This window comes from Stegodyphus dumicola, chromosome 3 (genome assembly GCF_044657685.1).
Source record: "Stegodyphus dumicola isolate Sdum_Otavi_A_Nest chromosome 3, ASM4465768v1".
NCBI lineage: Eukaryota > Metazoa > Arthropoda > Arachnida > Araneae > Eresidae > Stegodyphus > Stegodyphus dumicola.
Genome location: NC_140770.1, coordinates 191,901,893 through 191,973,981, shown reverse-complemented (window position 1 = coordinate 191,973,981; position 72,089 = coordinate 191,901,893).

Below are 72,089 nucleotides of genomic sequence, written 5' to 3'. Positions count from 1 at the left end.
GAATTATCAAGTTGTGCTAAGCAATATGCAATACACCAAGAAGGCGGGATAAATACTGTATATACTCCCCCTTTAAAATGGCGACTGGGGTTTTTAGGGGACCCAATCGCCAAATACTGGATGTGAAGAGTCATCATCCACCGCCCTTTTAGTTCCAGAAACCTAAGCTACTACTTTATTTTTAGTTATGCACAAATGCAAAAATTTCGTTCTTCAGTTTATGTATGGCCTCTGAATATGATATCTAACTTTAAATTAAATATGATACTCAATATTTCTAGTAAGGGAATCACATTTTTATATTTTGCTCTTTATCATGAGTACAAAATTTTCCAAAGTATAAGCATAAGCACTGGGAGACTATATGAAAAGTTAGGTTTCATGATTTTTAAAAACTGATTCTTTTATGTAATGAACTTTTATTCAATGTTTGTCAAAATATAAATATTTACTTAATTTTAAACATTTTAAACAGGCTTCCTTCCTAAAATATAATCATAACTGGAAATAATAAATTGGATAAATGAAACAATGGAAGGAGACAATTTTCTCTTGCTGCACTACAATGAGCCTTCTCACACAGCCGGAGTAGTTTCTAGCGTAAAAACATGTGTCCGTTTTTAACTGCCCTCCATATTCGCCTGATTAGACGCCAAATGAATTTTTTTATTCCCGAAAAACAAATTTCACATAAAGGGTTAAGAATATGACTACGTAACCGACACTCAAGCCAAAGTGACACGCAAGTTGAATAACATTACCAAACAAGGATTTTTCTCGAAATTTCATATGGTTGTATGAACGTTCTGTGCGCTGTGGTCAAGTGTTATGTTATGAAGAAGTGAGGGGGCCACTTAATATTTACCCTAAGTAAGCAGGTATTAGCCCCACACACTAACTAGAAAACTAACAACATTCTGGCATCATTTCCTCGAGCTGTGGTCAAGTGATAGAACACTCGCCTAAAGTATTAAAGCCTTCATCTTAGGTTTTCTGCAGTTTTCATCAATCCATTCTCGGAACTGTATGGACAGGCGGTGTATAATATCTGTACCAACAACAAGATCGAGATTGGCTTTATTACTTTCTTAAGTAACTCATGAAGAGTTTGGTATTAACATTATTAACATTATAATGCTCAAACATGTATGAACACTATTAAACTGTCATGCATTATTAGTGTAGATTAACGTAACTTTCAGAAAAGTATAAAACATTATTTGCTATATTAATTATGTTTCCTTAAAATCTGAAGCTTGAATCCATGTATTAGAGTAAAGTGATTTAAAATTTAAATTTTTGTTTCCTTAGTTTCGAAATTTCGAAAAACTTTTGAGCTTTACAATATATTAGATCACTTTATAATATGCTACAAAAATATGCACACATTCCTTTACATTCTTAAGTCCCAAAACATTTCTACAAATGCCTTTACATTCTTAAGTCCCACAAAACTTTTAAACAAGCACTTACGCCTTTTGTTGTTCTGATTGTGAGATTTTAATAGGTTTTATCATGTTTTACTAAAAGTAATAACTAAAACTTTCGTATAAATTATGTGAGCAATAGTAAAAGATGAATTGCAAAGCACCAGTCACTTGAAACCTCTTCAAAGAAACTGGCTTTGGTGACTTAGAACTGCCAAGTATTTTAAATTCTTCTGTGACTACTTTAAAGTCTGGATCTGTGAAAGTATTTCGGGAAATGTCTTACCAAGTTAAGAATTCGGAAATGGAATGAAAATAAAAGTCGCCTAGATCCCAGTCATATAAACTGCAAGCAAAGTCCCCTTATTATTAAAATAATAAGATTTTGTTTTCTTTTAACTTCTTCTTACTCTTATGTTTCACAAAATATTATTCACTTGAATAAAAGATTTCCTTTAATTTGTTAAACTATTTGAAAACATAAAAATAAATTTGGGGAACACAAAAACAGGAATTTGCCTTTTAGTCTGAAATTATTAATTTAGAAATATCGGTTTATATTTTTTATCAAGTTTCACCGCAAATTTATAGCATAACATTACAGATTCTGAAACAACTCCAGTTAATTAGAAAGTCTTCTTCAAGCTAGAGGCATATTTACAATAATTCAAGTCAAATGAAATATTACTTTTTTGTTTATTGTATTTTATTTGTTTCTTAATTCAAAATAAAACAAAAGGTATTGAATGTTTTTAATCAGATAAATCATGAATTTAATGTATTTTTGTTTAAATCAATCCGATTAAAAGATAATTAAAAAAATCTAAAAGAGTTCAGATTTTAACGATCATCCAAAAAGATTTGTTAAGGGTGTTTACGCTGTCGTTAAGCTAGCAGGCTACAATCTGCTGCAGCACTCACGCCTGCTAGCCTTATTACTAAGCACCATTTTTTCGCATTTACGTGGTATAGATTCAAGAGCAAAATTACAAAAATTTTAAAAGCAGCATATGTTTAAAATTCTCGATGAAGAGTTAAGTGTTGGCATACACGTTTTTTTTTTTTTTTTTTTTTTTCTTTCTTTTTTCTGTTTTTTAGTCTTTTTTAAGTTCATCATATCAATGTTCCGTTTTTTTAGTAAGATGGCTTACAAAACCTTTTTCTGCGCGTCTTTTTAATATTAACGTTTTGTGTGTTGACTTTATTTACTAGATATCACGTTCTTTGCACTTATGTAACATTGTTACATCGCTGGTTTTGACTATATCATTCAAATAGATAAAAAGAATTTTTTGTGAAAAGGTTTTAAAACTATACCAATAGCTCTCTGAAAGGTAGTGGGTTCTGTTTTTACACAGATTTGAAAATATCCTAAAGGAATCCTGAATATCTAACGTTCTTTTATATTTCGTTCATTTAATTTTTCTAATTATTTCTTATGTTATCGGCAGTGGATACACAAGATATTTAGGATACTATTTGTTTTTCTATAATAAACTGCGAATCGGCACGTTTTATGGTCCGTAGGTGGGAGATTCTTCTTCTTTTGGCAAAGTACTACTAAGAGCTACATATGTGAATTATTACTTTATTCTTTATCATTTCTTGTATGCATTGTTCGAAAATTTGTTCTTTAACTTTGCCATAATGATAAGGCTTTGCTCTTAATGGGAAATCATTTTCGGTGTCGATATTGTGGCTCACAATTTGAATGTGGCCTGTCTTTTTATCAAATAATTAAGAAAAATAACTTAGCCAAGTGTTCCAACTTGCTTTCGTCTTCAGCTGGTAAGTGATTTAACTTTGTGTCTGGAAGATGAACTTCTTTTTCCTCTCCTTCCTTTATCTCCAGCTACAGCGTGGCCTCCTTAGAATTTATTTGGTCCCCCGCCATCTTTAAATAATCTAAATAAATTGCTAAAGTTATAGGTGCTTGAAGAATTTGCACAACAAAAAGCACTAAGTTTTGTTACTCATTCTTTATTTGCAAGTGTTGTATGCCTTGGACCACAATAACTTTTGTTCTCGCAACCCGAAACATTCGATATCTAACAAAATATTTTTTAAATAACTTCTCCGATATGAAACTGCATTGAACTCCACTTTGTAATAGTGCATTCCCTGAAACACTGTTTTACAAAATTTGTATCACAGGCAGAGTCTATCTTTTGATTACTACTGTATTTAGCTGAATCCTAGAGGAATTTTCTTACCACGGAGAAACTGTACTCTCTTATCTTCAGTACCCCTGATTAGTTTAAATTTCATTTTCTTCCTTCCTCCTGAATCCTCTTTTGCTCTTTCTCTTAGCGAACGCCAATCTCGATTGAAAATTTTATTTAGTTTCAAACCATTTATTTCTATCAAATATGGCCTGTCTTTTGGTTTAAGTCTACAAAACTGTCCATTTGACCTCTCGCCATATCCTGCTGTAAGCGACCTTTCAGCAATCTTCCTGCTTTTCAAACTTTACCGGGATTTCAAACAAATTTTTGAGCTTGCTCGGATTCCTTAACTCAAAGAAATCTTGGATTTGAGAAAGCAGCTTAGGCAAAATAACTCGACTTACGTCTGCATCCAGCATTTTCCCATGTAATAAATTTAAAATTTGAAATTCTCCTTGATATGAACTCGGTCATTTCTTCGACCTTCAACTGATATTTATTTAAAAGTTCGGCTTCTAACTTGACCCTATCTCTTATTACGGGGGATGCTTTTATGAGGACATTTTTAATGTTTCGAAGTTGTAGGTGTAACTTTCTGGCTCTCCCAACCAAAATTTGCCGATGCATTTGTACCATTTCAGTGCCCGGCCTCTTAATTCGTCGGTTGCTATCTCGACTTTTTGAATTTCCGATACTGGATAAAATAGAAAATGTACTGTAAATGTTCAAGAAAAGTAATTACTGAACTCCTTTCATCAAATTCACTGCAGGTTTCATCAATGCTTGCATGATGTCCATGACGAAGTCAAAACCCTCCATGGACTAATTGGTGCCGCTAGGATTTGTAATCTTGGCGGCGGAGCAGAGTAAATTTTGAACTTCGTTGCAAACATGATCAGCAATTTGCTTGAGCACCACTGTAAGGTTTAATGTCTTCCACTGCTCTAAACTATAATCCAACCATTTGATAGACGTAAAGAGAGCTATCGCTAAGTCTAAATTTAAGCACAGAAGCTTGAGAAGAGTATAAGAGACCCTTTCATTTCAAATTCAAGTAGGTGATCAAAAAGCACAGCTGGTGTTTATAAATAGACCAGCATTTATGGTGGGAACTCACGGTAGAAATTCAAAATGTAAAGCTAAATTTAAATATGTAACAGCCAAATTCTACACAGAGTAATGTATCGCGAAGTTGGCTCGTAATTCACTGACGTCAATTTAACTATCGGCAAGTAGTACTACAACACAGAAGACAAGAAGTCCTATATAGAAAATCAAAACTAGTAACGCGGCCTTCAAGAGGCAGAATACGCTCTGTCTTAACAGTCTCAAACCCTCAATAAATACACGCGAACTAATTTGTAGTTCTGTCGAGTAAACTGAAAGAGAGGTAACAAAATTTCAAGAAATAAATCACTTGGTTATGTAAATTAAATAATCCTCACAATCTTTTGGTTTTAAAGCTTCTGGCCAACAACAAGTTATTAATAATAATAATAGTTATGCTGGGAATTAGCAACTTCACCATATACTAGTAAAAGCCTCGCATACTTCAAGAATCAACTGTAATTGGAAGTTCACATCTATAATTAGCAATTAAGGAAATTAAATTCTCAAAATGCCGTTTAGAAATAACTACCTGTTCATCATATTTTTTTCATTCTAAAGCTTCCTTTAGTTATCTCAGATTATTTTAAGTATGTCAGAGCTACCTAGTTTTCCAGCTTGTACACATCAGTCACTTATGGATCATTAACTGCTTAGCGGTTTACAGGAATTTTCATTTCTAGGAAATTCTTTATCAAATAGGTAAATAGAAAGCGGGAAAAATCCCATTTAAATCGTCAACGAATGACCTCTTTTCTCCACCCTCCCGCTTTTCACCCTCTCTCTCTTTGTCTGTAATCCAATCAAAAATTGCCCAAAACTAGATTACTTTATGGGACAATAAACTATGCAGAATTAAACTATGCAATAAACTATGCTTGAACTTTAACCTGAAAGGAAATGCTGTAAACATCCGTTTAAAGATATTTACTTCGTAAACGGATTATCTTTTATCACAATTGTTCAGTGAATATTTTCTTCAGTGTTATATGGCGTATTATGAGCTATATGGCAAAAAGAAGAAAATATTTTAAATTTATCACAGCTCATTAACATCCATTAAGATCATATTTTTTCAAGAAAATGGTAACAGATTTCACTAAATACAAAAACAAATGTAGAAACTAGTTCATGAATATTATTAATTTTTATAATGCATTAAGATTTTTTATTTATAATGCATTAAGATTTTTAAACTCGAGTTTTCACTCACAAAAATAAAACCTTCAATGAAACAGCAACGTGTTTTCAGCTGAATCAATTCTCAAATTTGTCGGTTTCGAAAAAGTGGTAAGATGTGCTATTTTTACCATAGATTGCAAAATAATTAGCTTTTCAAGACAGTAGCTGTTTCTTGTCTATGATTACCTTTATTTATGTTGGGACTCAGTCTTTTCTAAAATCTCATTAATTGCAAGAACGTAAATCTACTTCTAAATTCCAAAAGTCCAACAATCCTGTTGAAAGAAATGACTGAGCTATTTTTTAATCCTGCCTTTTTTATTTTTGCTCTTGCTAATAAAATTCTGTTTCATCAAAAGATCTTTTTTTACTTCGTTTCAGTCTTTTTACTGTTTTCTGAAATACCCGGAAAAATAGCTTTTGTTTTAGTGAGTGGATATTACATCCTGAGTGTTCCGGTGCACCGGAACAGAGCAACTCAACCTGACTCTTTCGCTTCTGGAACTATGCCAAAGAACATTTAATTCAGTTGAACAGTCAGACTCAGACAAACGCATTCGCAAGGCAGCTGGGATGCTGTCTATTTTCACTATTTTTGTTGTGTTCTCGTGTTTATACGTTTTATATGTGATTTTCTTGTTTATACTTGTATTGTTCAATCATTTAATATAAGTTTGTGTTTAAAACGAGGACGTGTATCAAGTTAATTCACATTACATTGCAACATAATATTTTGGAGGCACCGGCGAGATTAAAGGACTTTTCATTTCGGTTTCGTCAGCACTGCAACGCTGCATTCGATACAGTAATGGATACTACTGGATACTTTTAGCATCGAACGTCATTTAAAGACCAAGCAAGATAAAGTATTTTTTTTTATTTTTTTACAAGTTTGACTTTGGTTTTCCTCATTGCACCATTACGTCGTAATAGAAGACAAGGTTAAGATTACAATAAATAGTAGAGGTAGAGCGAAAGCTACTCTTACCAGAATTTCAAATTTCATTAATGACGATAAGCAATTATTCGAAAAATACGATTTAATGAATAAACTTCAAAAAATTGAAAGCGTTTATTCTGATTTTGACAAGGCAGACGCAGAACTTCCGCCGAAAAGTTCTGAAATGGAAGAATTTAAGAAAAAATATTATGAAACCAAAGCCAAACTACAACAATAACTTGAGAAATTAAATGTTACTGTTAATATGCAAGTTACTAATGTTAATGAACGTCAAATGCCAGGTTATAGTACTACAAATACTGCTAATAATTTTAAATTACCGAGAATAAATATGCAGTCTTTTAACGGTAATTACAGAAACTGGATGTCTTTCAAGGACTTATATGTATCATTAGTGCATAACAATGAAAATTTAAGCAACATTCAAAAATTTCAATATCTAAAGGGTTTATTAACCGATGAACCGGCTTCTATTATTAAACATATTCCCATTTCAGAAAATAGTTATATGGAAGCCTGGGGAAAATTATTATCTAGATATGATAAGAAAAAACAAATTGTCACATCACTAATAAAAACTTTCATGGAACAATCTTGTGTAATTAATGCAAACTCAATTAATTTGCAAAAAATTGCCGATATTTCTGATGAGATTATCAGAGGTTTAAAATCTATTGATCCAAAAGCTAGTGAAAGGGATGTTTGGCTAATTTATATTTTATTACAGAAGGTTGATAACGAAACATGTAAACAATGGTCCGAGTTTTCAGCAAAAGTGGAATTTCCTACTTTTTAAATGTTTATTCAATTTATAAATGATAGATGTTCCTCTTTAGAAATTTTCCACGAAAAAGATTATTCACGAAATAGTGAATAATCTAGTGCAAAAAAACTGTTTCTCATACTTTATTACACGATGTATACATGGATGATTTGCTATCGGGTTCAAGAACCGATAGTGATGCAATATCACTTTGTAAGGAAATTACCAATATTTTACAAACACACGGTTTCCACCTACGAAAGTGGAATTCTAATTCAAATGCATTTCTTGCAGAATTTCAAGAACATTATTCAACGGACACTAATTTATAAATAATTCCTAATGATAAGGAAAGAACGAAAGTCTTAGGATTATTTTGGAACTCTTCAACAGACACATTCATTTTCAAAACCGCACTTGCACTCACCTCAACGCTGACAAAAAGACACATTTTGTCCCAATCGGCACGCATTTTCAATCCATTGGAATTAATTTCACCATGTACTGTTGTATTGAAAAATTTTTATTAAAAGCTCTGGCTTACAAAAGGGGACTGGGATTCTCCTATTCCACAAATTCTTGCTGAAGATTTGTTTAAATTTCAGAAATCTTTCAATGCAGTTGAACATTTTATCTTTTCTAGAGGTGTCACGCTTATTTCCTCTGACACATTTGAATTGCACGGCTTTTGCGACGCTTCAACACTTGCTTACGCTGCTGCAATATATTGCAAACAAATACACGGAAATTAAATAAAGGTTTGTCTCTTAGTTTCTAAAACGAAAGTCGCACCTATCAAACAAGTATCTGTTCCTAAATTGGAATTATGGAGTGCTCATTTGCTTTCAAAGTTATATCGTGCAGTCATGAACGCTCTCAAAACATATAAGTTTGATGTTTACGCTTGGACTGACTCCAAAGTCGTACTTTCCTGGCTTTCGGCACATCCCCGTAAATGGAAGACTTTTGTTGCAAACCGGACGTCTCAAATAATCGAAGTACTTCCAACAAAATACTGGAGGCATGTCCCTTCCAAAGAGAACCCAGCAGATATCGCTTCGCGTGGTATTGATCCAAAATGTCTTCTTCATTGCAACTTGTGGTGGAATGGCCCAAGTTAGCTTTTTTTTTTTTTTGGATTCGTCTCACTGGCCGAAAGAGGAATCCGCTTCCAAAGAAATTAAGGATCTAATTAAAGCTGAACAACGATCTGATCCTATATTTTTATTTCATAGTGCTATGTCAAGTGAATTATATAGTGATTTATTTGAAAAATATTCATCATTTTCTAAGATTATACGCATTTTAGCATATTGTTTAAGATTCATCAATAAGTGCAAAACCAATAACAAATGTCAAACACTTATAACTGATTCCTTTTCTCCACTCACTTACACGGAAACTAAAAATGCAGAAATAATCATAATTCGATGGGTTCAGAAAGATTATTTTATTGAAGACCTAAAATGCATTAAAAATCAAAGATCGTTGCCTAAGAAAAGTCAGCTACACTCCCTCCATCCGTTTATAGATGAAAACAGTCTTTTACGGGTGGGAGGGCGTTTACAAAATTCAGAATTGTCTTTTAATCAAAAGCACCCAGTGATTCTACCTGCTAAACACAAGATAAGTGAGCTCATCGTAAAAGAAAAGCATGTGACTTATTTACATGCTGGTACTTCATTACTGTCCCACATTATCAAACAATCATATTGGATAATAGGTGGAAAAAAGCTCATTAATAAATGTGTTCACAAATGCATCAAATGCTTCAAATTTAAAGCATCCACCGCATCTCAGATTATGGGTAATCTACCTAAGCATCGTGTAACACTCGAGAGGCCTTTCTTCAACTGCGGAGTGGACTATGCCGGGCCCTATTTCAATCAAATTCAACAAGGGTCGTGGAGCAAAATCAACCAAGGGTTACATTGCTCTATTTATTTGTCTCGCTACTAAGGCACTACACATCGAGGCAGTGAGCGATTTAACCGCTGATGCATTTTTAGCTGCTTTGCGTCGCTTCAGTGCTAGACGAGGAGCTCCAAGTCACATTTACAACGACAATGCAACAAACTTCGTTGGGGCTAATCGAAAGCTCAGCGAAATACAACGATTGTGGGCTTCACTTCCTAAGAACGAAGCTGTTGCTCATCATTTAACTCAAGCATCAATAGAATGGCAATTTATACCTACAGCATCTCTTCATTTCGGAGGAATTTAGGAGGCCGCAATTAAATCAACCAAATATCACTGTAAAAGAGTAATAGGTGAAACGCTACTTACTTTCGAAGAATTGACAACTCTATTGGCTCAGATAGAAGCCATTTTAAATTCTCGTCCGTTATGTAGTGTAAACAATACTGACATTGATTGCATTAATATTCTCACTCCTTCACATTTTCTTACAGGAGACGTGATCTTATCCCCTCCTGAACTACCTCTTACTAGTCCAGCCAATATATGGAATAGGTGGGATCTCCTTCAAAAGATGCGCAAGGACTTCTGTAAATCATGGACCAAAGCATATCTATCTTCTCTTCAAACCAGAAAGAAATGGAAGGACACTCAGCCGAATATGAAAATTGGAGACATCGTCCTGTTACTAGATGATGATCATCTTCCAGGTTCTTGGCCACTAGGACAAATGGTCGAACTTCATCATGGTGTTGACGGACTGATTCGTGTGGCCACGGTTAAAACTAAAAGCTCTATTTTTAAAAGAAACATTCATAAATTAGCACCTTTGCCCATATATCAGGACTAATGCCTGATAGGGTAAGAGTATGTTCCGGTGCACCGGAACAGAACAACTCAACCTGACTCTTTCGCTTCTGGAACTATGCCAAAGAACATTTAATTCAGTTGAACAGTCAGACTCAGACGAACGCATTCGCAAGGCAGCTGGGATGCTGTCTATTTTTCACTATTTTTGTTGTTTTCTCGTGTTTATACGTTTTATATGTGTATTTCTTGTTTATACTTGTATTGTTCAATTATTTAATATAAGTTTGTGTTTAAAACGAGGACGTGTATTAAGTTAATTCACATTACATTGCAACACTGAGGAAATAAAATTATTGCCGCTTGAAAGAAATATTTGGGGCACGTTTCATGAGCAAGCAATTCAGGGAATTAATATATAGCTATATTTTCAATAAATAAGTTTCTCTTTATTAAATAGGGCATACCACTCCTTACGGCATTAATTTTCAATGAAAATAATGCTGTGTCATTGGGTTTGCCATTTGGTTTTGCCATTGTGGGGCAGCTCTCCCTAGTATATGACTTTGTTTTCGATATGTGTATATTCATTATATGTATGTATGTATGTATGTATGTAATATGTATGTATATAATTTTGTTTTCGATACCCTTAACGTTTGGATGACTAATTCTTAATCTAGAAGGCCTATCGTAACTGCTTCCCTTAACAAATTAACCCTTATTTTGGGTGTTACATTTAAATCTGTATTCCATATCCAGACAGCAAGTTCTTTTCAATCTTATCATTTTTTAATACTTTTCTAATACTTTTTTAATATATTTTTTAATTTTTTTGAAATTTCAAACTTGAGGTGTTAGACTGAAGTCTTAAATTTCATACTGAAGTTTTCGTTAATTTTTAATAACTCAAACCGTAAGAATTTCATTTTGTACAGGATCATCTTTACTTAACCCTCTTACAGTTAAGGCCATATATATACGCCCAGAATATGTTTTGTGATATCTCTAAAAACGCATATATACGTGCATGTTAAAATTGTAAGGATCTTAAGTTTTACTAACGTTTATTTTTATTTTGAATCTTTACTATCACTTCTTATTTTCTACTTCCGGCCAGAATTACAAGCGTTAAGGTTTTTATGCAAAGTTGTCTAGCGAACGCCAAGTATTTAAGTTGTGGCTTTTTGCCAAGCGAGAGAGAGGAAGCAGTTGAGTCAAAGCAGGCCGCTTACCTTAGAAGTTACGCAGTTGCTGTTTGCCTTCCAGGCCAGAGGTTTTAATCCTCTTGATAAATTTAAACGTATTGTAGTGTTCACAGTCTCTGTACTACATACGCTTCCTGTTAATATAAGGCCAATCTTCCACGTTTATTAGTTTAAAGTTAAATTAGAGTTTAGTTTTATTTTTATACTTTTACGTTAGACCCCAAGTGGCGAGTCAGTGTATTCCGAAGTACGGAAGTTATTGTATATAGAGAAAAATAAAGGGTTTTGTATACCCTTCATGTGTATCCTGTCTACTTCCCACAGTTTGAACATAGCTTTAGTAAGCTCTCTGTTCCGAGTCAGGTCCTTGTATGTTCCCGAAGAAGGTAAGAAGGAACATTGACCCTGATAGTGGCGCCCAACGAAGAAGAATAACCATGGCCGAGTTTCAAGAAGAACCTGTGCTGCCTGCAGAAACGGCTCAGAATCCAGAAATGCCAGCTGCCGCCCTGGAAGGATTTGGTTACCTCGTCCAGACCATGCGCGCTTCGATGAAACCAGAAGCAACATTTAAGGGAAACTCACCGGTAACCAGTTTTTTGGAAAAATTGGATGACCACTTCATGCTCTACCCCGTGCACGAGTTTCTAAAAGTTACCTTAGCTACCAGCGCTTTGAGGGGCCAAGCGCTTAACTGGTTCAAATGTATAGGCAGAAGTCTCTTGGGTCAAGCAGGAAGTCCCACCTATACTTACGAAAATTTCAAGACACCCCTACTAAAAGCCTTCCCTGTTGTAAGGGATCGTGCGAAATTAGAAACGGAACATTTCAGCATATATCAACAAAGAATTGAAAACCTCTCGAGCTTTATTTTAAGAAAAATTCACGTTTTCAAACTCTTGTATGGAAACCGTCCGGATCCTGAAATAATTCAAGTGATTTTGCCGAGGTTACTACCCCAAGTGCAAGACTTTATTGAATTAAGAAATCCGACTACACTGGAAAAGTTATTTGAGCTAGCAATCCAGTTTGAAAGTAGAAGAACCGCGGACGTCGAAAGAAGACACCAGTATCAACAGCGAAACCAATTTGGTACGCCAAGACTACAGCAAACTCAAGCACATGGCTACGGAGAAAAAGCGAATCAGTGGGCAAGGAAACCCGAGCATTCAAAAACAGCCGGCGAACGTCGACAGTTCAATAGCAACCCAGGAGAAAAGTCTCAAGGCCAGTGGAAAAAGAAGGAAAGCACGGAAAGGAAAAATAATTTAAACTAAAACGGATTTCTGCTGACGAGAGGGTGCGGAAATCCGAAGGCCACGAAAACCCCTCTTCCTACAAGTTAAATACAGTAATGGTGAAAAATTTGACTCTTCCGAAGATTGAAGTCTTGGTGAATAACATCCCACCCACCGCACTCCTGGATACCGGCGCGCAGTGTTCCTGTGTGGCAGAAGAGTTTTTTAGGAAGTATTTTCGCAAATACCGCATATATAATGCGGATAATACGACAGTGTTAGCGGCGCAAGGAGAAAAATGTAAGTGCGTAGGTAAAGTACCTTTGTATATCCGTATCAAGGACGAGCAAGTAAAGGTGATGTTTTTTATAGGAAAGAATCTGCAAGCACATTTAATTTTAGGAATAGATTTTCTTTCAGAAGCACAAGCTACGCTGGATTTTAATGAAGCGTCCCTTAAGGTGACAATGAAACCAGTTCGTACAGAAAACGCTGAACCGCCGATGTTAAAACTTGACCACCTCCCTAATTACGAGCAAGGAAGAATCCGACAAGTGGTAAGTGAATTTGCTTCGTTATTTAGTGATATTCCAGGATTTACTCAGGTTACTAACCATAGTATTGACACCGGAGATGCAATGCCAGTTCGTCAAAAACCATACCGGTATGATAAGAATAAGGAAAAAATTATAGAATGGCATATTACCGATATGCTACGTAAAACGATCATAACGCCCATCTCAAGTAGTTATGCTAGCCCGGTGGTTTTATGTAAGAAAAATAATGACTATCATTTGACGCATCCAAAAAGATGGAGATTCGCTATTGATTACCGTAAATTAAACTCCATAACTAAATATCCGGTATATTCGTTACCGATTATAGAAGAAATTCTAAGGAACATAAAATCAACCAAATTTATGACGACTTTAGACTTAACGACTGGTTATTTTCAAATAGGGGTGAGGCCTGAGGACGTGCCTAAGACTGCTTTTATAACCAAGTCTGGCACTTATGCATTTTTGCGTGTGCCGTTTGGCCTTTCAGGGGCCCCGGCAACATTTCAGCGATGCATGGACATTGTGTTAAGACCTGTTCTTGGAAAGTCCACATTTATCTATTTAGACGATATCATTATTACTAGTGATAATCTCGACCAACATGTACAGGATTTAAGACAGGTGTTTTCATTATTAAATGAGGCCGGTCTAAAAGTTAATGTCGAAAAGTGCAAATTTGCAGCCCCTGAATTAAAATATTTAGGTTACAAAATATCTCAAAAAGGGATCGAGACAGATGAATCAAAAATAATCGCTGTACAAAAGTATCCGACTCCAAACACGGCAAAGAAGCTCTCTTCTTTCCTAGGACTTTGTTCATATTATAGGTCCTTTATAGAAAATTTTGCAGCTATTGCTGAGCCATTGTTAAAATTAAAAAGGAAAAAGGCAAGATTCTCGTGGACGGCCGAAGCCAATAGTGCTTCTGAAAAATTAAAACAAGCATTAACGCAAGCCCCTGTGTTGAAATTTCCTGAAAAGGATGAGAATTTAGAAATTTCAGCGGATGCTTCGGATTATGCGGTAGGAGCGGTACTTTCGCAAAATCAGCAGCCCGTGGCATTTTTTAGCCGAACTTTAAATCAAACACAAAGAAACTATTCCGCGACCGAGAGAGAGGCACTTGCAGTTCTGTTAGTAGTGCAAAAGTTCTGAGTCTATTTTGGAAAGGCGCCGATAACAGTGTACGCTGATCATGCGGCGGTAACTAGATTGTACTCAGGGAAAAATTTATCCCCCAGGTTAATAAGATGGGCACTCAAGCTGCAAGAATATAATCTGGTAATTAAGCATACCCCTGGAAAGGAAAATAACGTAGCAGATGCCCTATCAAGAATTAAAATAGACGAACAAGGAAATACCGTAAAGGTGGCAATGCTTACAGCATGTACAATAAATTCCCGAGAAACTGTAATAACCGAACTGGGTAAGGATCCTGAGTTTGGAAGCATTTATGAGTATTTGAAGGATCCTGAAAATTTTAGCCACCAAGATATTGTGGCGATAAGAAATAGGGCGGCCCATTATGAACTAATAGATGGTCTATTATTTTATACAAAAACTACAAATTCCAACAACGAATTTCGACCAGTTATCCCAGCTAGTCTTAGATTAAATATCCTGCAGGAGTTACATGACAGCCCTTTAGCTTCTCATGCTGGTATTCGAAAAACTATCCAACGCGTACGCGAGGCAGTCTATTTTCCTGAACTGCAAAAGTTAACAAGGGCGTATGTCCACTCCTGCCCAACATATCAAGCAGTTAATTATATTAATTTCCGCCCGGCCGGGTTTCTAAATAGTATTAAATCCGAATTTCCAAATGAAATAATTGGCATCGATTTATTGGGCCCTTTCCAAAAAGTCAGTTAAATAAAATTTGCCATCTCCTTGCTATGGTTGATCATTTTAGTAAGTGGACCGAAATTGTTTCCTTAAAATAAACTTTCCTTAAAATAAATTTCCCTTAAAATAAAGTTTTCATAAAAGCTGGGATAACTATGTCAATGAATTTGCTTTCGCCCTTAGGACCGCAAAACATGATGCAAGGGGCAAAACTCCTGCTGAGTTATTTCTAGGCAGAAAGATTAAACACCGTTAGATAAATTATTTTATGTGCAACAAAGAGCCCCAGAATTTAAAATGGGTGATATAGGAAAACTAATAAAAGAAGCAAAAAAGAATACGGAAGTAGCACAAAGAAAACAGAAGCTCTATTATGATTTGAAACGACGGGGAGTAACTTATAAAGTAGGGGATGAAGTTTTAAAAATTAAGCATTCACTTTCTTCAGCACCAGAAGATAAAACTGCCAAATTTTTTCCACGATTTGAAGGACCATATGTTATAGAAAAAATAACTCACGCTGTAGTAGTGTTAAAAGCCAGAAATGGTGAAACCTGTTTCGCAAACATTGATCAAATCAAGCCCTACTTCGATCGTTATAAAATGAAAATATTTTCAGATCTTTTGCAGGATCCGGCACGGCAGACACCGCAGGCACAAGCTCCAGAGGTGGAAAAACGACAAGTACAAGGGCAAGCCAATAAGAGGCAGGAGCAAGGGAAAAGAAAATTGCCCCGCGGAAAAATTGAAGGTAGCAAGAAAAAGAAGCCGTTCCACCGTCCAGAAAAGAGAGTTCACGAACACCCCCAGAATGAAGAAGGGAGAAGGACGACGTATGTGAAGAGAACCAGGAGAAATGACGGCAACTATAACCCGGCTCTAAAACGGAAGATCGACTCATCCGACAGGACTCTCCGCAGTAAATGTAGCCGAACTGCGGAAGGGCCATCAGCGGCGGAGGAAAAGTTACAAGGAAAATTTGAACGGCCAACAACGAGGTCCAAGCAGGAACACGTGAGAAGTTTCCCGGTTCCGCCAACACCAGCTGCCATCAAACGGCCCAGACCACAAGCAGAGGAGAAAAAGAAGGTATTCAAGGGTGACCGAACTGGTGAAAAAAGGAAGCTTCCAGAGGAAAGCACTGAAGGGCGAGCCCGTACAAGAAGGAGGATAAATCACACTACTATCTGCAATACCTTTAAAGACTGGGCCCAGAAAAGGATGTCCGAATATCACAAAGATAAGTAAAATTTTATGTTACTTTGCAAACTTAAGTTAATCTTTCATTCTTACTGCAAGTGGCAGATTTCAAGAAGTTTTACCTCATGCGAGGTCTACCTTTATGGCCAAAAGGGCGAGAAATGAGTTGTTACCGATTTTCGTATTATGTTTTTAAATTACTCGCGCGTAAAACTAAAGTTGATGTATAATAGCGTTGTGTAAAGACTTAAATATTGAAAAAAAAGTTATTGTATAAATTTTATTTAAAACATTCTAGCAAGAGAGAAGTTTTAGTCTGAAAGACTTTTTGAAATGTATTATTTCAATGTAGAAAGAATTGGCACTTGCTTTGAAAAGAATAGAAGTTAACAATGTACTACTAATGTATGTTTTCAAATGTGTAAAATTAACGGCATGTTGATATGTTCTTATATACAATGTGAACTGTTATTTTAAATGTTAAGAAATACCGTGATATGGTAAAAGTGAATGTTAAAATTTTTTTTTATTCGTGTGACTGTAAAAAGACTAAAGCATGGGGAATATGTGTTAAAGGTTGAATGATGTAGTTAGGCACTCTGACGCTACACTGAGTTAGACACTTTCAGAATAGTACCTCAGGGTTTAGAGTTGAAATTAGGGTGTGTTAAGACGTCTGGTTATGTTGAATTTTAACACGTTAGTGTTTTGATTGTAGGAGGAAGTGTGGAACACGTAGACAGAAACACATTCGTGTTGTGTGTTCTTTTACAACACATGTCAGAGAGCACGGGGAGAGATAATTAAAATAGTCATGAATGAAATAAGAATGTTAAGAGAAGTATAATTGTATATGTTACTTGCCATTTCATTGTGTAACATTTCATTAAACTAGTTTTCCATCCAGATCTCTGGAAGGAACCAGAATTGAATAAAAGCTCTTGCTTAGATGCAGTACAGATGAAAAAAAAATTGTTGTATATCCTGGGAGCTGCTATTGTTACAAATTTCTTTCTTTTAAATTTCTAGTTTCTAGCGGAGTATGTTTGTAAAAGATTGGCCTCGCGTTAGATTCTAGAGCTAAAAGTTTTCAACAAGGTCGTTTTAGACCTCAGTTTCAAACTAATTAACTCTGGCGGGAAGTATGTAAGGATCTTAAGTTTTACTAACGTTTATTTTATTTTAAATCTTTACTATCACTTCTTATTTTCTACTTCCGGCCAGAATTATAAGCGTTAAGGTTTTTATGCAGAGTTGTCTGGCGAACGCCAAGTATTTAAGTTGTGGCTTTTTGCCAAGCGAGAGAGAGGAAGCAGTTGAGTCAAAGCAGGCCGCTTACCTTAGAAGTTACGCAGTTGCTGTTTGCCTTCCAGGCCAGAGGTTTTAATCCTCTTGATAAATTTAAACGTATTGTAGTGTTCACAGTCTCTGTACTACATACGCTTCCTGTTAATATAAGGCCAATCTTCCACGTTTATTCGTTTAAAGTTAAATTAGAGTTTAGTTTTATTTTTATACTTTTACGTTTGACCCCAAGTGGCGGGTCAGTGTATTCCGAAGTACGGAAGTTATTGTATATAGAGAAAAATAAAGGGTTTTGTATACCCTTCATGTGTATCCTGTCTACTTACCACAATTAGTGAACATAGCTTTAGTAAGCTCTCTGTTCCGAGTCAGGTCCTTGTATGTTCCCGAAGAAGGTAAGAAAGAACATTGACCCTGATAAAATATGTAAAAGAAACTAAGGCAATATGTTAAAAATACACAAATCCAGATATAAAATACCAGAAGAATTTTTGCATTAAAATCAAGAAAGCAATTTTTTCTCATAGTTTATCGTAATTTTATCGTAGCGAAACACCTGGCGTGATTCTAAGATCTTGAAAGATCTCATTAATTGTAAAGTAATATTTCTGCTTTTTAAATACCAAAATTATAAACCGAGTGAATAAAATTTCTTATTACTAGTAGCTCTATGTTTCGGATCTTGGTGAATGGGCTGGCTGCATGGGTATTTTCATAGTTTTCTCCACGTAACAAGAGACTGAGCCAGTTTTACTTAGAAAATCCATCATGGAGACATTTCTACCCCCCCCCACAATTCGAAATCAGAAAAGTAGAAATCCTCTACGTAGAAATATTACAGAATTTTATAATTTTTTTTAACCTGCGAAGAGAGGGATGCGGATTGCAGGCATCTTTTTACTTTTGCATTTGTTAAAACATTTAATTGAATTTACATTTTATTTTGTTTCAGTTGTTTTAGTTAGCTTACTTATTTTAATTTTTTAAAACTACGGCAAAAATAAATTTCATTTTAAAAAGAAGAAAAACGAAATTTTTTTTTACATATGGGTATATTTTGCGTGTAAGGTGTCGACACATTACAGATGCGCTTATTCCGTTTGATTTAGGTCGTGATTTTAAATAATGTATTTAGAAAAGAAACATTTTTAGCATTCTGAATAATTTCATTCTGTTTTAGAACATCATTTCCAGGTATTTTCTACTTTTCTACTTTAATAAAATCATGAAATAAGTACAGAATAAGCCCGAAATCAGGCGAGATTTCAAAAGTGTTACTTGAATAAATTGATAAATGTAATATTCCCCGCTGACTAAAAGTTTTTCTTCTTTTCTTTTCTTTTGCGAATCACCGATACCAAAATACCAATCATAATCTTTTCAGATATCCCCCAGAGCCATTCTTAGGATCCTTCAACTCTTGCCAGATCTCTAAGTGAGATATAGTTGCAGAACTGGAAAGAGCTAATTGTTAATGTCTGGAAGTCAGTTAAACATTATCCGAGTATCCATGTACTATGCATAATTTTCTCCACTACTAAAGAGCAGTACTATTCAAATCAGCGTTTAGCCACAGCAATGAAGTTAATAAGTGTAATAATTTGTAAAAACATGAAGTGCTTTTTTAAAGTGCAGCATTCGTTCAAACGAAACTTTAACTTTGATCCGCCTTTATAAAAATCAAGTTTGAAGTGCCATAAAACATTTAGTGAGACAGGTTGCATCTGTGATCCAACATAAGGGCGTTGTGACTGGCCTTCCTTCGCACAGGATTCTGCGAAGCAAATTGAATAGAATTACTTGACAATTTGTGACATTTACCTAGGGGAGTTTAATGAAGAATCAAAAATATGTATGCAATATCTCCATCCATTTATACTACTGAATGATCTTCATGAAAGCGTCAGCTCTGCTCTCAGCTCCATTACACCTAATAGGCTCCATTGTGTGCATCGATTTTTCTTGAGTAAAGGGTTGCCTGCTTATGATTCAAATCGATACCTCAAAAATTTTATGATATTGTTCAACTGAGGATTTAACGGATGATTAGGAACTGAAGCCCTACTTACTATATCCTCAGGACCTTTCAGAATATCTCACTAATCTCCTAAACGCATCCTCCTGAGTGCTAAATGTAACATCTCAGTATATTCTCAGGATATCTTACTAGGTCCCCTCAGCAGCAGCATCCGGGATTTTATCAGGATTGGACATACTTGTTACTATATCCACAGGACATCCCGGAATATACCTCTGTCCTTCTAAACACATCCCAATATATCCTCAGGACCTCTTATCTAGGTCCCATCGACAATGTACGGAACGTAATTCAGTTGCTACATCCTCAGGATATACCGGAATATCCCTCTTACCTCTTAAACACATCCTCCCGAGTGCTTAACGTCACATCCCAGTATATCATCAGGGATCTTTCTTAAATTCCATTCTAAATGTGTAGGGATCTTGTGATGACCTAAGACCTACAAATCTTCCACGGATACCCTCAGATCCTCCTCCTAGAACGGATATGGGATATAAAGAAAAGAACTACGAAAATTTTATTTTTTAATTTAAATTCCAACTTATTTAATAACTGAAAGTAGTTTCAAAATTGAGCAACAAACTTAAAATGAATCTTCAGTATAAAATATTGTAAAATAAAATTTGGCTTTCATTTTTAAAGTACTTAAAAGTTTTTATTACTTCTAAACATAAAGTAGCCCAAATTTAAATTCTTCAATATATTCAGAATTAAATTATCATAAAAATTTCAGTTTTGAATTTCAGTCAATTTTTGATACAAAGCAGAAAATTTTTAACGAATCAGTACATCAAGAATAAATATAATTACTTTAAGTATGAATATTTTTAAGTAAAGTTTTTCAATCAGCTACGACTAATTTTTCGTTAGAGGTAGAAATTTTCATTTCTCCCGTTCGCGATTGCGCTGAATAGAAAGCGCTGAAAAGACGAACTATATAATTCTGCGGATGGTTTCTGCCCAGGAGGAGACGAGGAGAGACGAATAGAGAAAGGGTAGTCTGTCTTCTCGATTCTGAGGGTCCTAATGTCTGACCTCCCTGCTGCGCCTGTATCATGATGTTTGCCTACGTGGCCAGCCGCTGTGATTCTCTTAAGGTATCCGACCTCGTACAAAAGACGATTTTCGGTCAAAATTTCGATTTTTACTTTATTACATTATCTTAAAGAATACATCTTTAGCTATCGAATACAAATTTTTGCTTGTTGATAGGTTACTTAGAACTGAAGTTATAAACATTTTTCTGTAACGGAATAAACCGGAAGTTCCAATATTCTGGGCCGGAAGTGAGCGTTTCAATAGATATACCTATTTAGAAACTTTATTTATCAACAAGATTTTGTAAATTATATATCTGCGTACTAAGTTTAGATATTTTGTAATACATTTTAAGAATCCGGTGTTAGTTTTTCCCCTTAATTTCGTATTTAGTTTGGCGCAGAGGCTATTCGACGTTATATGGATGTGTTGCTACTTTGCCAATTAGCGTTGACAAAGTGCTTGATTTGAAAGCTATGTCACATTTTTGCATCATTTGCAACAAAATAAACAGAATGGCATGCAATCTTATGCACAACATACGTAAAGCGTAACATAATTGTTCTGCAAATTATAAAGAAGCAGCTTCGGATACGGAAGCAGTTGGTCCTTATCCGCTGTTTGAATGATCTATTACATCACGAAAGCTGAAGTACAGGGAGAATTACGATGATGCGGATTCTAAGGGGCTTTTAATTGTGAAAGGTATACACTGACTACCAATAAGTATTTGGCCACCTGTGATAGAAAAGAAAAACTAACTTTATTCAAAATCAATAGTTGGTAGAGCCTCTACGAGAGGCAATTACAGCGTGGACCCTCCGGGGCATACTTTCCACAAGTCTTAGTATGACAGCTAGTGGTATTTTCTTCCCCTCGTCTTGGAGAAGACACAGAAGTCCCTTCACTGATTTTGCACGGGTAGTGCACCCCTGAATTCGGCGATGCAACTCGTCCCAAAGGTTCTCGATATTGTTCAGGTCTGGACTCTGGGCAGGCCAGTCCATTTGATGAACTCCATTGGCACCATAGCAAGCCTTGGTTAACGTCGAAACATGACAGCTGGCATTGTCGTCCTGAAAGTAATAGGGGTCTAACCCGTAAAACTGCCACAACGTAGGAAGCCCATTGGCCATCCAAAATAGTGCAGAAGGCATCGTAGTTGAGCTTACCATGAATGGGGACCAAGGGTCCCAGCCCATACCAGGAGAAACACCCCCAGACCATAATTCCACCTCCGCCGAACTTGACTGTTGGCACAATGCATTCTGGCAGAGACGTTCTCCAGGTAGATGCCAGACCCAGACCTTGCCATCCGAACCGTAAAGGGTGAATCTTGATTCGTCACTCCAAAGAACCCGTTTCCACTGATCTACGGTCCAATTTAGATGTGCTTTGCACCACATTAACCGAGCAGCGCGGTTGGACTTTGTGATCAAAGGCTTATGGGCAGCAGCACGACCATGAACACCAAGCAGATGTGCTTCCTTACGGATGGTATTCATTGAAACAATACTCCCGGATGCCTGTTGAAACTCCTCGTGGATGAGGGCCATCGGTTGGGTGCGGTTCTTCCGAATTTCTCTGAACAGCACTCGTTGGTCTCTATCTCCCAGTTTCGTTGGTCTGCCGACTCAGGGCACATTCTGACAATTACCGCTCACCTTCCACTTCTTAATCACATAGGCCACTATCGATTTTGGTTACTTCAGATCGCTAGATATGTCCCTTAAGAATCGGCCATATTTGTGATACCCGATAATTATACCTTTCTCGAAATCAGAGAGATCCGAACTGCGAGGCATCTTGCATGCGACTAAACCCGATGCTGTTTCCTACACGATAGAGGAGTCCGTGACGTACCTTAGGACCGCAGATATCGTCATTTGCATAGGTTTCCAAATACTTATTGGTAGTCAGTGTATATGGTAAAGATTCGGCCAAGCATTGGAATGCATTGGACATGTACAGAAAAGGGTTGGTAGTAGACTACGAAAAGTAAAAAACTCCGCTACTGAATAGAAAGGAAAAGGTAAACTGACTGATTCTTTTATTGATAAACTGCAGAATTAAGGATTGCAATTAGAAGTCATGTTGGAAACTTAATTGAGACGCAGTAGGTTGTACTAGCTGCTTGTTCCATTGTAGCTCTTCTTCGAAGCCAGTGCCCTCCTCAATCAATGAGTTAGTGCAACTATAAATGTGCGATTGCAGAAATTAGGGAAAACAAATCAGGAAAAAAAACCTCTGTTATATCAACATATATTTTGAATTTAATTAAACCTATATATATGGAGTTGACTACATAAACAAAAGTTATTAACAAAGTGCATACATGGCAAAACTCAAAGTATTAAGGAACGTTTTAATGGCATTTTATTGCACATTGTTCCAAAAGAAACATTCATAAACTTGCGAACATTAATCTTTGGAGCAAATGCAAGTGTTGTGTTATTTAATGATGGATTTATAGGTTTTCTTCAAGCATTTTTTTTCAAGGTTATGTATGTGTCCTGAATTTTACACTGAGCAGGGAATAACTTGATAAAGTGCAAAATCATGACTCTTGGCGACATTCCACAAGTTTTACAACACACAAAGAAAAAATTACGATTTCTCGAAAGAAAAAGGGCAAAGTGTGTGAAGAAAAAACAAGGTGTCAGTTACAAAGCAGGGGAATTTTAATTATCAGGGATGCTTCTTTCACTAAGAAATTGTTTTATTAAAACTTTAAACTTGTTTTCTGAAAAATGTTTTTTCTGTAAATATTGCCAATGGTAACAGCCATAACTCAAAATTTTATGGATAAAATTAAATGATATTTTCTATACATGTTTCAATATAATCTGATGCATGCTCTGAAGCGGAAGATTTTAGAAATATGAATTAAGTTGAATTGTTACTTTTTATTTTTAGTTTTGGATGAAATAATAGAAAAATATACAGTAAATACTATACATTTTGACATATCTCAAGAATATATGAATATTTCTTAATTATTTTGCTTCATTGCATACAAAACAAGTGTAAACATAATTACAAATTTAAAAAACTGCATATTTATATATACATTGTTCACTGTGATTGTTTAAGCAATTGTTTAAGCAGTGTGATTGGCAAAATTTAAGCAAAAATTATCCTTTTTTTTTTTTTTCATTATTTTTCAAAATTAAAATTACTTAGCATTACGTTTTAAATCACTCATTAATATGCTTATCTTCAAATTAATATGTTTATAGTTAAAATAAAAACCATTTTTAAAAAAATGGTACCCGAACAAGGTCGGATACCTTAAGCGTGGTGCAGAAACATGATGCAAGGAGCCCTAATAAGGAACAGTTCAGTGGAAACAAGAATCTACTCAAGCATTCTGGATTATCTATCTACATCGCCAAATACCTGCCTATGTAAAAAGGACTGTTAAGCAGGATCAATTCATAGTGTACCAGTCTAGTAAGTTATCCATTGTAAAAGTTCATTAATGTGTCAAAGTCTGACACGTACGTTCATCTATGTTGTTAAATCTTCAGGATAGAAAACACTGATTAAATTTTATGTTTAATTTTTCAAATTGGTGCATTTTATACTTCTGGCAGAGAACCTTGGTTTCTACACCCACCACTACGCGCAACTCTCAATATTCTTCAAAGAACACCAAATCTTCAAATGTAATATTTTTAACTGTAAATAGGTCGAAGTAAAAAATTTCAAGGAATATAAATCTTTTCAATTTATCAGCTATTAAATCCTTTGTAAAAGTATTTCAGTGAAATATATGATCTTCTACGAATACGCAGAAATGTCTGGAGTACGAAAAGGTAAATATCGTGTTCTAAACCGTGTTGCCGAAACTTGGTTATTATTCAAGAATCCGTTAGAATGCATTTTTAATTCGAAATCTACTTCTATTAATTTCTAATGGAATAAAATAATTAATAATTACTATTGTTTTTAATAATTTGCTATTGGCGTTTTAATAACTGCTAATGAAATTTTAAAAAAAAATTTTTAAATAATTCTTAGCTGAAACTCGAAAAAATATCTATTGTAATAATCCCTAACAAAATTCGGAGAACCTAATGGAATGATTCCTTTGTCTTTCTAGATTTCTGTCGATAGTTCAGGTTTTGTTGAAATTTCCGTAGTGTAAACAACCCATTTACTCTCTAAAGGAAAAAAAAATGATATCAGCTTTCTGCGCAGTAGAGAAAAGTGTTCGTACGCTATGGAAACGATTTTGATAGTTAAATTTTAATCATAAAAGGCATATTTCAAGCAACGATTTTCTTCTATCGAATAACCTTGATTCTTGGCTATAAAGCTAAATTTTCCATAACAGTAAACTTTTCTTCATGTCAATTTTATACCGCTCTTCTTGGGTCGTTTTTCGATGTCTATTCAATGGTCTTGGATGTAATTTTCCTAAGCCTGGTTTTAACAAACCAAAAGAGCAAAGCTCCATAACAAAAGCTTTAGGTGACTTTACAGGTATTTCTTTAAATGGGATACATTACATTCCTATTTCTGATTCTTTTTTTTTTTTTTTTTTTTTTTTTTTTTTTTTTTTTTTTTTTTTTGTTGTTGTTGTTGTTGTTGTTGTTGTTAAATAAACGGCTGTAGACTTAAACGTGTGGCCTGAGGCTTTGCCCATTGGAGCTCAAATTTAGTAATGTCTTCTCGGTGTAAGTCTGAAATTTCGTTTTAGAAAATTGGTTCTAAAATATTCTGATACTGGTACAATTATACTAAATTAATTATTACCATTATTCTAGCAATTATTACAATTAATTCTAGTAATTATGACGATTGTTCTATTAATTATTACAATTATTTCTACTAATTATTGCAATTATTCATGTAATTATTACAATTATTCTAAAATATTCTGATGATGGTTCAATTTAATTTGTGAATTTCAAATTGCATTGAAGCTATGTTATAATCTCTTTATGCCCTAAATCATTATTTTCAATAAATACTGGATTGGGGCATACGATGGGATTGCACGATGTACCATAATAGGTAAACTCTAAGATTCTTTGGAAAGCGTTATTTGCTCATATCCTCAACCTTTCTTTGTAAATTTTTATAAAAGCTTTCATTTTTTTCTCCCTTTTTTCTTTCTTTCTTCTTTCTCCTTTCCCTCCCCCCTCTCTTTTTTTTCTTTTTTTTTAAAGAGTTAGTATGGGAAGGCATTACCAATTGACTCATGGTACATCGCTGGTGTTCCCTATACTTTTACCTGTATATTTACGAGGCTATTTATACAATTTTCTACACTTTCTTTCTCCCACAGTATTCTTTAGCAAAAGCTGATGAGATTTAGCCTTAAATATATTTTTAACTTTAAGTCTTTATGAATAATTTACAGTGCCAAATGACATTCCTACTTCCGGTGCAATGTATCTTAGAGACGATGGATTTACTTTCAGGGTCAAAGGCTTTGTTGATGTTTACTCACGTTCGAACAGCCTTAGGGTGCGGTTTTGCAGCCATTTTATTTTTTCATTTTTACTTTCAGTTAGATGACTTTTCGCTTTCAAATTTAATACATTAAAACATCTTTCTTTTGAATGTAATAACCTCGATTTTTACCCAGCTTTAAATTGTGTGGATTGCATTAAATTGCGCTTCGAGCCATCTGTCAATTTTAGGAGTCAGTTCCAAAATAAATCTCTTATTTTTCATTCCAATCAAGACAAAATATACGATTATATTGAATATGTTAAATCTGTATCTCAAAATGCTAACGAGAAAAATCTAAATTAAAAATTGTTTCCAAAAAGCGCGAATGACCTTCCATATACATCGTTAATATAATTTTATATTCCAGAAAAGATAGAAAACATGTGCAATAAAGATAAAACTCATTGATATTATTAAAATATATACACTAATATAATATTCCTAATATTATTAGAGACCTTTTCTTCGTGACATTTTACTAATGATTGATTAAAATCTAATTCACAAAATTTTAATTCATTAGCATCTAAAACACATATTTTTAGACTAAAATCATAAATGAGTACTTTCTTTGAGGGGTGAGGCAGGAACAGTTTTTGAGAGGAAATGCTGTTCTTTGCCTATTTCCAGCCTGTGTCACTGCCGTAATATGTAAAATGATGATTTCTGTAATATTAAGTGCTCCAGTTAATTTAATACTCACATCAAGAAATACCTAAGCATTAATTTGCTGGATGCAGAGAACATTAATCTTACTTACGTTAAATTACCCTAGCTTAAAGACAGCCCACGTTAATCCTTCAAGAATATTAAGCAATATTATGAAGTTAGGCATTAAATCTCTAACTACTTAACTAACTTGCCATCAGCTTTTATCGGAAGATATATCGTTTTCACATTACTTAATTTGAATCACATTACTAAATGAACACACAAAACAAGTTTCAGAAACTAAAAATATTTTAAAATTCCAAATTTTAAAACTTGTAATTTATTCTTATATGTGGATTAATAGTTATGTGGATTATTACTTTAAAAATTAATCCTCCAAAAATTAAAGGAGTAGACCTACGGGTCGCCGAGTGAACTGTTTTATCATTTCAAGTGACCAACGGGAATTCCGAAAATAAAGTATGATATATGCAAATCAATTATAAAAATTTAAAATGAAACGAACACTTGAAGAATCTACAAAATTAAATTGAAAATGAATAATAACAACGACAGTTTTGTTTGGTTACAAAGCTACAGTAATGAATATGCATTTTTATTTTAAAAGATAAAAGCTTATAACGTAATTTCAAGGAGAAACACATAGGATTGGCAACTTCGATCTGTAATATCATAATTCCAAAAAATTGGTATCGCCATTTTGTCCGCATTCGGTTCAACATATAACTGAGAACAACTGTTTACACATAAGGAATTTATTTTAAGTGAAAACAAAAGTAGCTTAAATAGGAAAATTCAGATGTCTGTATTCATCTTAAGACGACGAACTATAAGCCAAAAGTGACTAAAATGACGCCACAAGTTCAGCAGAGGATCCACTGATATCGAGGGCCAAAAACGTTCATTCAGTTACAATTGCGTGTATAATAATTATAATTACAATTTTATGTTTAACATTTAAAGCACGTTGTAATTGGTTTCTCAGAAAAATTAATTTTATTATTACACAAAAGGACTTTTTTAAAATACCACTGAAAGTACCACTGATCCGAAACATCTTCTTAATATATACATTTTGTTTGATTTTGATCCGCAGCCGAAAAATGTGCTGACGTATAGTTATAGAACGTAAAATCTTATATTTAAAATGGTCAAGCCAAATCGTAATAAAAAAATTCTTCTTCAATGCTATTTTCATTAAATTAATGTCTCGTGGAGACTTGTGCATTTATTTAATGAAGGAAATAATTATTCAAGACGCAATGTGCATTTATTTCCCTCAACTACTTGCTCATGAGGCTTGCAACAGATATTTCCCTCAAGTGGCAATCACTTAATTTTCCAAGATACGAAATCAACTACTGGCTTATGTTTTCTGATTGCGATCTAGCGAGCTACAAGGAAGCTTCAGAAATGGTCAGTCTTGAAAACTACTCACACGAGTGAGTAAAACTTTCAATAGAAAAGGTGGTTACTGTAAGTAACCACCGCCCTTCAAAGAGTTAAATTCAAAACTTTTGCTGCTATTACGTTTAATCTTAAACACTGGTGGCTACTTGTTTCAACAGGATTTTATTTCATTAATTATTGCAATGAGTTGAAAGGAAGGAATGGATTGTTAGTAGACTTTCCGAGGAAACCTTATCAGGACTTGTGTTCCTCTTTACTTGCTTTGGAAACATGAACTGTCCTGACTCGGAACAAGGAGCTTACTCAAGCTATGTTCAATAAATTGTGAAGTAGACAATACACACAGGAAGGGTATACGAAACCCTTTATTTTTCTATCTTTACAGAGATTTCCGGACTTCGGAATACAGAGACCAACCACTTGTAGTCTGAACGTAAGAATATAAAAATATTAAATAAAACTCTAACTAAAGTAACTTTGCATTAATATACAAGTGCCTACTTTACGATTGGCCGTTATTTAACAAAAAATCCGTATGTAGTACAGAGAGCTGCTAAAACTACGATACGTTTGAATTTATCACGAGGGTTAAACCTCTGGTCTTGAAGGCAACCAGCAACCGAGTAAAACTACTATGGCAAGCGGCCTGCTTCTAATAACTCCTTCCTATCTCTTGCTTGGCAAAAAGCCACAACTTAAGTACTTGGCGTTAGCAAGACAAATTTGCATAAATAAGTTAAAGCTTTTAATTCTGGCCGGAAGTAGAAAATAAGAAGTGATAGTAAAGATTTAAAATAAAATAAACGTTAGTAAAACTTAGGATCCTTACATACTTCCCGCCAGAGTTAATTAGTTTGAAACTGAGGTCTAAAACGACCTTGTTGAAAACTTTTAGCTCTAGAATCTAACGCGAGGCCAATCTTTTACAAACATTTCTCATTAGAAACTAGAAATTTAAAAAAAAAAGTCGTTTTTACATTATCAACTCCATGGGCAAGATTTTTCATCTGTACTGCATCTATAAACAGGAGTTTCTTAGTTGAAATCTGATTCCTTCCAGAGATCTGGAAGGAAAACTAGTTTAATGAAATGTTACACAATCAAATGGCAAGTAACATGAATATTTATAATTCTCTTTTAAAATTCTTATTTCATTCATGCCGTTATTTAATTATCTCCCCGTGCTCTCTGACATGTGTTGTAAAGAAAAACACCAAACACGAGCGTGTCTATGTACAAGTGTTCAACACTACTGCCTGCAATCAACACACTAACGTGTTAAAATTCAACATAACAAGACCTCAGAACACATCTTATATTCATCTTTAAACCCTGAGGTACTATTCTGAAAAGTGGCTAACTCTGAAGTGTAGCGTCAGAGAGCCTAACTACATTCATTCAACCTTTAACACATATTCACAATAATTTGCTCTTTCTACAGTCAGACGAATAAGTTAAAAATTTTTGGCATTACTTTCACTTTTAACATATCACAGTATTTCTTAACTATTAAGATAACAGTTCACATTGTATATAAGGACATATTAACATGCCGTTAATTTTACGCATTTTAAAACATACATTAGTAGTACATTGTTAACTTCTATTCTTTTCCAAGCAAGTGCCAATTCTTCTACATTGAAATACTACATTTCAAAAGTCTTTCAGACTAAAACTTCTTTCTTGCCAGAATCTTTTAAATAAAATTTTATACAATAATTTTTACAATTTTCTTGAGGTACCTTTCTCAAAGATTATCAATGCTTTTACAATATTCAAGCATTTACACATTCCTATTATATTTTAGTTTTACTTGCGAGTAATTGAAAAACATAATACCAAAATAGGTAACAACTCATTTCTCGCTTTTTGGCGATAAAGGTAGGCCTCACATGAGGTAAAACTTCTGCCACTTGCAGTAAGAATGAAAAATTAACTTAAGGTTTCAAAGTAACATAAAGTTTTACTTATCTTTGTGATATTCAGACATCCTTTTTTCTGCCCAGTCCTGGAAAGTAGTGAAGACTACAGTCTGGTTGATCTTCCGGGACATCTCTCTCTCGTTCCTGCTTGGATCTCGTTCCTGGCTGTTTAAATTTTTCTTGCTTCTTTGCATCTGCAGCTGGTCTTCCTTCATCAATTCGTAGACATTTGCTGCGTAGACTCCTATCCGATGGGTAGATCTTCCGTTTTGGGGCCGGGATATAGTTGCTGTCATTTCTCCTGGCTCTCTTTGCATTAGGCGTACTTCTCCCTTCTTCATTCTGGGGGTGGTCGTGCCCTCTCTTTTCTGGTCGGTGGAACGGCTTTTTTTTCTTGTTACCTTCAGTTTTCCAACGGGGGAACTTTTCAATTGCTCCTGTCTACTCATGGCTTGGACTTTTGATTGTCGTTGTTCCACCAATGGAGTTCGTGCCTGCCGTGCCGGATCCTGCAAAAGATCTTGAAATATTGGCATTTTAATACAATTATAAAATGGTTTTATCTGGTCAATGTTTGCGGTGCAGGTTTCACCATTCCTAGCTTTTAACACCACTACAGCCTGAGTTATTTTTTCTATGACATATGGTCCTTCAAATCGTGGATAAAATTTGGCAGTTTTATCTTCTGGTGCTGAAGAAAGTGAATGCTTAATTTTTAACACTTCATCCCCTAATTTATAAGTTACTCCCCGTCGTTTCATATCATAATAAAGCTTCTGTTTTCTCTGTGCTACTTCAGTGTTCTTTTTTGCTTATTTAATTAATTTTTCTATATCGCCCATTTTAAATTCTGGGGATCTTTGTTGAACATAAAATAATTTATCTAACGGCGTTATAATCTTTCTGCCTAAAAATAACTAAGCAGGAGTTTTGCCCGTCGTATTATGTTTTGCGGTCCTAAGGGCGAAAGCTAATTCATTGACATAGTTATCCCAGCTTTTATGAAAATTTTTAACATAACTACGGATAATTTTCACTGCATTTCTATTGACCCGTTCCGCTATATTTGATTGCGGCCGATACGGGACCATTTTTAAATGACGTATGCCCAGTTTTTTGCACATGTTTTCAAATATATTACTTACAAATTGAGGACCATTATCCGATATAACTTTTAGGGAAAGGGCCCAATAAATCGATGCTAATTATTTCATTTGGAAATTCGGATTTAATGCTATTTAGAAACCCGGCCGGGCGGAAATTAATATAATTAACTGCTTGACATTTTGGGCAGGACTGGACATACTCCCTTTTTAAATTTTGCAGCTCAGGAAAATAAACTGCTTCGTGTACGCGTTGGATGGTTTTTCGAATACCAGCATGAGAAGCTAAAGGGGAGTCGTGTAACTCTAGCAGTATATTTAATCTAAGACTAGCTGGGATAACAGGTCGAAATTCGTTGTTGGAATTCGTAGTTTTTCTATAAAATAATGGACCATCTATTAGTTCGTAATGGGCCGCCCTATTTCTTATCACCACAATATCTTGGTGGCTAAAATTTTCAGGATCCTTTAAATAATCATAAATATTTTTAAATTGAGGATCCTTAGCCAGTTCGGTTATTACAGTTTCTCGGGAATGTATCGTACATGCTGTGAGCATTGCCACCTTTACAGTATTACCTTCTTCATCTATTTTTATTCTGGATAGGGCATCTGCTACGATATTTTCCTTTCCGGGGGTGTGCTTAATTACCAGATTATACTCTTGTAACTTGAGTGCTCATCTTATTAACCTGGGGGATAAGTTTTTCCCTGAGTACAATCTAGTTACCGCCGCATGATCAGAATACACTGTTATTGGCTCTCTTACAAAATAGACTCGGAACTTTTGCACTGCTAACAGAACTGCAAGTGCCTCTCTCTCAGTCGCGGAATAATTTCTTTGTGTTTGATTTAAAGTTCTACTAAAAAATGCCACGGGCTGCTGATTTTGCGATAGTACCGCTCCTACCGCATAATCCGAAGCATCCGCTGAAATTTCTAAATTCTCATCGTTTTCAGGAAATTTCAAAACAGGAGCTTGCGTTAATGCTTGCTTTAATTTTTCGAAAGCACTATTCGCTTCGGCCGTCCACGAGAATCTTGCCTTTTTCCTTTTTAATTTTAACAATGGTTCAGCAATAGCTGCAAAATCTTTTATGAAGGACCTATAATATGAAAGTCCTAGAAAAGAAGAGAGCTTCTTCGCCGTATTTGGCGGCGGATACTTTTGCACAGAGATTATTTTTGATTCATCCGTCTCGATTCCTTTCTGAGATATTTTGTAACCTAAGTATTTTAATTCAGGGGCTGCAAATTTGCACTTTTCGACATTAACTTTTAGACCGGCCTCATTTAATAATGAAAACACCTGTCTTAGATCCTGTACATGTTGGTCCAGATTATCACTAGTAATAATGATATCGTCTAAATAGATAAATGTGGTCTTTCCAAGAACAGGCCTTAGCACAATGTCAATACATCGCTGAAATTTTGCCGGTGCCCACCTTTTCGGATGTGTTACCGGATAGTCATTATTTTTCTTACATAACACAACCGGCCTAGCATAACTACTTGAGATGGGCGTTATGATCTTTTTACGTAACATATCTCGAATGTGCCACTCTGTAATTTTTTCTTTATTCTTATCATACCGATATGGTTTGTGGCGAACTGGCAGTGAATCTCCGGTGTCGATACTATGGTTAGTAACTTGAGTAAATCCCGGAATATCACTAAATAACGAAGCAAATTCACTTACCACTTGGCGAATTTTTTGTTGCTCTCCCGTAGGCAGGTGGTTGAGATTTAACGTCGGTGGTTCTCTTTTTTCTTCTCGAACTGGTTTCATCATCAGCTTAAGGAACGCTTCGTTAAAATCCAGCGTTGCTTCTGCCTCTGAAAGAAAATCTATCCTAATAAACTTTTATTTACAACTCATTGCAATAATTAATGAAATAAAAGAGGAAAGTAATTTATCATTAATTTCATGTTAAATTACTTTCCTTTATTTCATTAATAATCTTCTTTTATTTCATTAACAAAAGATTAAATACACAATTCATCACTTTACAAACTTCACCTGCAATTTTACATAGCAAATGCCTCAGGTCAGTGGTATCTTACGGGATCGAAATTGCATCCCTGAAGGTAGATGTGATTTTAAAGATGGGCCATGTTGATCAAGAGATCCACTGAGGGTCGATAGCTGACTATGCATTGTTAAGTGATCAATATAATTAATGTCCCATTAATTCAAAATATATAAGGAAAGAAATCATACAAATGAAATTTAAGGGAATCAAATCATTAAACTTTTTTAATGCTGTAGAGATATTAGATTATTTCGAAGCAGGAAAGATGAAAAATGAGCAACCGCCTTCGACGGGACTCGAGCCTCGGACCTCTCGAATACATGCCGAGCGTGCTGACCATTGCACCTAGAAGGCATACTAAGAAAGCGGGAGAAATACCTTACTTACTCCCCCTTTTAAAGTGCGACTGGAGATTAGGGGACCCAATCGCCAAATTCTGGTGGTAAAGAATCATCATCCACCACCTTTTTATGATTCGGGAGCCACTGTAGAAACATTAGGTTATTTCGAAGAAGGAGACATGAAAAATGAGCAATGCCCTCGCTGGGACTCGAACCTCGGACATCTCGAAGAAGCGACTAGTGTGCTGACCATTACACCACGAACGCATGCTAATAAGGCGGCAGAAATACTCTATAATACAACTTTTAATCAATAATCTTTCTACAAAATATAAATTTTTATGCAATAAGTACAATATTTAAAAGTAAAACAAGAGAACACTAAAAACACAATAGAAAAATAAGAAGAAAATGAAACTCGTATGGAAAACCAGAAACAAGTGGGGTATTTTTAAATGAGGAGTTTTAAAAATTAAATTAAGTAATTTTATATCTTATATTAGAAAAATTATATCAATACACCAAGCGTAGCCACACATTAACTAAAATCGAGCTTTTGTGCAATAAGGATGTGTGATTTTGCTTCGGAAAACTTGTTTACGTTTGCAAAATTAAAAATAATGATAATGCAAAAGTATTAAACATAAATCTAATAAACCCTTTTTTTAAACTTTTCTTCATGTACTTAATGTGGTTATTATATTTTTTTTAATTCTTTATGTCTAATATGTGTATTATAATTATGCAGTACACTGAAACATTATACAGAAATATCTAAAGGGTCGATGAAGTAAACAATTCTTCTAAAAGGGGTAGATGCAAAATAAGAAAGGTTCTTAATTCCTGTATTAGATGAAGAGTTTAAAATTTTAAAGCAATAAACGTCAAATAGTCGAAAAAGTTTGCGCAGTTTTGTAAAATTCGCCAAAAAATGACATATAAATTTCACTTAAAAGTTTGTTTTTTTTTCCTCTGTCTGATGATTCCTTATAATTGTTAATTTGATATGGCATTTTGCTTGTTAAATCGTTCTCCCAGTCGCATCTTAAATCACATTCTAAGATATTAAATTCTAAGATATTTAGTCTTTTTGTTAATCAACGATATCTGGATAAAATCCTTTTACCATAAGTTTAAATAATCGAAATTTCAAAACTCACTTCATTACACTGTATTACCATCGAAATTTCAAAACTCACTTCACTACACTGTATTACTATCCACGAAGCATGTAAAATTTGGGTTCAGTAGTTTATCAAAAAGTAGCTTAAAAAAACGAGGATAAACGTTTGACCACGACGATAAACATCACGAGCAAGCTAAGCAAAACCTTATATTAAATAAAGTTTTCGAACAAATTGGATCTTATGTTTAAAACAGCAAAGCTTCTTTTCCAGTTGTTGGATTTTATGCATTCATAATTACGGCTTTTCTCACCTTAGGTTATCTCTTTAGAAGTAATGAAAGTACTTCAGTCTCTAAATTTTGTAACCTGTAAACTGGCTGATGCGAGAAACCATTGATTATCCGTTCCTGTTACTATGACTTTTTGTGAAAGCAAATCTTCTATTTGCGCTGTTGATTAATGCAGCAAACATTTCGCATTTTCGAAGAAAAGGAGATGTTATTCACTTGATGAGGAACTATAATTCTTTTGGCATTTTGTAACGTAATTAATTGGTTTAATTTCTTGGTTTCTTTTAGCAGTTTTATCAAAAGTTCAGATTGGATTTTACGCTCATTAGTATCCTAGCAAGAGTCTCAACCAATTGCTTTAATCTCTTTCGAATTCTTTAGGCTCAGGTAAAATAAAAATCAAGAAATTCTTGCATTAAAACGTCATAGTATAAAAAATAGGATAATCAGACTTAAGGAATAACTATTTAGCCATGAAACTGAAGCAACCTTAATTTAAAAATAAAATCTAAGCGGGTAAAATGATCTAATCTAATGTTTCTTAGAATTTTTCACTTTTGATTATTAACAAGCACCTTATCCTTTCTGGAAATGTATTTGGTAACATATATCTTTCTAAAAAGAAGTAAAATTTGACCATTTTATGTATATGATATTTGCGTATGAGCCTATAAAATACTGTAGAATGTTAAGAATAATTTATTACTATGACAGTGCAATATATAACCGTAATTCAACCAAAACGAAATAAGGATAAAAGTCTCCCAGAAGAATACCCAAGCACCTCTTGAAGTATTAACCATCTATTTTCTATGCAGTTTACAGAGCAATTCATTTATTCATTTGATAAGTCTATTGGCTAAGGTATTTTGCTTGTTAAATCGTTCTCCCAGTCGCATCTTAAATCACACTGCTAAGACGCAGCTATTAAATTTTGACTCCGAATATTCAGCAATTAATTTTGTACCAGCAATTAATTTTGTGTCTTAGGAAATATTAAACTTTATTTACCGTTACACTTCGTGAAATATATAATAAATTAATATATAATTTGATATATATAAATAAATAATATGTTATTTTATAATATATAATATATTGTGAAATATATCATATATAATTTAATATTTTCCTCTTTCAAGGAAAATGCAGTTTTCGAAAAATAATGTCACATTAAAGCACCCATTATCTAAATACTGCTTTTGGTATCATTTGAAACAAAAACGGTAAATAAAAAATTTGTTACAAGTTCCAGTAACTAATAGTATTATTTAATAAGATAACTTATGAAAGATAATTAGCATGAAAAATTTTTAATGATATATTTTTGGAAGCGAAAACAGTGTTAGTTCGGTAAGCTTTACATTATTTCCTATACATTAATTTCCATTATTTATTATTCATTGTGCTTTTGAAATTTTTTGAGAGACAGATATAACATGTGTAAGGTATTTTCTCCCTCCTTTCTGCATGCCTCCGTGGTGTAACGGTAGCCCACTCAGCGCTACCGTTAGAGGTCCAGGTTCCAGAGATTCCAGAGGTCCCGGTTCAAATCTCGGATAGGGCGTTGCTCATTTTCCCGCCTTCAACTTCAAAATAACCCAATGACTCTACAGTGGCGCCAGGATTAAAAAGGTGGATGATAATTCTTCACCACGAGGATTTTGTGATTGGGTCCTTTAATCCCCAACTGCCCTTTGAAAGCTTAAAAGGGAGAGTATATAAGGTATTTTCTCCCTGCTTTCTGCATGCCTTCGTGGTGCAACGGTAGCACAATCGGCGCGTATTCGAGAGGTCCAGGTTCGAGTCCCGGCGAGGGCATTGCTCATTTATCACGTCTTCAACCTCAAAATAACTTAATGACTTTGCACATGCATTACTTGAAGACATTATGTGTTAATACTTTTCTCGGAAGGTCAATGTACATTCCTACTATCATCTGTTATTTCCTTGTCAACCGTACAAAAGCTGCATCAAATGAGGGAACAATATTAGATATCCCACGTAGAACCTCGTAAATGTAAAAAAGATAAGTAAATTGACTGTCTAGAATTGTGTTTTCAGATTGTCCTATTGTTAGACTACAGCTGGATTGGATATTAACTTCGGACATTCTATATACAAAAATGTCTTCGAAGATTGTAGCGGAATAATGTTAGATATTCAAAATGTATTAAGCAGAGTCATTTTTTAAATGAAAAGACTTTGATAACTATCATTTTCAAATCTAACTAAAGGCAAGTTTCCCACTAAAAGTAATATCAGATAATGGAAAACAATTTGTTAGCATTATATTTAAAAATTTGTGCACAGGACTTGGCATATGCCATCTAAAATGATACCATATACACCGCAATCGAATATTGTGGAATGCGTAAATAAGAATATTTTTTAAATTATTAAGGGATACATTAAGAATTACCATGAACGCTGAGACAGCTGTGTCAATGAGTTTTGCCTTGAGAACAGCAAAGCACGATACTGCATAAAAGACCCCATCCGCGGAGTTATTTCTAGGAAGAAAAATTCTAACGCCTTTAGACAAGCTGTTCTTTGTATAGCAAAGTCAAGAAGAATTAAAGTTAAAAGACATACAGGGAATTAATCTATGAAGCAATTAAAACTCCGATGTGGCAAGGCAGAAACAGAAGATATATTACGATAGAAATAGAAGGGAAATGGGATATACATTGGGGCAGAAAGTATTAAAAGTAAAACATTCATTATCATCCGCACCTTGGCAAAACTTCGCAAACTTGGCAAAACAGGGTTGCCAAGTTTGAACCCTGGTTTGAAAGGCCGTATATAGTGGAGAGGATAAAAGAAGCTACTTTTTATTGAAAGGCCGAAAAAGGCCAACAAGTCGTTGCAAATATTAATCAAATAAAACCTTACTGCAATCGTAATGATTTTCAAGTTTTACAGGATTTATTACAGGATCCTGGAAGGGAGTAAAGAATTCCGCCAGGTCAGAAGCCAAGCTAAAGATTCTCCAACACCAAAAAGAAAGCAGACGGAGAGACCGGAACAATCACCGGCCAAGCAGATCCAATCAGGAAAAGGTTTAGGCTCAGCGAAACGGAGGAAATAATGGCCTACGGATGAACATGAAAAAACAGAGGATTAAAAAAAAACACCAGTACTGGCGGCGAAGAGGACGAGGCCTGCTCGAAACAATACTTTCAACGACGTACGGAAACAAGAAAACGCAAGCTATATTTTCCAGTGGCAACGACCACTAGGGAGGCCCAAGGAGGTCCAGACTGGAGGAGGACAAGAAGTAAAAGACCAGCCGATACAGCAGTGCCAGACCAACAAGTTAGAAGGTCGAAACGCAAGTGGAAAGACACAGAAGTACGAATGGCCCCGCCAGAGCTCAAGAGGAAACTCTAATTTCAAAACCCGCAGGCGTCCCGTAGAAAGCCGAGGTTCGTCGACAGAAAACAAAAGAGGAAAAGGAATGATGGAAACGACACAGATCAAGTCGGAGAAGAATACTCGAATTACTAAGACATCCGACGTTTGAGCAATTCTGTTTTATCAGAATGGAGGAGTACAGAAAAGAAAAGGTAAGTGAAAAGTTTCTTTGCTTATTTTTCATTGAAAGAAAAAGTTCAATTTATGTCATTTTGTTGTAAGTTGCAAAAGATTTTGAAAGAAGAAAAGTTATTTCGCAAATAGCGAGAACGTAGTTGTAATTAGCTTGTAATCGAAGATTTTTATCTTCGCAATTTGGCGAGAAGCTAGTAGCACATATTTTTGTTAAGAACTCGCAAGTTGCGAGAACTCAATTGTGAATATCTCGTAGTCGGAAAGATTCTTTGAATAGTGAAATCTATTAACTAAGATTTGATTAGAAAATGGTAAATTGTAATTAAGCAACTATGACTTTTGATGTAAAGTGAATTTAAATGTCATGTGTAAATATCTGAAAATTTTTATGTTCAAAGTAGAAAATGTTAAATGTCTGAGTTCGTAAATTTAAACCTGTACAAAAGATAAAGTTTGGGCCAACATACATATGAATTTGTGAAAGAATTGAATGTTTTAGAATATTAGAATATATATGTGTGTCTAATGTTAGGCTCTCCAGCTAACACTTTGAAGTTAAATTTAAGCTCTCTCTTAGTACATTAGGAAAGTGTTTATGTATAGGGAGTCTCTTCAGGTCAGGTATGTGAAATTTAACAATGCTAGACGATGATTAGCGGTATTTTTTGTTCGCGGTAACACATCAAAAGTACCCTAAGTACGTTCAGAACAATTTCTGGAGAGCATTGGGGAAAGAGAAGTTTAAGTATGAATGAAAGTTGTGTGAGGACCAAACAATACAGTAAAAGAATTTTTTTCCTTCCAGATAAATTAGAAGGACCAAGAATAATTAATGCCATTAAACAAAAGAAGAAGCCGATGATTGTTCACTCCAATTGAAAATTTGTGAAATTTTGTCAATTTCTAGTTTTAGTCTAGCTTTAGATTGCTCTAAAATTGGCCCTAAACACAAAAGTTTAAAGTGAAATCTAGTTAATTAAAAGAGTTAGAAGTGTTACATTTAACGTTAGAAAGATATTAGACTTTAAAATCTTAAACAAGGTGATTTATAGACCTTATTTATCGACTATTTAAAGTCTGGTCGGGACCACTGTAAGGATTATGTTAATTTCTTTAACAGTTGAGTTAAAGTTCCTGTCCTGGCTTCCTGAATTTCATCTTACAGCTTCCGGCCACAACGTAGTTTTGGGAACGCGTTTGAATGCAAATTGAGGAGAAGTATTTAACCTCGAAGTTCTACTGTCTTAGAGAGAACCAGTAATTCTGGCTAGCACACGTCCGCATTTTTAGGCTACTCTCTCTTAAGCTCTCGGCCGTACTTTAGGCCCTTGATACCTTCGCCGTTATTCAGCTTTAAGGGCCCAACTCGGTTAGAATCTTGATAGCTTCGGCTATATCTTTTTAGTTAAGATTAGTTAAGTCAATTTCTTAGATTTTTGAGCTCAAGCTCGAGTGGCGGCTTTATTGTAAAACTCCAAGACTGAGTTCTGTTAAACTTTAATTTGGAATAATAAAGGCTCTTTTCAAATCTTATTTACTGTCTCACGAACTCAAGCGATTATTCGCTCTCCAGTTCTTAAGATTCTTCAAATCCAGCTGTAACTGAAAAGTACACAGTACAGAATCTTACACTATTATCATTTTTAAGGGCATTGAAATAATTCAAAACACACAAGGGCTATTGGCCTGAGAATACAGATGCCTTCGTGGAGGAATTTCTGATAGAAATTGGCACGCAATCACCTTACACATGCTGAAAATCACGATATAAGGCATTTTTGCGACCTTCTTGGCGTGCCTTCGTGATGTAGTGGTTCTGCACGCTGTGCCGTTATTCCTGAGATCCGTGGTTCGATTCCCGGACAAGGCGGTTGCTAATTTTTCATCTTGCCTGCTTCCAGAAAAAATCCTAATGTATCTACAGTGGCGCCCGAACTAAAAGGGTGTTGGATGAGGTTTCTAAACACCCAGGATTTGGCGATTGGTTACCCTGAAAATTCAGTCGCTCTTTGAAAAGGGGAGTATATAAGGTATTTCTCCAACCTTCTTGGCGTGCTTTCGCAGTGTAGTGGTTCTGCACGCTGGACTGGTATTCCAGAGGTCCCCGGTTTGATTCCCGGCGAAGGCGGTTGCTCATTTTTCATCTCTCCTGCTTCCAGAATACCTAATATCTCTACAACGAAAACCAACCGTTTGTTCACCTTTCGATATTCAGCGGTCTTAACCAATCGACAACTTGTGGAGCCAATCTTTCCCGAAATGGTTTGTAAAATATGTATTATCTCCAAAGAACTTTTGTCGTTTTGTCTTAAATTCAGATGCAATTGAAAATGTTTATTAATTGCATCATTAATTCTAGCATCATTCTCGATTGCTTATTCTCTCGAAACAATTGATTTAGGCTGCATAGTTTGGAACATAATTTAGAAATACTATTAAATTTTTTTATTGAAGATTTTAGTTATGTTGAAGTTAACTTCATTTCTTTTATACATATGGTGTTGTGTAGATCGCATTATAACCAATTAGCCGTTATGATGTCGTTATTGTCAGCTTATTAAGTAAAGACATAGAGCTCAAATTTCATGGAAACACTTACAGTAGTATATGGTAAAAAATGAATGACTGAAGCCTATTAATAATTTAAATTATCAAGCAGTTTTAATTAAATTGATTACTTTTACAAATTGAAGTGTACAGAATACTTATTTAAAGCTGTGAAGGTCTTAAAAGACAGGGTAAGTAATGATTGTGTTCCAAACAGAGACTAGAATTTTTTCAGCCTCTGATATTACGTTTCTTACTGGAATGGGGAAAACTAATGTCAGAAAATGAATGAAGAAAATCCATCCTCCACCTCAATCAGAATCCGAAATCCTTAATGACTTCTCTTTCTCCTTTCGAATGCACGGTCTTCTAAAGATTAAACGAAAGCTATTTTTCTCCTCCATTTAATCAGATTCTCACACATGGAAGCTTAAGTTTTTTTTCCTAAAAGTGGGACGTAATGAAGATCAAGTAAGAAATCGGCTTATATTAGAAAATCTTAAAATATCTTCCATTTAAAAAACAATTATTGTGGATGCATCACAATATTGTCCAATATATCCATGCTATAAGAATTTTGAAATACTTAATTATGAAACTATTTTGAAGCTAATTAATTAATTTATCATTTTTCTCATTCATTTTGATTCTTTTTTTAATTAGATTGGGAAAATTTCTTGATTACATTTTATTTAAATTCAGTATGACCATTCTTTTCTCCTTCGCAGTGTAAAAACTTCTTTAATGAAGAAATTTATTGGATGAGATTCAAGCTTTGGTGATGCTTTTGTTTGTACAGAATAAAGAAGTGGAATTTCTTTCTCGATAAAGTAGTTTAGTCAAAGGTCAAACTACTGTTTTATTAATATGTAGAGTTTATTTTATATCCTTTTAATTTGTCTTAAATTTTAGGTTTCTGCCATAAGAAAGACAAGGTACAGTGACAAATCAATTGCAGAAAATTGTTTAGAATCTTAAAATCGAATTTTTATTTCTTTCTCTCTAATGTTATGCTGTTCAACTCAGCACGTTCTTTTACAGCCATTCAAATGTAGTTATAATTATTCATTTGTAACTACAACTAATTAACGTTTTTCAAGTGAAAATGGTTGTAGTAAAAACTTCTGCATCTGCTCTGACACATCTCTCAGAAGACGACGATAAGTATTACTTTTTTACATTCAAACTGCTGTTCTTCATTTTATTCATTTTCGGATACAACACCTTGAATAGATGGGTGTTCTTTTAAAACCATAGATTTATTTTTTGCAAAGGGATTTGAAACATATACTTTTACAGAATAAAATTTGGCTATCTAGTACTTCTTTTAAAAAACAAAGAGTCGGTTTTAATTTCCGTTTTTTATACTGTTCATTGTGACCATAGATAGCTTGATTCTAAGATTTCTATATAGTTTTTGTATTGCAAAATAAGAACATTTTTCTTCAGAAAACTTGATCTCTAGCATCTTATCAAACATTTATTTACATGAACAATTACGCCTTTGCAAAAATTTACTTGTAATTTACATAAGGTTTCTTTCCAAATAAGTACTTGTTTCAGTACTTGTTTAATCATATTAGTTCGCAATAGAATGAAAACAACTTCTATAGATACTCATAATTGATTCTCCTTTCTTTGGGAAGATCGTTGGAACATGGCGCCATTTATTGTTCAAAGTGCCCTTAGACGGTATATGGGAAAAATAGGGTAGACAAACTTCTGCTAATTATTTTCTTGCCAGACATTGTGTTGATACGTGAAATCAGTCAGAGCATCCCCCCCCTGGTAGTTGAATGGAGAAAATACACTACCCGTCGTTTCTTGGAGCGATGTAGAAAATATGTGCGGCGTCTATGTTTTGTTACTACATGGTTATAATTGGTTCTGAAAAGGTTATGGTAGATTGCAACTGACCTTTTAAGTTCAAATGACGCGTGGTTGCATCAGATGATGACTTTGAGTTAATAATTAGGACTGGGGTTTAAAGGAAAGGATTTTGTCGAAAAACGAGTCCTTTATTACATTAACTTTTGATTTGCTTGATTTGGATGAGGAGTTTAGCGAAAATGAACAGGAAAAAGAAAAAAAAACGAAAATGTGGGGATAACTAATGAAAAGGTGGATGGAGAAAGAACACACGGAGATGATCTTGGAAAGACAGAATGATAAAAGTTCCTTCCCTATCCTGATGAAATGTACCACTTTTACAAACATTTAGGAAATGACTTAGCTATAAATATTCCTGTCTCACATTGATAATGTGTTATATTCCATTTCCGGCATTATATTCCAATGTTATGAAGTATTATTAGAAGCTGCTCCGAACTGATATTTAATATGGTGGACAGGACAGCTTCTATCTACGACTAATAACGAAAAGTTTTTAAATTGTTAATGACTGTGTTAGGACTGTGTTAAAAATATTAGTGGTTTTGTTACATTAATACATTAGCAGCCTGCCCTTCCATGTGCTATCTTCAACATCGCTTAAATTTGCTTTAGATTCCAGATTACCGAAGCCTGCTCATGTAAGTACCCTTTACCTCCTCTTAGGTGTCTCTCGTAGGTGAAAAACGGTCGGTTTTGCATAGTAGACGATGATTTACGTAAATCTGAAATTTTCTATGTCAATATGTAAATATTTACTCTGGAGTTTAATTCCAAGAATAGGATAAAGTCATTATTTACGAGTTTGTTGTGAATTTAATATGTTAATGTACTGCTTCCCTCTGAGAGTTATGACCGGCTGTATCCAGTAATCAGAAGCTTTGCTACTCGGTATATATTAGCTTATAATTTAAGATAGTTTTGCTTTTTTACTTTCTTTAATAATGTAAATATCATCTTCATGAATGTACATTTATGAAAATACAGAATAAAGTAAGTAATTTACAAACTCGATTAATAAATGCTGTTTAAATACCGATTTTCATGACAGATCTAAAATCCTGTGCCACTCAGGGTTAATAAAAATGTGCATCTTAAATTGATAAAATAAAATATTTGTAGCTGTGATATATATTATCTCCTCACGACAATGAAGTTAAGTAATTTTAAATTCTATATCAAAGCGAACCTGTGTTAATAATTTGCAACTGCATTTAACCTTCAAGTTATTCATTTGGAAGAAAAATTAAAAATTTGTATTTTATCAATTTTATTTCCCTGATTAGTCACCAGTTGCAACACATTTAGTCACCCGATCAGCCTAAAATATTCCCTAGTTCACTCTGAATGATTTATTGCTTTTTCTCTTTCATCTTTCCTTATTGTATGTTTTTCGAGAATATACTCCTTTGACATACGGGTACTGTATTCCTGCGGATATTAAGGGTATTCACCATTTTTTCAATAACTATCATTCAAGATCACAACTTGCTTATATGATAGCAATCAGAAAGAAAAAATTTAATTTGCTACTATAGTCCAGTCTTTGATAGTCATTTCGTTAGTATCTAGTATATATTCGAGTCTTCAATAGTCATTTCGCTAGTGTCTTATTTGGTTCCATCTTTAGGTGATAAACAGTCGGTTTTGCATAGTAGGCGATGAAACTTCAACGATAAAAATATGCCAACAAAATATTCACTACTCAAGTGATAAAATATTAAATCTCGAATAAAAGTTTTACTAAGATTTCAAATCATACTTGTACTTGAAGAGACCAAAAGGATTATTCTCCATAAAACTAAGGGTGGTCTTTATTAGGATATCTGTGCTGTATTGTAATAAAACGTTTAATCTCGTACACAGTAGAAAAGTGAGCCACAGCTTTATAGATAAATACTACAAAAAACACCTGAGGTACTGCAGCAGGATATAACTGATATCAGTTAGTCACTTAGAGCGAAATCTAGCCCCTAAAACAGGTAATAATTTACTAGAAAATTCTCCACCTATTGTGAGGCAGGAATGTTATTTTATTCAGATCCCGCAATTTTCATCAAATATACGTAATATGTGTACATGAGTACAGAACCAAACTGCATTATTGCTCCTTTGTGTACTGCGTCTTCCTCTGCTCCTTACTTTCCTGATATCGCATACTCTGGGTTCAAGATGCTATATTTTGGATTAACATAAGTGCGTAATATTTTACTTCTTCCAAATTTCTTACTTATAAATTCGGTACTACTAAAGACTCTCTGCAAAATTCAGTCTTCATTTGACATTTTTAATTTGATAAAATCATCCCATATTAAACGAATTTCAAGGAACTTGGTACTGGGGCAATTTCTTCAGAAGCTAAAACTTAGAAATAATTTGAGGTGTCTTAAATGTTTCAAAGCATAGAAATTTTAGCACCTCAGTTCTTACCTTTTGAAAAATGTCTGGTATCATGTTTCAAAGAAAATATCCATTTTGACCGTTCTCAAATCCATTTGAGTGATTTCTTTCCTTAACATCTGTGCATACATACAAAATAACGGACTATTTTTCTCAAAACGTATTGTAAAATGAATTTAAAATGGATTTTAGAAAGGATATTTTCTTGCCATCGGTACGTACGTATGTATCTATCTCGTATAACTTAGAAACGATTAGCCGTAGAATGTTGAAATTTTGTATATGAGACTGTTATAACATCTAGTTGAGCACATTTCTTTTTTCTTACAATCGGCTGCACTAAACGTTTAACATATATATATATATATATATATAATGCATGTATCTTTCGAATAAGAGGGTGAGTATATATATATATATATGTGTGTGTGTGTGTATGTGCATCTATATATAGAGATAGACAGATATATAAATAGGTAGATGAACTTATCTTATTTCCCGGCTCTGTAAGCTTTGTTTTTTTAGTCTTGTGTCTTATCTGGTTTCATTGAAAAACATTCAAAAAAAATATGAAGATTCTGTAATTATTAAATTAGATATGCATGATGAAATAAAAGAATATTACCCTGCTAAAAAACATGGTGAACTTTCTGATAAAGCTATAATGAAGTCAATAATGGAAACTATGTATTGTGCTGTAAATGAATGAAACATGGTCAGTATGTATTTATTTATATATTATTTCTTGATATTTATTTCTTGATATTTAATTCTTGATATTTAATTTATTTTTTGATATATATTTATTTTTTGATATTTAATTTTTATTATGTAATTATCAAAATTCTAAAATTTTATTGTATTTTACATAACAACACAGTTGGTAGATGATTCCATCAGTTGAGCGTAAAAGCTGAATGTCTTAAAGGCGGTGCAGCTGCTCATCTGATGGTAAATAAATAAATAAATGGATTTAAACTGAATTCAGAAGAGAATTTTTTCTTGATGTCTGTGCGTACGTATTTATCTATGTATCTCGCATAGCTCAGGAACCAGTAGCCGTAGAACGCTGAAATTTTGTATATGGAACTGCTATGACGTATAGTTGTGCACCTTCCTTTTCTTTGCAATCTGTACACCAATAATATGTAAATACTACTATATATATATATATATATATATATATTCTCAAAATGTTACCTGGCTCAGTGAGCTTAGTTTTCTTGTTCTTATATGTAGGTAAATTGAGTCTTTTTTAGCTTTAAAAGTGATTGAACTTTGTTATTCTAATGTTCAGGTTAAAGTGTTTATGTCTTTAGTTAATGTGCATATAATAGTTGTTGAATTATCAACAGTTTAAAAGTTAAAGTGGCGAGTTAAGCCTAATGAACCGCCACTAGTTGGCATTTGAAACTCGGTTGAATAGTGAAATTAAGTCAGTTTCTGCATCTTCAGTGTCTTTTTGATCATTGGAACCAAACGTAAACTTTCAATTTTGTGCACCGAAAGATCTGCCTTCTTGCCCATATTGCTTGTTTTTGCGTAGGAACTATAATTTTAATTGTAAATTTTTTAATGCTTTTAACAGTATTTGCCGTTTTATGTTTTCCTATGTTGTGTTTTAGAAGGTTTAATGAAGATATTTTCAGTTTTAATGTGCCACGAAGTAAGAACTGAATTAATTGAATGAGAAATATATCTCTAATGAAATTCGAGGAAATAAGTTTAAATGAAACTCACCAAAAAATGTGTGTAATTTAATATGCCATACAAGGAAGTGATATGGTATGCATATCAGATTTTTTTAATTTTTCTTCCTATTTTTAATCTACTTGTTATCTCTAAGCTATTTATGAGTAATTACTATTTGCATCCTGATTATGCTGCATGCTGGTTATTATAAGGAAAATTGTAACAAAGTCGTAAAGAAATTCCTTTTTTTAAAAGGGGTCGATGCAGAAAATGACTGGTAATCCCTGATTTAAAGTACTAACTTTATGAGGTATTTCTCCCGCCTTCTTAGAGTGCCTTCATGGTGCAGTGGCCTGCATGCTGGGCACGTATTCCAGAGGTCTGTGGTTCGATTCCTGGCGAAGGCGCTGCTCATTTTTCATCTCTCCTGCTTGGGAATTTTGCGCATGTCAGCGGCCATATTGGTTGTGATTTTTGTGTGCCCCGTTAAAAGTGCTAAAATCTTAGTAATTATACCACTTGTGTTTATGAAAATGTGATTCTTCCATGGATTACTAGTTCCGGTTGCGATATTTGTGGTGTTTCTCTGCAAAGAAGGGAAATCTCCGAGGATAGGAAGACTTTTAAAATTGTTGCTGTCCGCCGCCTTCATTTGCATATTCTGAGTAAGCATTGTCTCTCAAGTTTTTTATATACTGTGCTAATAACTTTTGAGTATAAAATAGAATTTTATATGTGTTTCTCTACCTATTTTTTGAAAATCATGACTTTGGTACATGTATAAAAAATTTTATATGCATTTGTAATTCTCAGTAAGCGTTAGGCTTACTGTGGCGGATATCTGCTGACACCAGGAATTTGGTGCACCAACCGCTCAAGTCTTTCTGTCCGCTGAATAGGTGAGGCCTGGCGTTTTGGTGCGCCAAAATTGAAGTCTTTATGCCCGTTGGTCGATTTGTTTAATTCCCGTCAGAAAATTGTAATTTTTGCTTCACAAATTATTTTGGAACTATTTAAATCACAAAGTGAGATGCTTCGTCCAAAAAATAAAGAGCCTAAGGGGCAATGCCCCGACAATGAGACGCAGTCGGCCAGTGCTCCAACACTAGATAAGACACAGAAACAGAGCAGTACACGACATCTAGACGTTGATATAACTTTGGTAGATGACAGTACAGAGTGTCAGGAGGTTTCAGAGTGCTATACTGATCTAATTGGATATTTAAATAGAGACGACATTTCCACAAAGGCAAACAAAAAGATACGAGGTTTCTTTGGCGATATGTTAAGAATAGTCTCAAGGCAGAGTTACAAAATTGTCAATTTGGAAGGACAAATCTCCGAGGATAGGAAGACTTTTAAAATTGTTGCTGTCCGCCGCCTTCATTTGCATATTCTGAGTAAGCATTGTCTCTCAAGTTTTTTATATACTGTGCTAATAACTTTTGAGTATAAAATAGAATTTTATATGTGTTTCTCTACCTATTTTTTGAAAATCATGACTTTGGTACATGTATAAAAAATTTTATATGCATTTGTAATTCTCAGTAAGCGAGTCATATAAAGAGAGTCAACAAAGGAGGGCTCCTAGTAGAAGTTGCGAAAAAGGAAGAACTGGCAATACTTGAGGAGGCCATAAATGAAAATCGGAAGCTGAAGGACGTAGTGGAGACGAAACATCCACAAAAAAGAAACCCCAGAATAATAGTCTACAATATCAACGAGAACATCAATAAAGACGAGATAGTAAACTTCATTAAAACACAGAACACCGACCTAGCAGAAAGTGAATTAGAGGTTCTGTTCGCCATGAAGGCCCGCTTTGGACAGCGCTGGGTTCTATCTATAGACCCAGTAGCTTTCAAGATCCTTATGAAAACGAGGTAGTTGAACATACAATCCTCAAGAAACAACGTAAGGGAGTTTATAAAGGTTTCACAATGTGTCAAATGCCTTGGGTATAATCACCCAGCGAAATATTGCAAGGAAGATAAAGTCTGTGCCGGTTACGGCTCCACAGACCACGAGAAGACCAATTGTGACCAAAAAACAGTCAGCTGTGTCAACTGCACAAAGATGAATAAACGATATAATACAGGCTTCGATGCCCAACATGATAGCCGAGATAAGAAATGCCCATGCTACCTAAAAGAGCTCGAACGACTAAAACAACGAACATATTATGGATAGTATCCAAATAATCTAGATTAATCTTAAGCACTCCAGGAGTGCAACAGACAACTTAAAGATAAATTTTGAACAGAACGACAAACTCAAAGTAGCGTGTATCCAGGAACCGTACACAGTAAAGAACAAACTGTACGGATTCCCGACAAAATATAGGAAGTTCTACTCTCGAACAGACGCAAAAACTGCAGTGATTATAGCGGACTCAAATCTCCAATTCTGGAACTTTTCAGCTCTCCGGAGAGTGAGTGAGTGAGTGTGTGCACCGCTATGATGGCTTCCGACCACGGACATGAACCAAACGAAATTATATACCATCACGGCAGGGAAGACTCCAGAGTAACAAGGTTGAATATTATAAACTAATAACAGTTTTTACATATTGTTAACTGCAAGGCACTAAGCGTTATTCTGGTTATCTGCTTTAAGTTCTGAACTTTTGAAACATTATAATATTATCCACGGTTGTTTCTGCTTAGGCAGTGTCCTGAGATTTTCTCTGTTTTATCAAGGACTATTCTGTTTTTGAGTGTGTTAGTCGTCCACATTGCCCAGGCACAGTCCGCTGGTTTCTTCAAGTGCCAGGTTCTTGTATGTACACAATGGAAGTAATAATGGTCCGTGTCGCCTTCCTCTCCGCATTCGCAGAAGGGAGTATCCCTAAGTCTGAATCTGTTCAGGTATACTGGGAATGGTCCATGACCTGTCAAGAACTGTGTTAGGCTAGCACAGTGGGTCTTTATTTCCATGTTAACTTTTGGCAGTAAGCGAAATGTCCTTCGTCCTACCTCTGCCTCTGTCCATCTACTTTGCCAATTTTGTAGCAGACTTGTCAAAGTTGTTCGCTTAATATGAGACCAAGGAAGTTTAGTTGGTCTTTCTAATATATCCGTGCAGTTGGCTGCCTGCTTGGCCAGTAGGTCAGCGGCTTCATTGCCTTGAATCCCTGTGTGAGCGGGAACCCATTTTAAAGTGGGTCTTTGCGAAATAGGCATTGTCAGAAGCTGTGTCTGAATTCTGTATACCAATGGACTCCGGCTGTTTTGACTTGCGATAGCCGCCAGACTTGATGCCGAATCACTGAGTATGGAGAATTTCTCCTGTTGACATGTCTTCGCATATCTAATTGCAGCACTGATAGCTAGAAGCTCTGCTTGGTATACCGAGTTGTTTGAGACTAATTTCCTTTTCCACTCGAATGTTACAACTCCATTTTCTAGTCTACAGAAGGCGCTGCCCGTGCCGTTCTCAGTTTTGGAGCCATCTGTGAAAAGGTTATTACTGTACCTCTGAATTAGTTGGTCGTTTATACTGATACCGTCAGAGAGATTAAAAGCTGCTGGATGAAAGTTATTGCAGTTGTTTTGCTCCTTGTAGTCCGAGTGGTGATAACTATGACCCCAGAGTGTTGAAGTTTGACCCAGCCTGGTAACCCTTACGATAGCTGCCTCCCTTTCTACTATCAAATCTAGGGGAGGAATTCCTGCTAGTTGTTGTAGGGCTAGTGTTGACGTGGTACGGTAGGCACTGCATACTTGAAGCTGCTGCTGTCTCTGAATAGAGAGCAGAGATCTTTTCATATGAGAGGTAAGTTCGCCACCCCGGATTGCTGCTCCATAAGTTATTACTCTTTCTGTAATGGTTCTATGCCAAATTTTTAGTAGCTTAGATGAGATACCCCATTTATGTGAAGTCATGCGTCTCATGTTGTTGCTTAGGATGCTAATTCGAGTCTTAAGATTCCTGACATGTGGCATCCAAGAAAGTCTGTTGTTGAGTAATAGCCCAAGATATTTCAATTGGGGGAAACATTTTACAGGTATCCCATGGAGTTTAATGCTTGGGTTGCGTCTTAGCTGCCTGCTGCGTCCTATGAACAAAGCTTTAGTTTTCTCTGCCGAAATCTGAAGCTTATGTGCTCTGGCCCATTGGGAGAACAGATCAAGACAGTATTGAGATCTCATTTCGAGGTTACTCCTTCCTGCCACAACTAGCATAAAATCGTCCGCATAGGCTATGATTCGAGCGTATTCTACGCTCTCAAACTGACGAAATGCCGAGTTTGCCACTATATTCCACAGTGTTGGTCCAAGGCATGATCCCTGTGGGCATCCTCTAAAGACATTTTTGACATAAATGCCGCTGTCTGATGTTACTTGTACACTTCGATCTTGAAGGTACGAGCGAAGGATGGTAATAATGGCTGTTGGGCACGCCATGTTGTGCAGCAAATTTATTACGTCTGGCCACCAAAGGGAGTCAAAGGCTCCCTTGATGTCAATGGCTATTGCCAGTGAGTGCAAATTGTTTTCCTTGTTCTGTTTGATAGTGGCCATTAAGTCTTTTAATGGCATGTTCAGTTGAGTTGCCCATTCGGAATCCATATTGGTTGGGATGCATGGCGTTGTTCCTTTGCAGGAAGAAGTCCAATCTGTAAAGAATTACTCTTTCCAATACCTTACCGAGCGCTGGCAGTAGACAGACTGGCCTGTAAGATGTAGGTTCTGCCGGAGTTTTGCCTGATTTTAGGAATAACGCCACTTCTGCCAACTTCATATTTTTAGGAAAGTACTGATGTTTCCAGCAAGCTGAAATGACCGCAAGGAATAGTTTTGGGAATTCCCGGTGTATCTCTCTAATGATGATATTATCAATTCCATCAGGACCTGGAGCTTTTTTGGGTGCCAGAGTACGTATGATGTTATCCACTTCCATTTGCGTAGGAGGGAGTTCGTCTCTTCTGGTAACTTGGCGAAATTTCATACTGTAGGTTTTTCTCGCTTCCTCTTGCTCCTCTAAGAAATCCTCTTCATCATCATCAGGAAAAACTGCATTTATGATCTCACTGATTACTTCGATGTTGGATGAGGCAGTGCTATTCACCATAAGCGAAAGTGTCGTAGGACGAAACACCTTGTTACATGTTATCTTTTGAGTAGGTCCAAAGGCTTTAGTGACATTACTACAGTAAGTTCTCCATGAGATTAACTTGGCCTCTTTAATTTTTCTTTTATATAAAGCTCTGGCTTTATTGTATGTTATCATTTTGAGTTGCCGTAGATATGGATCTACCGTGGATTGTTCTTTTCTGCGAAGTGCTCGAACTCTGCTCCTCTCTGTGTTAAGCTCTGGTGACCACCAGGATATCGAGTGTTTTGCCTTTACAGATTTCAAACGATATGCTTTGTGGGCGGCTTGCACTATTTTTGTAACTAGTAAGTCGTAGAGATTATCTAAGGAGTTTCTGTCCTGGCAGTTGTTGAAATCTTTGATAAATTTCTCTACATGCGCTTGAATGTGTTCCCGTAAAACGGAATGTCCTCCAAATGCCGTTTTGAATCTTTTCTTTATTATGTAGTCTATAGGAGTATCCAGCCGGTAAGTAATAGTTTTGTAATCACTGAGTGACGGCAGGTCACTCACTGTCCAATCTTGTATGTACGGAGTTGTATTGGGAGTTGATATTGTTAGATCTGGCCACCCTCGAGCTCTAGATGTTTCAAAGGTAGGCGATGAGTCCTGAGTGTTGATGACAATGAAATGCTTACTGTCTAAGAATTCGAGTACCGCAATTCTCCTTCCGTTCTCCGAGTCAGCACCCCATAGTTGACTGGTGGCGTTAAAGTCTCCTGCTATGATACAGTGTGATGCCCCAGTTAGAAGGTTAGAATTAAGTTCCTCTAATACAGAGGTAATATCTTCGCTCGGGGGTAGATACACAGCAATAATATCAATGCTGCAATTACTAGTGTCTAGTCTGATGGAGACTGTATGCTCTGTGATTTTCATTAGGAGAGGGGAGAGAGGGCCACTGTAAATAATCGCAGCTAGCTGATTCTTTGAGAGAAACGTTTTGCTGTGTGTTGGAACACTAGGAATCACTCCGTTGTAAACGTATGGCTCTTGGAAGATTCCGACATTGGCAGCAGTATGTGTCATTACTTGCAGAGTATTTTTGGTTGCTGCATAGCACTTCTGCAAGTTACACTGTAAAAATCGAAGACCTGCTATATGTTTGTTTAGTGTCATCTTGGTTTAGTTCTTTGAAGTGGTCCTTCTCAGACTCTCGAAATGGGCTCCATACACTGGGCAGGAACTTGAAGTAGCTGGGTGATCTGTGCTGAAAGAGGTCCTTTTTTCAGAATTACTACTGCAGCAATTAGTGCAACTCACTTTTTCCGAGCTACACTCCTGCGTCGGGTGGCTGTTACCACACTTCGCGCAAACTGAAGCGTTTTTACAGTTCCTGCTATAGTGACCGAACTCCTGGCAGTTGTAACAGCGTATGATCCTAATGTAAGGACGGAGAGGACAAGACTCAAAACCCACTAAAAGACGGCCTAGCTTAACTAGGTGTTCTGCTGACTTAGGGTCTATGTCTATCACCCAGTTTTTCCTTCCGCTTTGCCCGGAACGGCTTGCTCGTATTTGAAAAACATTGGGATTGAAATTGGGCAGTTGGTCTACAAGTGCTGCTGTTAGATCTTCTTTTCCTAGATTCTCAGGTACTCCAAAAATAATTACACTTTCCCTTCTTGGCTTGGGCTCCCGAAATTCAAGTGTCTCTAGTAGTGCTGGCCTGTCCTCGATTGCCTGTTTCAGGCGTAGCAGGTGAGCTTTTTCTCGACACCGGATGAGAAGCTCTCTGGACCTTGTCGGCCGAATCTGCACTAAAGTGATCCCTAGCTGGGAGGGTTTCAAATCTGCCGAAAGTTGAGCTTTAATCCCTTCGGGTGTCCGTGTGGAGTTCTTTGACCTTAATAATAGAACGTGCTCCGATAGAACTGGAGAAGATCTTGAAGGTGGAGAAGTTTTCCGCTTCTTTCGTGTCACCTCAGTGAATGAATATTCTTTTGTGGACTGTTTTTCTGGGGCTGAGGATTCCACTGCTTGATAAGACTCGGAATGTTGAGGATTCTCGTGAGATGGCTGTAAACTGTGTGCGAGTTGCTGTTGTTGCAGAGCCAAGACTTGTCCCTCTAGCTAGGCGAGATAAACCTCTTGTTCCGTTAACATTATACGAACGGTGTTCACAAAAGATGTAAATTGCTTTCTTTCAGAAGCGTTTAGTCTGCGAGATTCCTTTGATTGTAAGATGAATAACTGGAGTTGGTTACAGATGTGGTTAATTGCTTCCAACCTGGAGTTAGGTGTCGATGTGCTAGCAGCACCTTTAACAGAAGGAGGAGAACGTTGAATATTATGCTCCGTGCCGGCTGGTGATGAGGGAGTATCCGAAGGTATAGTAAGTAAGAGAACGGAGATTAAAGCGCTTGCAATAGGCAGTGACTCAAGATTGCCAGCATTGGACAATCGATTGTCAACAAGATAGGGGATACGCCAACCTTCGCAGGAGTAAGTGGCAACAGCTGGATTGACCTCACACTTATCATAAGTAGAGACAGAATCCGGATCGATAATTGGAAGGTAACGGTCGAAGCAAACAATAGCGATCATAATAATATCTATTTTGACGTCTCCAGCATTCATTACCGAACATGGAGAAGATCGAAAATCAATGTACGACATACCGACTGGCTAAGTTTCAAAAGGTATGTCTCAAAATCTCTAGCTGACCCTAGAACTGACAACTATCGAAGAAATCGATAAATACGTAAGAGAAGTTATCACTAGTCTTCACGAAATCTATCAAAGAACAGTTCTCTCACATAACTCGAAACCAAGATCGCGCACCTGTCCATGGTGGACAAAAGATCTCACTATTCTCAGGAAAAAGGTTAGAGCAACAAGGAAAAGATTCCAAAAAACAACTGGAGAGGAAAGGACCCATAACAGGCTGCTTTACCAAAGGGTACGTGCATTGTACCGGCAAAAGATGTATAAAGAAAAGAAAAAAGCATGGGACATGACATGGAACAAAATCACTGTCAGCTCTCCGTTCGAACATACTTCGATCTAGCTAAAGGGAAAAGCATGGATCCATTACAGATAGGTTCAGTTCAAAAAGAAGATGTCACAATGACGAGCACAATTGAGTACACAATTAAAGAAATTATGAGGTTCCATTTTCCAGAAAACGATCCCAACGAAAATTCTACATATCACGCAGATATCCGTGCCCAATCAACCGAGATTCCAAACTCGGAAGACGATCAGCCATTCTTACTCGAAGAAATGCAACGTACGATAAACTGAACACCCCGAAGTAAAGCTCCTGGGCTGGATGGCCTCACGATTGAAACCATTGAAGAGTTTAGGCTCGCGGACGACAAACAAATTCTAGCACTCTTTAACAAGTGCCTTGAATTAGGTTATTTTCCAAAGGAATAGAAAACGCAGAGCTAGTATTGTTCCAGAAAGAGGAAAAACGAAAGTCCATGCCCAGTTCTTACAGACCTATCTGCTCTCAGCGTGGGGCAAGGTCCTTGACAAGATGCTTACGCAGAGAGTAACGTATTACCTGGTCAAAAACAAACTACCAAACCCTGCCCAATTCGGGTTTACTAAAGGACGGAGCACCACCGATGCCCTCAACCGTGTTCAAGACATCATCTTAAATAAGACAAAATAACCTCCATACGTGTATAATATCGCTTGACGTAGTTTCCTCACTCAATAAACTATGGTGGCCAGCACTCAAAACAAAACTAAAAGACCTGCGATGTCCAAAGGATCTTTACCAACTGATCACAAGCTACCTCACAGAACGTCAAGTGACCTACAAAAGAGACGGCTTAAATATCACGATGAATTACCACAAAGGAGCCCCACAGGGGTCTAATATCGGACCCATCTTGTGTAACATAATTGCAGACTCAGCGCTGAACATCAACTTTGGAGACAATGCCAAGATACAAGCTTACGCCGACGATATTATACTCATAATAGACGGAAGCAATAGGACAACAATAGAGCGTAAAGCAGACGCAGCACTCAAATTGCTTGCAAAATGGAGTCAAGACAACAAACTGTGTTTCAGTATTGAAAAGACACAGATGATAGTCTTTTCAAAAGGTTCAAAAATAGACGCGAATCCACCACGCATAAAGTGGGAAGGGCATCCACTGCGACGCCAGGATACCATTAAATACCTCGGATTCACGCTTGATGAGAAGCTTACGTGGATATCACATCTTACGGAAGTCCGAGATAAGATGCATCGAATCATCAATAAACTAAACAGGATAATCATAGACAAGTGGAGCCAAAAGGGGCGCCTGTTAAAACATCTGTACTAACGCATGATCCTCTACGGCTGCCCAGTTTGGATGAATGGCACAGCAAGAATATGTCAAAAACTACATCAAATACAGCGAGTAATCCTGTTAAAAATCACCAGTGCGTATAGCACCACCTCAACCGCAGCACTTCAGGTTTTAGCTGGCACGCTCCCACTCGACCTAAAAGCAGAATTAGAAAGATCAATCTATCGACTACAAAGAGGACCTTCAAATTAAAGAAGATTTACATCTATCCTATGTCCAGCATAGAAAGCTTCCAAGATCCCCCCTGACTTACACCCAGGAGATCTACCCATCCTTCCCTGGTGCAAATCGCCACCCTCAGGACAACAAAGAGAGATTTTCTCTGACGGTTCAAAAATTTCAGGACGAGTAGGGGCAACGTTCACGGTCTTTTCGAACAATGAAGAAATTTATCAAGCACAATTCCGTCTAAGCAACCATGCTTCAGTCTTCCAAGCCGAGTCCTTAGCACTCAAATAAGCAGCACTATGATTAGGTACGCAACCAGCAGCTCACACTTCATTCTTCACAGATAGCATGAGCGTTCTGAATGCGCTGAATTCCTTTCCTCCAAAACATCTGCACACGGCAGCACTTAGAGAGATCCTCTTGATGTTAGGCTCTTCCATACCTTTAAAGATCAACTGGATGAAAGGACATACCGGGCAGAAAGGCAACGAACGAGCGGATGAACTAGCTAAGATTGCAGCTTTCAAACCATAAATTGACAAGGAAGTTCCGCTTTCCGCAGAAGTTGCAAAAAGGCTCCTCAAGACAACATTGCAAGAAACATGGTCGTCACGATGGCAGGAAGAAGAGACAGGAAAATTTAATTATAACATCTTCCCAATACCTTCTCTCAAGAGGCTCAAATGCAACCGACTCTTCCTCCAAGCCTGTACCAACCACTGGAAATTCCCAGCGTATTACAGACGATTCCTCAGACGGGACGTACACTCTTCTTGCGGTTTTCGCGGGGAAGACGCGGACGCATTTCATTACCTGCTCTCCTGCCCTCTGACAGAACACCTTCGACAGCAGTTCTTTCTTTCCGACTACATCACATATCCTGTGAATAGACTGTTCACGGACTATTACTTCAATAAGGGCATCTTAGAGATAATGAAGCAAATGAATGAAAATAATTATATCCAAGAAACTACAGATTAATGTAAAATGTAGAAAGGCGGCCTAACCGTCAGATTGCTAGCAATGACTAGGATGACTTCCTAACTCTGTAGTGCCATTAATTTAGTTTGGCGAAACAGGTTAAGTAAAGTGACTATATCTATCCTGCTTTTGAAGACCTAATGTCTCTACAGTGGTGCCCGAACTAAAAGGGTGGTGGATGATCATTCTCCACACCCAGGATTTGGCGACTGGGTCCCGTAAACCCCAGTCGCCCTTTAAAAGGGGGAATATATAAGGTCCCGCCTTCTTAGCATGCCTTCGTCGTGTAGTGGTCTGTAGGCTGGGCGCGTACTCTAGAGTTTCGTGGTTCGATTCCCGGCGAAGGTATTGCTCAGTTTTCCTGACTCCTGCTTCCAATAAATACCTAATGTCTCTACAACTTGAATATCTATGTTAAAAGATGCTTTTGTATCAGAAACATCATCAGTATCTAAAACAAAAAAGCCATATTTGTGTGAAAACTTACCTGTGTGCAAACCACATCTATATCACACTTGTGTCATTTCTGAGAATACTTTGAAAAGCTAAGCTCTGTCAGCTCGAGAACTACTTTATTTTAATCAAACTCATGCAATTAGCTATCTTAGTAAGAATGCCTGGGAACCTTTAACGCAAGGAGTTAATTTTTAACATAATTGTAAAAGAAATAATGTAAAATTTCAAACTGGGCAAAAAAGTAAATGTTGCTCTTTCTGTCGTTTTTAAAATTTCAAAGGTTTTTCTTTTTTTAACCCTTCTTTAAAAATCATTTTCTTGGAGATATAAGCTATAAAATCTATTACTACCTGACCTCTCAATTCCTGTCGACAGCCTTCGTTCAGCTCATTTAAAATCAGTTTTATTAAACTCAGGTAACGTTAGTTTGCTAAGTCTTTGATTAGAAATTTCCAAAAGGTATATTTGAAATTACAAAGAAAAATCAAACAAATTACAAAGAAAAATGTACAGTTTTCAGAAATGTTACAAAATATTGCTTGTTATTTTTTCACTTCAAACATGAATCTCAATATTTTGTTATTTGAGTTTCTTGTGCTTCCAGTCTAAAATGCAAAATTTTTTTCACAGTTTCAGTAACTGCTTAAAATATAAAATGAATAAGTCATTCATTTGTAATACAGCATGTAATATCAATATTTGCTCTGTTTTTGTTATGGCCATGTGTTTAGATATTACTTTATATGAAAGAATTCCTAGAACTTTAACCTTAGTTTATCAAAAGCATTCTTTGGTACTAAATCCTTTTGACTTGCTTCATATTTATCTACAATCAGAGAGGCGAAGAGACAAGAAGTTCAATATTTGCACAGATATATCTTTTCTATGGCACAGTAAATGACAAATATTTATCCAGTTCGCCAAGAATAAGGGCACACGTATTCAAAGATAAACCATTGCAGGCGATGGTAATTTTCGGTAATGTAAAAGTTGTTTGAGTTGAAAGCTTAACAAGAACTCCATTCTAGGATCGAAAATAGAACCTGTATTTACTTGTGGGGCCCATATAGTTAATCTGCTGTGATTAAAACTTAAACCAATAATAATTTTAAACTGTTTCAGTAGTGTTAAATCACACACAAGATTAAAAGGAAGTTGGCCACGTTTCCAAATATATTTAGAAAGAAGGCTGATTGGTAAGCATATTACGCAGTTTAATTAGTAAGCTCGTTTAAATATTTTAACTTAAATTTCTTATAATAATGACTTTGATTTTGCATTACATTTAACGAAACATTTATTCAATATACATAAGCTGCGACTCGATATTCTATTCGATAAACTGAATCGAATATGTTTTGACAATGAAATCGCAATAATATGAGAACAAAAGGATTAGGATTAGGACTACACTGTTTTGATCATGAGGACAAATTAGGATTAGGATTTCACTGTTTTGATTATAATTTGAGTGCATTAGGACTATCCGCCTAAGAGAAAGATGATTGGAGCTATCTTCCTGTAAGCTAATATCAGCCTTAGGCCTATATGCTTACAAAAGTAGCCTTCGTGGAGAACTTCTGCCTCATATTGCCTCATATTTACGTCACATATGCGTAAGCAGAAAGAATACATTCATCTGAAAATGCCCAAAGAGACAGCCTATTGAACGGGATTCGAGCAGGATTCTATATGCTAGTGTTCAACTTGAATATTTAACTTTTATTAACACGTTATTTTTATCTTAATTCTTACCTGCAATTCCTATTTCTTCATTTACTTCTTTTCTGAATTTTAGTGCAAAGGTGACTCAATTTTCACTAGAATATAAATTATGGAGAATTTAAATGGAATCTGTGGTAATGCGTTAGAAAAGCTGTTTTCCTCTTAAACAGTTCACCTGTTGTTCACACTTATTTCGATTATTTGTCAGGCTTAGATGTGGTGAATAATTTGCCTCCGGGTTTGGTAAATATGAAATCTATATATTGTGCAGCAGATATTTGAAAACTTGTGTTCTCATGATTTTGCAAGGAACGACGGATAAACTTTATTAAATTGTGGCGTCATCTACGAATCACAGAGCAAACAAATTTTTAGTTTTTACCTTCATTTCTTCGAGTGTTGGAACTGAAATTAAAGTGCGAAGATGATAAAAGCAGGAAAATAAAGCATAGTGAAATTTCAGAGTGACTCAATTTTAACTTATAAGTTTTTTCATACACTTGACCATTAGTGTATTAAGATAAATTATGAAGAATGATTAAGGGTATAATTATAATGATACATAACCTTTTTTACGATGCTCATTTGAAGGACGTATGCCATAATCCAGTGGTCTCAAACGAGTAGCCCTGTATTTTATGCTGCCCTCGAGTACATATTAGTCACGTATTTTTTGCAAAATTTTAAGATTTTAGTTATTTGATGTCATAAATTACATACATTTATACTATTAAAAATTAATAAAAACATTACGCCCAAAAAGGCGTTTTGTTTTGTTTTTGTTACGGAGATTCAAAACGAGATTTGAAAAGTAATACAGACATTCAAAGTCATTCGACGCAAAATACAGTTAGACATTGTAACGTCTTTGCGTTGCTACGCTACTAACATAACATCAGTAAGAAATAAGTAAGAAATAAGGTAAAAACTAAAAATTTGTTTGCTCTGTGATTCGTAGATGACGCCACAATTTAATAAAGTTTATCCGTCGTTCCTTGCAAAATCATGAGAACACAAGAAATGTGAAGAAACCTCGTGCATAAAATATCCGTGCTTGAAGATGCACGCGCTTCTAATGTTAATGGAACGCTTTGAAATCGCTGAGCTTGTTAATCAAAAAAAAAATTGTTAAAATTTTACGAAACATTAAATATATAATAAAACAAATTCCAGATTCCAAATTTGGGCTTCCAGATGCCCATATTGGAGTACAGGACTACGTTATCAAAATTTGCTGTGTCTAGGCGCCGTTGTTTTTTTCATAATGCCAGATACATGCATACATTCATGCAGATTCTTCATTATTTAATTTCTTTAAATATAATTCAAGGTTCTGATATTTGGTACCAACAATTTGGAAAGTGATTCAAACTTTTATAGTGAACAAACGCAAAATGCCAAAACGAAATTGATAACCTTTTGGGCAAATTGACCCTTTGGACTAATAAGTAGTGCACCAGAAAATCCGAAATGGGGCTAATTAATTTACAATGTGATATAAATCTTATTCATAGCTTTCAAGATAGACATTTTACTAACTTTTATTCGGACTTGTCAAAAAGCATATAAGCTTAATTGCGAATTTTTTCTCTAAGAATAATCGGTTTATATGAGAATGCATTTATATGTGAACACCTTTTCTTAATAGCATAAAATTAATAAGGACCCAGTTGAGCGATCTACAATCCATGGTGAATATAATTTCTAGTAATTTCTTTCCAAGACTACAGACTTTATCAGTATCTAAACGCCATCAAGTATCAAACTGTAGTAAGAAAAGAAGTTTATAATTATTTGCATACAAGCAAACATATGTATTTTTATTTGTTCTTTGAAGAAAAATTGAATAAATTAATAAACAAAATATTAGGTCGTCATTATTTTTTTTTTTAATTTTGTTCTACATGGAAAATTTTATCTGAAAACTTAGAAAGTTTTCATGATTCGTTTAGTTTTCGTTTTAGTTTAAAACTTACTTAATAATTAATTAAATTTATTAAAATTGTGTGAAATAAATATCGGTCTGAAAAGTTAATATTTAGCTGTTCTTATGTTTGAATTACGAAGTGTAACCACCAAAATTGCACAAACGTAGTATTTTGAGCAGAAAATGAATATGAATTTGAATTTTTTTATGTTGCCCTTATTATTATTTATGTATATTATAACAAATATTTAATAAGCAAAATTTTAAATTCATTGAATTTTTTAAAATTTATTTATAAAAAAATTTTTATTTTGTTAAAAAAATTCTATTTTGTAAATTTCTTTCAGATTGTTCATTCGGCCTGCATATAATATGAGTTTGAGACCCTTGCCATAAATTTAAAATTCGCCTGGCTTTTAAATGTACAGTTTATAATAATATGAAAATTTTCAAAAACTCAATCATTGTTTAGAATTGATTTCAAAGACAAAAATTCAATGCATTTCGAGAAACAATTTAGACCCTGTCAGTTTTAATCAAAAACAAATTGTTCTGTGCAAGAGCTCCTCAAACCTTTAAATATATAATACTAGCCGCTACGGGGCCAGCCTTTGTCTGGCTTTTAAATGTACCGTAAAAATGCCTAAAGGGAACACCAAACATCCAAACATTAAATTTAAAGCCTGCACTGAATTTTTCTCTGCAGAACAATTTTATCAAAAAAAAATCAATAAAAATGTCTTGCATATTAAAAACATTGCAACGAAATAAGCAATATCCCTTAATGCAAATATTAATTATCCTAATAAATAAATTAACCAACTTCCCGTGCAAAATCTTAAGAATTCAAATGGTATAATGGAAGTTAAGAACTTTGTTTCCTAAGAATAAATCATGAAAACTTTTTATATAATTAAAACATAATTCGAAAAAAATTACAATGAAATAAGCAATAAATCTCATATTTTCAAGAGAAAATAGTCAGCACTCCAGTATCCAAAGTAATGAATGACGAACTGTTGCCAAAACCACATTTCTAAAAGAATGATACAATAACCAATCATCAGAAACAATAACCAATCAAAATTGTCATCAGAAACAATAACCAATCAAAATTGTGCTTTGTGGATGGCATAATTCAAAATATAAAAACCTCTTTACCATTAGCTAATAAAGAAAGAGAGGGGGAAAAAATAAAGAAATTCTTTCTGTTGTGCCTCGCGAGACACATGCGCGTCAGAATAAGAAGATTGCGATGTGCGTGTTGCGTGTATAATTAATAATATTTTATCTCATATATTCAACAGTCAGCAGTCTGGTATACAAAGCATTGAATGAAAAACTGCTGCCAAAACCACATTTCTAGAAGAATGAAACTATTTAAAATAATGTGATTTCATCAAAAAAGATAAAATAAAAAATATCTGATTCGAATTTTGAAAAAATCGCTTCGAGGTGCACTGGCTCTTGTTCTAGATGCATGTATGTACCAAATTTCGTAGCCCTGGGTCTCTTAGCTTACGCGCAGCACGAACGACAGATTCTTTCACACACACAGGCAGATTCTTTCTTTTATTATATGTAGAGATAACGGATATTAGAATAAATTTTATATTAAAAGGTATTTTTGAAGGATATTTCAATACTCTATTCCATAGAAAATGAAAAATATATTCAGAAGATTTTATTTTATGTCAAAATATATTCCTCAAAGTCGAGACATAAGAAATTATCATATGAATAGTAAGTTAAAATAAAATTTTTGGGCTAACAAGAATAAGTTAAAACTATTACATATTTTTATAGACGCAGGTGGTTGAATAATATGTCATTGGAAACACGTAATCAATCTAACTTCGACGTTGCATTTCCTTATCCGTTTACTTTTGTTTTCGAGCTAAATCGTTCATCACTCTGCTACATATGTTTTTTTAATTCTTTCCTTCATTCTGTTTTTCCTAATCTTTGTGTTCGTTCTTCTTAGGAAATTTTTATTCAAGAACTCGGTTTTTTGACAGCTGAGTCAGATATATCTCCTTTCATGAATGTGAATGCTTTAAAAAAATTCTAGCCATTAAAGCCGATGTTTTTATTATCACTTACAATATTCTCATTGTAACTTATAATACTCTCAAAGTCACTTATAATATTCTTGCTAACAAATCTATTTTTCCTTCTGCTAGTTACAAATTTTCTCGCATATTCAACTTTTAAGGTCCGTCTTCTTTTCAATTAGTAACTCTTTTGCTTCAAACTGCAGTTTAATATAAAATGGTAAACGAACTTTGGTAGAGCTCTTCTCACAGACTTTTGAATCAATTTCGCAAGCCATTCCAACAATCAGTTTCATGGCAGTGAATATACAGTTTCAACAATCAATATAAAAAATATATGCAAATCAAAATTTTACCTGTAATTTACAATAGTCCTTTAATTCTCTATTTTAATTTGTCTATTTCCCCTTTTAGTTCTGAAAGAGTAACTGCTTATAATAAATATCTTTAAAATGCGTCATTTAGAACTTAATTCGCCTCATATGATTCTTGTATCAAGTTAATGAAGCAGAATCTTACATAAAGTTTCAGCCAATAATAATTTTTTGAGGTCTAAATATTAACCAATTAAAATAAAGCAAGCCCAAAATCATTCTGAATCAAGTTTTATCTTCAAACACATAGCGTTTGCTTTCCTTGCTTCGATGCTATTAACTTGCTAACGCCTACTTTTACCGCTTTAAATGTATATTTCAAAATTTCTTGTGGTGTCTTCTCAGTTCTTCGAGGACAAGCGCTTACTTTGTCTGTGTTGACCGACAAATTTTTGTCAACAAAAGTAAAAAGAAATATTAAATTTGATCATATCTCCACTATTTCTTTATACTATTAACAGCTGTCTTAAATATTAAATCCTTATGTATTATAAAGCGTGTTTAAACAATAATCAAAAACGAATAAACGCTATCTCAACATTAAAGGGTGTTCAAGCAAAATCTTTGAAAGCTGCTCCCATTTTCTCTAGCTCTAATCACTTCTCTGTGAAAGGCAAGTGACAATGATTCGTATTCCAGCACAACATTGTCCCCCATAGCTAATTGGTAAGAGCGCTAAGCGCTGATAATTCTACCTAGGGTCAAATCCCGGCAAACAAGCTGGCTCCATGGAAGTCATCGTGGTTTTCTTCTTTTGTAAGGTAAATATGAGTCAGACCACGGCCAACTAGAAAACAATTCAGATGGTTTTCGTGACGTCAAATTACGTAAATTTTAAGCTGACGGGGCCATCTAGATTCCTGAAGGTCACGGTCAGGCTCCCTTAAAAAGCTCCCACCCTGACTAAAGCACCCCTCCCCATAGACCTCGAATGCTTTGCTATGATCCAAATAAATCGAAAAGACGTGATTGCCTATGTGCTCATCTTTTCTTTTGGACTATTGAATGCTTTTCTTCTTAATAACAGGTTCTGTCTTATGCACTGGAAGCATTTGGTTCCATGCAGCATCCTCAAAAAACCAAAAATGTTCAACGAAAAATTTCCCAATGTATACCACATTTTTACATTTGAAACCAATTCTTACTGTTTTTATTACGCGAATTTCGTATCCTGACAAAACAGAAGTTTTTGCCACTGCACTGGTTAGAAATATTTGTTACTTTTAAGCAATCCAGTGAAAAAAAAATGCACAGCTGCATCATGAATAATTAATCCTTTAATTAATTCCCTTTATTAAAGAACTGCAAAAGCTTCCATGCATCGGTGTATTATGACAAAGTAATGTAAGAACAGATTTCTTTTTTTTCTACCCTAACCATCTGAAATTACTTTCGAAAATTCTTTCTCAAATATGTGATTTTAACTATATGGAAAAGAAACATGCCAATGAAAAATGTAAAAGTAGGCCGAAAATTTTTGATTGGCATGACATTTTAAATATAATTATATTTATTTCGGGAAGAAACTAATACGCTCCCCACTTATTCAAAAGAAAATTTTTACATATTATTCCATTTTATATATCTTGAATATCTGTCGATTATCTGTCAAACTAGTAGTCAAAGCGTAATTGCTTCGCTCAAATCTCAAGTATTGAATTACAATCTAAATACAAAGGCAAGATTGCAGTTTCTTATAATTAAATTTATGCATCATTTTGTAGGATTCCTCACTGTGTAATTCTAAGTTACAGTTGAAAGTGAAGGATCTTAAGAACTAGTAAGCGAACAATCGCTTGAGTTCGTATACAGGAAACAAGTAAGAAGGGTGAAATAACCCTTTTTTATTCCAATTAAAGGTTAACGAAATTCCGTCTTGGAATTGTACAATAAAGCCGACACTTAGCCTTGAACTTAAGAAACTAAGAATTAAACTAAACTAATCTAAACTAAAAAGATATAGCCGAAGCTATCAAGATTCTAACAGAGTTGGCCCCTTAACGTTAATTGACTGCGAAGCTATCAAGGGCCTAAAGTACGGCAGAGTGTAATAATAGCTTAACGAGGGAGTAGCCTCGCGTGCAGCCAGAATATGTGGTATCTCTCTCATTAAGATTGTAGAACTTCGCGGTTATATACTGCTCTTCCTCATTAGCATTCAGACGTGATTCTAAAACTATGTTCTGGCCGGAAGTGGTAAGTTGAAGAGTTGAAGTAAGAATCGATAGGAAAGGAAGTTTAACTAAAATTTAACTGTTAATAAAATTAACATAATCCTTACAATTTTTAATCAATTTATAAGTTATTTTCTCCCTTCTTCCATTTGTGGCAATGCAATCGTGGCGTAACTGTAAGTGGAAACACGCTCGATGCGTATTCGGGAGGTCTGGATTTTGAATCCCGGGGAAGGCATTGAACATTTTTCGTGGTTTAGCTTCGATATAATATTGACTATAAGTGGCGTCCGAACTAGAAAGGAAGTGAACGATAATTCCTCACCACCACCAGGATTTGGCGATTTGGTCCCCTTATCTCCAGTTACTCTTTAAAAGGAGGAGTGTGTAAGGTAATTTCTTCCTTCTTTAAGCATGCCTTCGTAGTGTAACTGAAAGCACGCTTGGTTTGTGTCCAGGAGGTCCGGATCTCGAATCCTGGTAACACCGTTAAAAGTTTTTCACGTTCTAAGCATTATTTACAAGAAACACAATTTCATTTTACCTCAGAAAACATGTATGTTCATAAACATGTATGTTCTTCTGATAAAGGGAATTTAAAATAATTTTTTCTTCGCCAGCACGTGTTCAAAAAGAGCAAAATATTATCAAAAGATGAATTAGATCTAAAGGTCTTTAAATTGGATTAAAGATTTAGAAATATTTAAATTTTTATATGATGAGATTTAGGTTGTTGCATGAAACTACAATACACATAAGAATGAGATAGGTTTTTTAATACTTTGAATGCATTCAAAATCAAATCAAAGCTGGTTTAAGAGTTTTTTTAGCGTGTGATATTTTTATCTCTGATCTTCTTCTTTCATAAACGGAATGCTGAAAGCTCTTTGAAATATAAGATGCAATAAATAAATGGTAATAACATTAAATAGGTTATGGAAATAGTGAATAATAGATATTATGCATATTTTCCCGAACGCATCGGTGAAGTGACACATTTTGCCCATGGGACACATCATTATTCGTTTTCCTTTTGTGATTATTCATATTCCTTTAAAAATATTCGCATAAATTTTCCCTTTTTCAGCGAGTTCAGAGAATGAATTTTTCTAAATTTTAAAATAGATTCCCGTGGTGATTGTTTTCGTCTTACTAATAAGGATAAACTCTCTCGAACTAACTGTGAAGATCCCGCCGACCCTTTTCCTCCTAACTGTTGAACATTACACCAGCTAAACATAGAAACCAACCAGTCACAGCGAAGCGAACAAGAACTGACATTCAGTCTACAGTTTCACTCAAATTTACTTTATCTAATTATTTATTGATAATTCGAAGCCTAAGGAGTAGCAGAAACAAGAGCAAGATTCAAGTTAAAGGGAAGTAAAAAAAAGAAGTTATCTTATTAGATATTGTAATATTAATGTTACTATGTATTAATGTACAGTTACCTGTAGTTTATCTATGATTACTTTTCTGTTTTCATTTTGTTGATTGGTTTTCTGAGGTTGCTGAGAATTCTTGCATAGTATTGCGTAATTTTATAGCGAGCTTTTGATACGTACGATGCTCTCATAAAGAAGCGTACGAGATGTAACTGAAATATAAATTTTAATAGGTGCTGTTATGATTAGGCTCCCGCCTCTCCCGGAATTGATCCCTGAAAATTAAAATCTCCAGGCTCCCGGAAGGAATTTAAAATAAATATTACACTCTCGGAATATCAAGTTTCTCGAAAATAACGATACAGTGCGCATGGACGAAATGGTTGAGAGCATCTAAAATCTCACGATCGTCCACAGCAGCTAAAGAACGTCATGCGAATGCATGTTCTTTGCAGCAGCGATCTACAGTGAGCGGTGAGTAAGCGCCTTACGGGATGAGTAGTAGTTTCAGGCCGGCGTGTCGCGCGCACGCGCCCTCATCTCCCCTCACCCTCTCATTTTCAGTCCATTCTTTCATTTAGTCTCCAGCTATCCACAAACAAGTGCGTATTTTGAAATTATTTAAATGCTTTCATAATAATGTCTAGAGGAAAAAAAAACGATTCTGATTCTGCAGGTGAACAAGTACCACAAAAAAAGACAAAATATTCAACGTCGTTTCAAGATAAGTGGTTAACTGAATTTGATTGACTTTTTGATGAGAGACAACTTTAACGGAGAATGTAAAGTATACCGGAAAACGGTTAATATTAAGTACGAGGGTGTTAGAGCTTTAACTGTACATTCTCAAAGCAAGGAACGCCAATTGTCAATATTGAACAGATATTCTTCGCAATCGGTTTCGAAATTTTTTCTGAAGAAATCTTCAGAAGAACAGGACAATTATATCAGCATATCAGCAATTACTTCAGTCTATTATAGGATTAAAAAGCACCATCATAGTTTTAATAGCCAGGATTACGCAAGTACAGCACTCTATTTCCAGATTCTTCTTTGGCAAAAAAGATTTCTTGTGGTAGAACAAAATGTACAAGTATTTGCGAGAGTGTGCTTGCTCCTGCAGTTCAAAAAATACTTTTAAATGAGATTAAGGAGGCCGAGTTTTTTTCAGTTGCGACTGAAAAAAAAGAACTTTATTTCTCCTCCGGAAAAACTTTTTTTCCTCTCTCGGATTTTGAAAGCCAAGAGATGGCAACGCTAGTCATGATCCTCGACCAATTGAACTTTTTGATTCATTTCCATCCACTTATGAATATTATTTGTCAACTCTACTCACGGAAAATAAGATTGCACACTCACGCATGTTTAACAATAACAAAGTAAACTATATTTTCATTCTTGAAATAAAATTATCTCTTCACAAAGTATTTTGTTTAAAATTACATCGAACGCACAACTAATACATTTTACCTTCTAGTTATAAAAAAAAAATGAATGCAGAAGCTAAGCAAAAGTTCTTTTATATGAGCGTGCCGTCCTTTTCGCATCAACCACGCTTCTTTTTCTCCTTTGCCAGATTTTTTCTCTCTACTTTCCGATAGAGGTCGTTGGCTTAACCGTTCTTCCGGCAAGGCTGTGTCGGTAACTTCCCCTTCCCGAGTATGTTCATGACTGGTGCTTTTTTTGAACGAAATACACAATAGTTGAACAAAGCATGTCAGCCTGTAGTATGTGAGAAAAAGCATAGGATAGATAACAAGTGAAAACTTGATTCTTTTCTCTTCGACAGCTACATTCCATGCATCACATCGCCACACCACGCTGAAGAGAACCACGGCTACTGGGCACGTCGATATCCTCATGGGTCGCAACATCAGCATCAAAGGCACTTCCAAGTTCTTTGTCAAGAACTATACGCAGTTTTGGCTCCTAGTTCCACTTTTATGCCGTGAATATAGTGCAGCATGCACGACGTTTTCCGGTTCTCTGAAGTTGGGTCGCTGAGGACACATCACAGTGTAGATCTCTCAGGTGATTTGTAAAATGATTTGTAAAAAAGGTCCTGGAAAGTCCTGGATTGAGAAAATTCAAGCAAAGCACAATTTACAGCATAAAATAATATACATAGTGAAAATTTTCATAAATTCAGAGTGCAATATGCAATAAAAATTTAGCAGTCATGAGTTTCAAGTTCCAGAGAACAGATTTTCAGCTTGGCTCGTGGTTCATCGGTGACAACATACAATTTCAAGAAAGCAGAAATATTTAATATGTACTATAGAACAGAATGAAATATTGGTAAATGTGGCATGTACCCATTAAAATGATTAGAAACATTTTTGCCTTCTACCGCGTGATATTAAATAGCGTTTGAACTTTTCACCAATACAGCACTGTGCAAAGGGGGAATACAAATTTCTCGTTTTTTTTAACTTGTTATGTTATCACTATACACGCATCCTTCGGAAAATTTTCTCTTCTAAATTTTCGAATGATAATATTAGTAAAAAAGCAGAAAATATACGAGGAAATATACTATTTCATCTTTACAAAATCTTTTTCATTTTCTATATCGATAAATTTCTGTTACATGAACTACTAAAAATAAATAATTTATTATTTCAGGTATTTTTTAAAGCTATAATCAATGGTGCCCGTCGGACTGAGAAAATATGATGATTTTCAGTATGGATATGCTTGGTATAAACTATATTTATACTATAGAGTCAATAGGAAACTTTCAGAAGCAGGAAATAGAAGAAAGCTGCGATACCGGAACTTGAACTCGAGACCTACCGATGTTAGCCTGATGTGCTTCAAATTAAAACACGAAGTCATGAGTTAAAGAAGGAGAAAATACCTTACACTCACCAACTTAAAAGGCAACTGGGGAGCAGAATGCCCAATCGCCAAATCTGATGGTGACGAATTATTCCCCACCACCTTTCCTCTCTTTCTACCATTGCCGGAATTCGAACTCTGGACCTCTCGATTCCAGTCGGACGTGCTTCTACTTACCCACGAAATCACATGGTAAGAAGGAAGAATGTACTTTATAAAAATAATAAAACATTTTGTTCAGTTGCGTTGCTGAAAGCAGATACTATTAAAATTTCTTACTAAAATTTATTATCAAAATTCCTTCAAAATCGAAAAATATTATCGAAAGTAACTGAATAATACATGTGCATGTTCCAGTAAATACGCTGACATTATGATTACAAATACGTTCCTAGAAATGTAATCAATTTTTAATTTCTTTCATTAAGATCTTTGAAGTAAAGGTACAACAAAACTGCATTCCAGTGCAGTATACTTATAAATTTTATAAAAAATTTTAAACATTTGAATTTATAATTAAGACACAATAACACGCCGAATAAATACTAATTCAGAAGTCAAACAACAAAAATCAGCGTTATATTCACAAAATTTTCACAGGACTAGTTTCGATGGTTTTACCGAACCATCATCTTCAGCTGCAAAACCGCAAATGAACAAGATAGGAAATAATGATTAGATAAGATAAGAAAGCCTGGACAAGAATAAGCAAGTGGCGCCATCTGTTGGCGAAACCAGAACTAAAACATAATTTCTCTAAAAGCCGAAGGCAAATTTGGATTGGAATTAGGATCGTTAACTAGAACAGAAAGATTTTTATGAATGTGAAATGCCTCTAGAAAATCCAGTTCTCCAATGGAAGATGTTTTTTGAATAATTTTGGCAGCAGAAAAATTGAAAGTGTGATTTTCGGACCAACAACAAAAAGGAAACACAGAAAACTTCTGTGTTTCCTTTTTTTCTAACATATGCCTCATGTTCTTTGACGCGAAATTTTAAGGCTCTCTTAGTTTGGCCAATGTAAATTAAACCACACTGGCAAGGAATCCTATAAATACCCCAGGAATTCATATCCGGAAGGGGGTCCTTGAGTATAGAAGTTGGAATTTTATTGATGGGAGAAAAAACAACCCGAAAGTTAAATTTCTGCAAAATATGTGCAACTTTATAGCTAATTGATGGAAAGAAGGGAATGACAACAGAATTTTTATAATCTCCTAAAATAAGAGTGTGGCTTTTAGTGTGTTGAGATGAGAATTTTTTAACTGCTTGATTAATAATGTTGGGTGAAAAGCCCCTGTCAATAGCTATTGCTTTTAAATAATTTAGTTCTTCATCAAGGGCTAGTTTGGAGGAGCAAACTTGAAGAGCACGGAAAACATA